This window comes from Tachypleus tridentatus, chromosome 1 (assembly GCF_004210375.1).
Source record: "Tachypleus tridentatus isolate NWPU-2018 chromosome 1, ASM421037v1, whole genome shotgun sequence".
Classification (NCBI taxonomy): domain Eukaryota; kingdom Metazoa; phylum Arthropoda; class Merostomata; order Xiphosura; family Limulidae; genus Tachypleus; species Tachypleus tridentatus.
This window is the reverse complement of record NC_134825.1, coordinates 5,117,417-5,189,505: the sequence shown is the minus strand read 5'-3', so window position 1 is coordinate 5,189,505 and position 72,089 is coordinate 5,117,417. Positions and strand designations below refer to the sequence as shown.

General features: G+C 35.2%; 1 protein-coding gene across 1 annotated transcript; it reads left to right on the top strand.

Moving 5' to 3' along the window:
- Positions 1-31,644: 31,644 nt before the first annotated feature.
- Positions 31,645-70,106, top strand: LOC143233701 (transmembrane protein 117-like). Its single transcript, XM_076470265.1, has 8 exons — positions 31,645-32,509; positions 35,218-35,477; positions 50,257-50,492; positions 56,926-57,186; positions 61,199-61,325; positions 62,775-62,930; positions 68,593-68,991; positions 69,345-70,106. Exons 1-8 carry the CDS (start codon positions 31,680-31,682, stop codon positions 69,353-69,355), a joined length of 2,280 nt encoding a protein of 759 aa, XP_076326380.1. The 5' UTR covers positions 31,645-31,679; the 3' UTR covers positions 69,356-70,106.
- The last annotated feature ends 1,983 nt before the right edge of the window (positions 70,107-72,089 follow it).

Here is a 72,089-nt window from a genome sequence, read left to right as displayed (position 1 = left end):
CATTCAATAGCTATCAGGACAAAACAAAACTTTATATCCATAAGTACTACAAAAAAATGTGCATAGCCATTAGAACTATAATACAATACATAATAAATTTTATAAATACGAAACAACAATGGACAGCCTTTAGAACTGTAAAAGAACACTTTATAGATATAGAAACTAGCACCGTATAGATATTGGAGTTACAAAAGAACGCTTCACGGCGCTTAAAAATCACAAGACAAAACTGCATAACCATTAGAACGAAAGAACAACATTTCATAGCCCTTACGTCTACAAAACTAAACTGGATAGCCATTAAAACTACAAAACAACTATGAATAACTATTAGAACATTGCATGGCCATTTGTAGTACGAAACAATGCTGAGTAGCCTTAAAATTACAAAAAACTCACAAGTTCAACAAGTGTTATTACACAAACATTGTGATATGATTAGTGGTCACTGTATGGTCCTCAACAGTTCACATGGTCATAAACTGTTTAGAAAAGAAATATGACTTTAGAGAGCATATAGAGGAGGACCAACAGACTAGTTGGTCGATCGTCAGGTGAAAGAAAGAAGACAGACAGATGTCTCTGCACGAAGGCAGCAGAGCACGAGCGATGATTTCTCGTGCAGGAACTGTCGTAAATGGTCAACATAGCGGGAACAGAATTTCTTGGGAAATATTCGTGGTGTAAGTTGTATGAGTTATGATAATAACTTAGGTTTAACGTTGCCTTTGTGCAACTGAACCCGATTACGGTTCCCCTCGTTTTCTTTAAAGAACGATCTCCTGGTGGTTCCTTATTGTATTATACTCGCAACTGCATATGTTTGCAGGATAATGAATGCTATTGTGACGAGGAAACTCACAACGTCTTTTAAACCTCACTGTATTCAATGAGATGATGGAACAGCTGTGGTCAAAGTGCAGTACTTGCTCAGTTTTCGATCCAGAATATCACTTGAGAATCAAAGTGAATTAGATAATTGATCAAAGAAAGTTTGTGATTGAGAAATTAAGATCTTAACTTCACCATTCTTAAAAGGAACCTTGGACTGAATTCCATAGGAATTGTAAGTCTTATACTATATTTATGTTGCATGATTCAAACTTTAATTTCATGTAATATTAAGTATGTGTAATGTTATCAGGGCTTTATGCTATTTTAATTTTTAATTTATTTTAATAACTAGACTTCTTTTCGTCACATACAACATGTATATATCAATAAAAAATAAACATATGAGAATAAAAAAAATTCCCACGACGCATCACCTCATTTGTGGATAACTCCTCGTCAACTGAGACCAGAAACGTCTCTCTCTATACATGTTAATAAATAAAACAAAACAGGGGAAGGGGGTCGAATCCCTCTCACACAAAACAAGCTCGCTCTTTCAGCCGTGGAGGTGTTATAGTGTGCGGTCAATCCCACTATTCGTTGGAAAAGAGTTGGCGGTGGTTAGTGATGACTAGCTGTTTTTCTTTTAGTCTTTCATTACTAAATTAAGGACGGCTAGCGCAGATAGCTCTTGTGTAGCTTTGCGCAAAATTAGAATCAAACAAACAAATACTATTGCGACATAATTATTATTGGAATTTCATAATACTTATTTTCTATCGTTTTAGTATTATAAGTATGATTTTTAGTACTTTGTGATTTAAACCATAAAAGTAATTCAAAATTAATGTCCTTATAAAGTGCATATACATCAAATAAATGATTTCTTATTACTTCATTTGTTAATATATTATTTATGACGTCATTTTCGTTTGAGTGTCTTATCTTAAACATTTGTTAAAGTTACTTATGTTTTTAAGTGAATGTTACTTGTTGAACCATAACATATAACAGGTTCTACCAAAGATACATGAATTATTTGTTTACATTAATTGGGAAAAATGTCTTTTTGTCCTCCATAATTTTCGGTAACAAGTCTTAATTTATTTCAAATCATATTTACGTGTTTAGATCAACTGAAAACATCATTTAAAATTAGCCATAAGTATGTCTCATAATTAACATTTTCCATATACATACATTTACAATACAAAAGATCTGCTTATTACAAACACAATACCACTTTTTGTCCAAATAAACGTATATTGTTTTTTTCTATCTAGTGATATTCATTGTGAGTAATAGAAGATCTCGTTATATTTTAATCAACACTCTTCAATGTGTTATAAAGAAAACTAAACATACATAAGGTTGCTTTTCACAATGAACTGAACATTTCTTGTACATTTGTTACTATTTGTTTGTGATTTTCTTTAAGAAGATCATATATAACAACTAGGACTGACTTTCTTTCTTTGATAAACTCTTTCTAATCAGTTTGTTTCATCTATTTTTTAACGATTTATTCGATCCCTGGTAAATATGATTCCACAGTTCCACAATATCTGGAACTGATTTATTTATTTTCTTTCCGAGCTGTTCTCGGAACTCGTTTTTTCTTCAGTCTCTTGAGATGGACATTATGACGTATCTATTTAGATTCATTTGATAAACAATCTTTACTAGAGCGACAAACGTATTAAATTTTTATCTTAGCAATACGAAACAGTGTTATATAGTGCTACATCGTCCTTCGATTCGTTATAACTAAGTTAACTGGTTCAGAACAAAATATAAGTCGCACTATGCTTTTAAATATGATAATTTTACTTCGTTAGTGAATTACAGGTAATTAAAACAATAATTAAATGTTTTATTATAGTCTTTAAAATCTTTAAAAAGGTTCATATGGTTGAATTCTCAGGTTCATATGGTTGGATTCTCAGGTTCATGTGGTTGAATACTTAGGTTCATATGGTTGAATTCTCAGGTTCATATGATTGGATTCCCAGGTTCATATGGTTGAATTCTCAGGTTCATATGGTTGGATTCTCAGGCTCATATGGTTAGATTCTAAGGTTCTTATGGTTGGACTCTATGGTTCATATGGTTGGATTCTATGGTCGGATTCTCGGCGTTGCCCACTATTTTTCAACTAAGATCAAACTATAAAACTATTTACTTTAGTTGACTTGTTCTAAGTTTTCTTCTAACCTCTAGATGTGAAACGGATTAGTTTGTTTTTTACTTGTTTTGATTATTCTAGTAAGAGGCAGCGCTGACACCACAGCAGATTAATTTAAGTTGGAGAACTTGCTCTGGTGTTTCTTCCTACGAAGTAAATGTAAGACAATTTATGTTTGACCATGTTGATTTACTCTGATTATTCGTCTTATGAGATAGCTGTGAAACTAGTCTGATTTGAACAACTTTCTCTGATTGTTATTCTTATAAGGCAGCTCAGTTTGTTTCAGTTGTGAAGTCCCTAAATAACTTTCTAATAACTCAATGAATAACAATGAATAATTAATTTGGTGTGACTATAGTATCACTTCTGTGTATAAGGTTAATTGATCTGGTAGATTTAATTAGTTACTGTATCGATTTGCTCAGAAAATGTTAGCAAACCCTTCTCCAGGCTATTGTTTTGATAGTATATTTTCAGACTTATAACAAACATCTCTATAATTTGGTGTATGCTATTGAGTTATCAATGTTTTTGAAGTTAGAAAACGATCTTAGTGGATCAGTTAGTTTTTTCAAGCTAAATAATACACTATATTTGAGTTCACTGTTTAAACAGTTGCTAAGCCTTTAAAATCAGAAAAGCATGTCCACAACGTTGTAGGTCTTTCAGCCTGGTTAGTGTGCCATGCTGCGAATCGAAGGGTCTAGAGTTCAAGACATAACGCTGATTAACACAATTTTGCACATTTTTTTGAGGGCGTGTTATAAAAACGATATCCCAATATTCCGTTCAAAGAGATGGATAACATTTACAGCCACGGGTGATGTCTTCCCTTTGGTACTTAGTCCAGGATAAATTACTTTCACGTTGAGAATTTCCTTTATACCTCTAGAGCAGATAACAATGTCCAGTTTTGTTGTGAACACTTGTTTCAACGAGTTCAACTGACACTTTGTTAAGTTACTTTTCTTAAAAACTTTGTAAATAATAACATTTCTATGTTAACAGACGAGTTAGATCAGAAGCATGAAAACAAAACTATACACTGTCAAAGAGAAAAGGGAAGAATGATTTTAGAACACAACAGTTTAGAGGAGTTAAAAATATATTTATCTATTTGTCTACATCTACGGATACTTATACACTATTTCAAATACAAAGTAATCAAAACCAAGGCGTTTTGTTTATCAATATGTTTGTAGTAGAAGCCATGGAATATACGTTTTTCTTACTTAAATAACCTATCTGATATAACCGTTAACACACAAGGGAAGAAATAGGCGTCCCAGGGAAGCATAAGAGTGAGATGCAATCACCGACCTCTTTATGTCATTCCCCAGGAAGCATTAAGGGCGCATCTCAGGATAAGTGACAGTCGGTCCAGCAGTTCGTCAATTAAAAGCAGAAACACACAGAAGAGAAAATCTTATCTCCAGTCGCTTGTGGATTTCATCCAAAATCTCCTTTTGTAATTACGATGACGACACACACACAGAGATTTGACAAGTAATGGTTTAGACGGGGTAGCGAGCGAATTACGGTTCTTCCACAAATCTAGGACGACTGGAAACTGGAAAGAACTGCGGCGCCGAGAAACGTTTTCTCCGCAAGACGGCCACAAAGATCCGTCATGACAACAATTTAACCTCTTGGAGACTAGCAGGCTATCTCTAGACAGGATGTAACCAAGTGTACCTACAACGATATTCGAGAGTTTGGATCGAAGAATACAGGGTGTTTACTCTCCAAGGCTAGTGTGACCATATATGTGTGTGTGTGTGTACATCAGGTATATGTCTTGAATATTATACCCTCGCTACTAGCGACCTCTTGTAAGAGAACAGAAGTATTAATACCACGTTTAACTTTACAAAAATGTTAATCAGTTTGTTATGAAGGGCCTCATGTAGTTTAACGTATGAAGTACAACGTTTATATCAACGATTATTATATTCTCGTTAACAGGGTTTGAATGATTTTATTATTTTATTTACCCTTCCCTATTTGTTTATTATTTTAGTTATTAAGTAACTCGTGTCAAGTTTCTTTGTTAACCTTTGACCACTATACATCCTTTCCCGAACATAAATATTTCTTGTCCTATTTCAGTAGTTTTATACTTTGTCACTAGGTGCCTTATATAGAAACTCTCAATAACAACTACTGGGATCCTAATTAATTTGTTTTAACGAAGAAAACTGGTAAATAACTGGAAGAATTGTCTTAGGATTCGAATATAGCTAATTGGTTTCAAAAGTTTGTTTGTTGTTGTTTCACATTTACAACACCAGAGGTTTTAGTGGTTGATGTTTCCAGTTAAAACACAAATCCACCTCAATTGTGGAAACAGGTAAAAGTTTTCCGCATAGTTTGGTTATGACGTAAGAAAGCTCGATGTACAGGGGTGAATAGTTAATAGGCCTAAAAGTTACATTCATTAGACAGGTAAGTAAATTTGCTTGTTCTTTTCTGCACACAACACAATATTTTAATAGCACGTTTTTCTGTAAATTATTTTTAGCAATAATCTGACCAAACATAAAGATTTATACCTTGTCAGCATCGGGTTTTAGATCTTATAGATCTATGAGGGTCAGGTTCATTTGAACCTCTTTACTCCCCGAACACTTGATGGATAATTCCTGTGTAATATTAACTTAATTAACACAGGTTTCAGATCTTATAGATCTATGAGGGTCAGGTTCATTTGAACCTCTTTACTCCCCGAGCACTTGATGGATAATTCCTGTGTAATATTAAGTTAATTAACACAGGTTTTAGATCTTATAGATCTATGAGGGTCAGGTTCATTTGAATCTCTTTACTCCCTAAGATCTTGATAGATAATTCCTGTGTAATATTAAGTTAATTAACACAAGTTTTAGATCTTATAGATCTATGAGGGTCAGGTTCATTTGAACCTCTTTACTCCCCGAGCACTTGATGGATAATTCCTGTGTAATATTAAGTTAATTAACACAGGTTTAAAATCTTATAGATCTATGAGGGTCAGGTTCATTTGAACCTCTTTACTCCCCGAGCACTTGATGGATAATTCCTGTGTAATATTAAGTTAATTAACACAGGTTTCAGATCTTATAGATCTATGAGGGTCAGGTTCATTTGAATTTCTTTACTCCCTAATATCTTGATGGATAATTCCTGTGTAATATTAAGTTAATTAACACAGGTTTTAGATCTTATAGATCTATGAGGGTCAGGTTCATTTGAATCTCTTTACTCCCTAAGATCTTGATGGATAATTCCTGTGTAATGTTAAGTTAATTAACACAGGAGGGTTACAGCTTGGCTAGCCCATGTAATATTAAGTTAATTAACACAAGAGGGTTATAGCTTGGCTAGCCCATGCAATATTAAGTTAATTAACACAAGAGAGTTATAGCTTGGCTAGTCCATGTGATATTAAGTTAATTAACACAAGAGGGTTATAGCTTGGCTAGTTCATGCAATATTAAGTTAATTAACACAAGAGAGTTATAGCTTGGCTAGTCCATGTGATATTAAGTTAATTAACACAAGAGGGTTATAGCTTGGCTAGTCCATGTAATATTAAGTTAATTAACACAAGAGGGTTATAGCTTGGCTAGTCCATGTAATATTAAGTTAATTAACACAAGAGAGTTATAGCTTGGCTAGTCCATGTAATATTAAGTTAATTAACACAAGAGGGTTATAGCCTGGCTAGCCCATGTAATATTAAGTTAATTAACACAAGGGTATTATAGCTTGGCTAGTCCATGATTTCACTTTGACTTCTTTTGAGGCCACATGTCCGTGCAGGTAATTAAAGTGATATTTATTGTGTTAACTACACTTTCGCTCTACCCGTCTCTAAAGTTTACACTTTGCGAACGTTTCCAGATGCGTTTTATTTTTACATTTTCCATTGACATATGCAAACCTTTTTTAACGCTTTCCCAGTAAATTAAAATTAATGAAGATATAGTTGACTAGCAGCAGGTGGCCTAAATTTATATATATATATATGTTAATAAGGTATATATAATTAGGGTTACCTTCATTATGTGTGCAAAAATGATCAAGTTGGCGCAGTAGATCGCTCATTTGCCGATTTCTCGCGAAATACTTTAGCAAACTGTGTAGGAATCTATCAGTTAACGTTTCTGTATTTGCATGTTTGTGCATGAACGTGGAGACAGATGCTCACGGTACACTCTGAATGATGTTTTAAATGGTGTGTCGTGTAGTGTTTACAATTTAGTTTTAATGTGGTTTTGTGCTACGTTTATCCATACAGGTGATGCGTATTCTATTATTGGTCGTATGTATGTTTTGTAAACTATTATAATGTTTTCTCTACTATTTTTCTCTACTTTTATCAAAATAGTATCAGTGAATAATTCACTTACAGTACCCTGTGTGTTGTCACAGTTATATCCTGAATTTCAAACAATTGTCTCCTTTACGTCAAAGTCCACATAAACTGGTTATTTTATAACACCTTTGACCAGATAAGTTGTTTTCCTTATCTCTATTAAACTGTGAAACTCCTTGATCAATCACTGGATAACTTCATGTTTTCTTTCACTAACTAATATTCTGACTGAACTACACTTAACTTTCACTTGGTTGTCTACATTTATAGATTGTTTACTAAGGCCTCTAATTTTCGACAAACTTTGCAAGCAGCGATATAATGTAACAATAGTCAGTTAAGGTAAAGAGAAAAACACCAACGATTTCAGTAACATGATGTCAATAATATTAATGTTGGATAGACAAGACTGATTAGTGTAAGTGTTATTAATGTTGGATAGACAAGACTGATTAGTGTAAGTGTTATTAATGTTGGATATACAAGACTGATTGGTGTAAGTGTTATTAATGTTGGATATACAAGACTGATCAGTGTAAGTGTTATTAATGTTGGATATACAAGACTGATTAGTGTAAGTGTTATTAATGTTGGATATACAAGACTGATTAGTGTAAGTGTTATTAATGTTGGATATACAAACTGATTGGTGTAAGTGTTATAATGTTGGATATACAAACTGATTGGTGTAAGTGTTATAATGTTGGATATACAAGACATTAATGTAAGTGTTATTAATGCTGGATATACCAGTCTGATTGGTGTAAGTGTTATTAATGTTGGATATACAAAACTGATTGGTGTAAGTGTTATTAATGTTGGATATACAAGACTGAGTGGTGTAAGTGTTATTAATGTCGGATATACAAGACTGATTAGTGTAAGTGTTATTAATGTTGGATATACAAGACTGATTAGTGTAAGTGTTATTAATGTTGGATATACAAACTGATTGGTGTAAGTGTTATAATGTTGGATATACAAACTGATTGGTGTAAGTGTTATAATGTTGGATATACAAGACATTAATGTAAGTGTTATTAATGTTGGATATACCAGTCTGATTGGTGTAAGTGTTATTAATGTTGGATATACAAAACTGATTGGTGTAAGTGTTATTAATGTTGGATATACAAGACTGAGTGGTGTAAGTGTTATTAATGTCGGATATACAAGACTGATTAGTGTAAGTGTTATTAATGTTGGATATACAAGACTGATTAGTGTAAGTATTATTAATGTTGGATATACAAGACTGATTAGTGTGTTATTAGTGTTGAATATACAAGACTGATTAGTGTAAGTGTTATTAATGTTGGATATACAAGACTGATTAGTGTAAGTGTTATTAATGTTGGATATACAAGACTGATTAGTGTAAGTGTTATTAATGTTGGATATACAAGACTGATTAGTGTAAGTGTTATTAATGTTGGATATACCAGACTGATTGGTGTAAGTGTTATTAATGTTGGATATACAAGACTGATTAGTGTAAGTGTTATTAATGTTGGATATACAAGACTGAATGGTGTAAGTGTTATTGATGTTGGATATACAAGACTGATTGCTGTAAGTGTTATTAATGTTGGATATACAAGACTGATTGCTGTAAGTGTTATTAATGTTGGACATACAAGACTGATTGCTGTAAGTGTTATTAATGTTGGATATACAAGACTGATTGCTGTAAGTGTTATTAATGTTTGATATACAAGACTGATTGCTGTAAGTGTTATTAATGTTGGATATACAAGACTGATTAATGTAAATGTTATTAATGTTGGATATACAAGACTGATTAGTGTAAGTGTTATTAATGTTTGATATACAAGACTGATTAGTGTAAGTGTTATTAATGTTGGATATACAAGACTGATTGCTGTAAGTGTTATTAATGTTGGATATACAAGACTGATTAGTGTAAGTGTTATTGATGTTGGATATACAAGACTGATTAGTGTAAGTGTTAGTATTTGTCTTATTTTGTGACTTAATATTTAATTACTGTTTACTTTTTAAGACAGGAGTACTGAAGGTGACTTGTTTAAAATGTGTTACTTCTCACAAATTTCATTACATCGGTCTGTACGAGTTGGCCCCCAGTAGCTCAGCGGTATGTCTGTGGACTTACAACGCTAAAAACCCGGTTTCAATACCCGTTGTGGGCAGAGCACAGATAGCCCATTGTGTAGCTTTGTGCTAATTCAAAAAAACAAACAAACTATACGAGTCGTACGTTGTGTTTACAGTTACATTTTTTATCTTGGCGTTACTAATATGTTGACGTCAAATTTCTCTAATATTCGTTATTTTTCGAGACGTCAGTGAACAAGGTGAACAAGTTACATTCAGATATAGCTCAGTCAGAAAATTTTTGAAAATATAAAGTTAGTGAATTACTCATTGATGCAATTGTGATAAAAGTATAGAAAATTTTTTTGTCTTTTCAGTTTGATTGTGAAGTGATTGAATCAACCTGAGTGGACTTTTGACAAGATAAGAGAAAATTATGTAGAGTGTGAGATACAGTTGTGATGTCCTCTAGGCTGTTGTGTAAAGAATGTTTGTACATACGTTTTACCTGATTTCAATATATATCATTTTAAAACACGTGGATTGTGTGCTGTCTGTTTATTGGTATAATTTTATCGCCAACAAGTCACAAACACATACTGTAGAAGGATCCCAGCCCACTCATATATAAAAGTCTAATAGAAGACCATTATGCCATACAGTGTCCAATGCTTTCTCGATACCGATAAAACACGCGACGGTGTATTATTTTTAAAACTGTCTATAATGGATTCCTTAATCTAACTAAGTAATCAGTAGTTTGAATTTTTTGAACCCATTCTATACTCCAGGTAATTTTGATTGTATCTCCAGAAACGTAGAGAGTCTGTAACTTGTTATATGTCTCTAGTGCTGGTCAGGCTAAGAGTACGATAACTATTCCATTTATTGGCTGGCTTCCCTTATTTGTGGAACGTTAAGTTATTCACTTGCTTTTGAGAAACTGGGAAGTAACTTTAGTCAAGTGATAAATTAAGCCGTTCAGACAGTGTCTGAGTGCCTTTTATAAGGAAAATTAACATTTGTTTTACAGTTTATTTTACTTGTCTGAATTTCGCACAAAGCTACCCGAGCGACATCTGCGCTAGCTATCCATAATTTTCATAACCAGCCACGCCAACTTGTGGACTACTCAAATGGACTGTTGGGATTTCACCATCGCTCTTATAATGCACCAAAGACCCCAAAATATGAAACGTGATTTATTGTTGGACAGGAGTAACAGGGAGCCAACCACTTGGCCAATATTTCTAGAGAGTTTTGAGTAATCAATTATCAAGTACAACACGTTTTACAGATTAGAAAAATAGAACTTATAATTCTGAAATCACTTGTTTAAGGTTATCTCCAGTATAGCAGGTATTTTGGTAAAACGGCAAAAACATTATGGTACATTTATTAGAGATTTCAGGATAGAAACGTATGTGGTATTTCAGCCATATTCTTATTCTTGTACACCGTTTGCTCAATACCGGAGCTCAGCAAATCGGCGGATCTGGAGAGCACAACGCACAGTTGGTGTGTGCAGTCGTCAATGTGGTCGTGCTGTTTCAAGAGGATATGTTACATAGCTTAAACGCAACCTGACGATATAGAAATCCGCGCCAGAATTTTATTTCGTTAGAAAAATTCGAATATGAGCATTGGATTTTCGAATTTCTAAAAAAATTTATAAAATCACTTATTAGATGCTGTTTCTTGTTTTGGGATATTCACGTGCAGCTGCTCAAATTAGTTCTGCGCTAGTCATCGATTTGATGAACTACAGATTTAAACTACATTCTTGTAGCACAACAACAGCCTCAAAGTGTGAAGCGCTATTGTTTTTATTAGCCAATAACGGGACGCGAATCCCGAATCTCAGCCTTTGTGAGTTTGGGTAAAATTCAAATAATTCTAGGAAATAAATCAAATCAATAATTTCTATCTCTATTTTCTCTGTTTTCACTGAGACGTTTGTCACAAACAAGTGGTTTCAAAGTTTTACAACATACGGCGGTGTTTCATTCTGTTATGATTGTATTACTAAAGACATTGTATTATGGAATCAAAACTGATTGGTTGTAATTTCAAATAAGAACACACCTACTTATTTTAAGTGTAAGACAGTTTAAGTTTAGTAAGTTATCATAGAAAATAGTATTTCTTAGCATTAGCGTTGTTCCAAATAATCAATATGTTCGTCGCATACAGCTCTATCTATCTCTATCTATCTCCATGTGCAGTATAGGAGACGTTGAACTCGTCGTCTTATAATTTGTTTGTTTAGAATTAAGCACAAAGTTACACAATAGGCTATCTATTCTCTGCCCACCACCGGTATCGAAACCTGGATTTTAGCGGTGTGAGTTTGCAGACATACCACTAAGGGGCTCGTATTATAATACATAAACAAACTGTTTACAGTAACCTAGCTTTCGATGTTTCAGTTTGTAATATTAATTACTATTTACACAGTCACACGATGTTTAGTGAGTGAACGTAAATATTGTATCTTATTTTATTATGTACTGGCCACTTCAAAGTTATGTCGTTTCTGAAGTTTCATTAATAGATGCTATAAAAGGCCAAGAACTTGTGATAGTTCACTAGACGTTGGAGCTAATGGTATTTGTGCTGTGAAATGTTGCCACGTCTTGTTGGCTACCCCAGAGGCACAGCAGCAAGTCTGCGGACTGTATATAATGCTAGAAAGTGTGTTTCCACACTCTTAGTGGCCACCGCACATCTAGCCCATTGTGTAGCTTTGTGCGTAACAACAAATAAACAAATCTATTGTTGTTGTTTTTAGATTTTCGCACAAAACTACACGAGAGTTATCTGCGCTAGTCATCCCTAATTTAGTAGTGTAAGACTAGAGGGAAGGCAGCTAGTCATCACCACCCACAGCCAACTCTTGGGCTACTCTTTTAACAACGAATAGTGGGACTGACCGTCACATTATGACGCCCCCACGGCTAAAAAGGCGACCACGTTTGGTGTGACGGGGATTCGAACTCGCGACACTCAGATAACGAGTCAAGCGCCTTAATCACCTGGCCATGCCGGGCCAAACACATCTGTCTGTGTTTAACTTTCTCTAAGAATAATTATTTCAATTAACCAAAGGAGACTTGATGACGCAGAGTTTTGTTGTTTCGTAGGTTAGTTATGCAGCAAAGTGAGAATCATATTAGGATTAATACCGTTTCGCTTAAGCGAAAAGTTCTTAATACTGCGCTTGAAGTAGAGAAGTAAAATTATATTATAATAAAAAAACACACGTCAATTTGTGGAATGTAAACTTTGAAATTTCCACAGGTATACTGTGTATCTGTGTATATGTTATGACAAACACACTTCAACAGTGCTTGCTTATACCATACACGCATTTTTCTTTTATAATTTGCATATTTCTTCATATGTACAGATATAACATATGTATATGTTATAATATTTGCTATATTGTGTGTATATATATATATATATACGTGTTAGTTAGTTAGTTTAGTTTTCACTATTAGATTCCATCAAGGAACATAGGACCGCAATCGCTTGCGGATTCTTCAACAAGTATTTAAGTGAGTAGGTTGTTAGCCCACTGCACCGAGCCGTCCCTAATTTAACAGTGTAAGACTAGAGGGAAGGCAGCTAGTCATCACCACCCACCGCCAACTCTTGGGCTACTCTTGTACCAACGAATAGTGGGATTGACCGTAACATTATAACGCCCCCAACGACCGGCTGGGAGGGCGAGCATATTTAGCGCGACGCGGGCGCGAACGCGCGACCCTCGGATTACGAGTCGCACGCCTTACGCGCTCGGCCATGCCAGGCCTCAAACGTGTTAGACCTGGACAAAATTTTGTTACACTTAACATTTTATGTGCCTAATTCTTCATGTCATTACAGAATGTAACTTTAAACACTTCATTAATATCTGTTGACAACTGAACGAGTCAGGGTGAGAAAACTTATCATTATTTAGAATTACCACATACTTGTAATAAGGACATGTCATAATAATTCTGATTGAATGAACATACTGATCGAATGTAGGGTCTGAAATAAATATCATGTAGTGTCTTACCTATATAGCAAGAAGCTAGCATATATATTCCAGAATAAATCAATTTATTACCACTTTACAAATAAACCTTGATAAAAACAATGTTTAACACTATATATTAAGTTTATTGTCCTGCCACGGGCCAAAATGCATAGAGAATTGTTCGTAGAACAGAGAGTTTTTATAAAATGTTCACGTGATGCTGGTTGGACCCTCTGATAAATTGCTGCAAACTTGAAATGTTCCCCAAACAATGTCGAGTACACACTATATCATGAGACCGAGACAAGTACATTTGAAAATAGGACAGGAAGAGACAGAAAACGTAAACTCAATAACACTGATGTTAAGTATATTTATTTACGCAGCCTTAGGGACAGAAGGTAGACTGCTACTGATCTCAAGCATGGGATAAACAACCATGTATCAAATGACTGAAAAGTGTCCATATCTACAGTATCAAGAAGTGTCCATATCTACAGTATCAAAAAGTGTCCATATCTACAGTGTCAAGAAGTGTCCATATCTACAGTATCAAGAAGTGTCCATATCTACAGTACCAAGAAGTGTCCATATCTACAGTATCAAGGAGTGTCCATATCTACAGTATCAAGAATTGTCCATATCTACAGTATCAAGAAATGTCCATATCTACAGCATCAAGAAGTGTCCATATCTACAGTATCAAGAAGTGTCCATATCTACAGTGTCAAGAAGTGTCCATATCTACAGTATCAAGAAGTGTCCATATCTACAGTGTCAAGAAGTGTCCATATCTACTGTGTCAAGAAGTGTCCACATCTACAGTATCAAGAAGTGTCCATATCTACAGTATCAAGAAGTGTCCATATCTACAGTATCAAGAAGTGTCCATATCTACAGTATCAAGAAGTGTCCATATCTACAGTGTCAAGAAGTGTCCATATCTATAGTATCAAGAAGTGTCCATATCTACAGTATCCAGAAGTGTCCATATCTACAGTACCAAGAAGTGTCCATATCTACAGTATCAAGGAGTATCCATATCTACAGTATCAAGAAGTGTCCATATCTACAGTGTCAAGAAGTGTCCATATCTATAGTATCAAGAAGTGTCCATATCTACAGTATCCAGAAGTGTCCATATCTACAGTATCAAGAAGTGTCCATATCTACAGTATCAAAAAGTGTCCATATCTACAGTGTCAAGAAGTGTCCATATCTACAGTGTCAAGAAGTGTCCATATCTACAGTATCAAGAAGTGTCCATATCTACAGCATCAAGAAGTGTCCATATCTACAGTATCAAGAAGTGTCCATATCTATAGTGTCAAGAAGTGTCCATATCTACAGTGTCAAGAAGTGTCCATATTTACAGTATCAAGAAGTGTCCATATCTACAGTATCAAGAAGTGTCCATATCTACAGTGTCAAGAAGTGTCCATATCTACAGTGTCAAGAAGTGTCCATATCTACAGTGTCAAGAAGTGTCCATATCTACAGTATCAAGAAGTGTCCATATCTATAGTGTCAAGAAGTGTCCATATCTACAGTGTCAAGAAGTGTCCATATCTATAGTATGAAGAAGTGTCCATATCTACAGTATGAAGAAGTGTCCATATCTACAGTATGAAGAAGTGTCCATATCTACAGTATGAAGAAGTGTCCATATCTACAGTATCAAGAAGTGTCCATATCTACAGTACCAAGAACACTACTGGAATATTTGGTCACGTAGCAGTTAGAAAAAAAACAACACTTTTACTTAGAACTACAAATATTATCAAAGACTAAAAAAAATTGCTAAAAATTACAAAACTGGACTGTTTATGATTGGAAAAATGTGTTATTGACAATAAGTCCATGTTTGAAATATTTCGTTCAAAGCATAGGTTGTACAAATGGAGGAAGAAAGGTAAAAGATACATACTTTAGTGCGTATCAAACAAATTCTATGCATTTTGCGGGTGTTTTACTACTAAGATGACAGAATATATTTGTAAAATAGATGGAATAATAGAACAGCGTAAGTACCATCAGATACTGATCCATCATGGTATAACCAGTGGTTTGCGTATTATTGGTAAAGGATTCTACTACCAAAAAAGATTATATCCATCTTGAAAATATAAGTAAATTTGATAGGCTTAACAACTTGAGGTAAAACGTCTTTCATAGAAAATGCTGATAAACGAATATTTAATTATTCAAAGGATATGTTACAACGATGTTGAAAAGAGGTTTTATCTCATGATTTCAAATTTAGCATTAATCATAAGCGTACATTTGAAGATTAGTTTGTACAATCTGAAATGTTTCTCCAAACATTGTCTCAACAGTTTATTTGGAAAATTGAGGACGATCCTTCAGAACTGAAGTCAATGGCACAACTTTGATTTACTTTGAATAATTACAGTATTATTGATTATAAACATTTCTTAGATTTAAATTCACAATAACTCGAAAAATATGAATAAAAACATTATTGCCATTTCTAAACCATACAAAGTGAATGTTATTTTAGATAGATGTGTTTATGATAAGCAGTTTGTGACTCCATTAAACTTCGAAAATTACAACATTCCTGAAAAAGGGAAGTAAAACTGTTACAATGAAACTGATGGAAGACAAATTTCTTGATGACAATTGTATTTGAATATTAGACTATCATGGAGTCATCTAAGTATTTTTATGGGGTACCAAATATTCACAAAGAGGTATGTTTCCTTGTGATTTGTAATATCTATTAGAACCTACAACCATGCTGTGATTGGTTTATGGTTAATATTTTAAATGCTTCATGAATACATCCTAAAAGAACGTTTTGAGCTTTTTCACGAAATATAACAGTTTAATTTTAACAATAGTATTCATTGCGTTAGTTTTGACGTAGAACTATTGTATACAAATATACTTTCAGAAGATACCATACAAATGAATGCTGATTTGATTTAATATAAAAGTTTCAATGAAGTGAATATTCCGAAGTTAGTTCTTTTGAAATTTAATTATTTTTATCACCAAAGATATCTCATTTTCGTTCAGGTTGGTGGCGTTGCTATAGTTTCAGAAGTGGCGCCATCTCTTGCCATTTTGTTCTTATGTTTTTACGAAAAACAGAGGTTGGAAGATTGCCTGCAACAGTTTATACTGCTCGAGTATGTGAATGACGCTTTTACCATCTTCAAAAATTCGAATCAAACTTCCAAATTCTTTCAGTATTTGGATAACAGACATAGTAATATAAAGTTCACTGTAGACCACCAGGAGATCAAAAATCTTCATGTCTGGACACTACAATCAGTAACAATAGTAGACAATTAATATATCACAGAAACACGTTCACAGGTTTGTATTTTAAGTTTGCAAGGTTAATCCCGAATATTATTAAAGAAAATTTAATATATTTTTTCACCGTCCTCAGGAAATATCTAGCACATATGAAGAATAAAATACATAAATAAAATAAAATAACACTTATACATACGGTATAAGTGTTAGTATACCGTACTTATATATCATTTGGTCTTTACTTCGCCTTATATGGTTAAATCTTCACTAGTGGCACAGCTGTATGTTAACGGACTTACAACGCTAGAACGATACTTTCATTCGTACGGTATGTCTGCAGGTACAACCATGGTGTGTATTTAACCCTAATTGTCACCTTAGGTATTTATTTGAATCTAAGGACCAAGTTCCGTTTCCTAGTCATCTTGTTTGGTTTACAGATTGACTTGTCCTCACTGTCAGCAAGTCTGTATTGGTTCCACCAAAAGAAAATTATTAACACGTGTGAAAGAACATGCTAACCTAGTATCACCCACAAAGTCGAGTATAATTGAACATGCAGTAGACAAACGTGACATTGTCGTCCATTACAATACGTTTAAGATCTTAACCGGCACTAATGATTATCAGTCTCAGTACAAAATAGTTTGTCTATTTATTAACTGAGGTCCGAAAGTAACGTTCTTACAGGTGAGTTAATAGCCCATCCAAACGATAAAAATAATAAAACCAACTAACATTCAATATTATTAGAACTTAGCTTTCTAACGGCTTCTTTTTTCAAATAGCACCCTCTACACCGTACTGTATAACAATGATAATAAAAATATAGAACCAAAGTCAAAGTAAAGAGTGTTACTTATATCTAGAACTGTTACCACAACAAAACTTAAAATGTTTATCAATAGAACTGTTACAACAACAAAACTTAAAATGATAATGTTTATCAATAGAACTGTTACTACAACTTAAAATGATAATGCTTATCAATAGAACTGTTACCACAACTTAAAATGATAATGTTTATCAATAGAACTGTTACCACAACTTAAAATGATAATGTTTATCAACAGAACTGTTACCACAACTTAAAATGATAATGCTTATCAATAGAACTGTTACCACAACTTAAAATGATAATGTTTATCAATAGAACTGTTACCACAACTTAAAATGATAATATTTATCAATAGAACTGTTACCACAACAAAACTTAAAATGTTTATCAAAACAATTATCAATCAAATAAATTCATTATCGTGCCAGTAACACAAACAAATACGATATTTAATATGCATGTTTTTAAAACCAAACTTTAAAACAAATTATAATAAAATAGCCTACTTTTGAACTGTCCCCCATGGGATAGCGGTACTCTATGGAATTACAACCCTAAAACCCACAATGCGATCCCCGTGCTGGACACAGCAAATCTTCCAATGATTTAAAAAACAAGCAAATTTTTCTCTTCTTACAAATCAATTAGGAAGCGTACAAATATTCGGTATTTGAAAGGTGTAGGTTAGGCTTAACAAGTGTAGAAATTAATGTCGTTTTTTAACAACTAAATAATTTTTATGTTATTTTTACTGCCATTAAACGTTTTTAGCTTTGACTACCATACCCACAACAGACGATGTGTGGTAGTAGACACGACTTTTGGTAAATCGTTTAAGCCAGTCGTAGTTCCTCATCTGTGTTTTTTGCATTATGTTTGGTTTGAATTTCGCTACACAATGTTCTAATCGTCCATGATTTAGCAATGTAAGACTAGAGGGAAGGCGGCTAGTCATCATAACCCACCGGCAACTCACGAGCTATTCTTTAACCAACGAATAATAGGGTTTATCATCACATGCACCGGCTATAAGGACGAGCATGTTTGGTGCGACCGGGATTCGAATCAGCGACCCTCAGATTAGGAGTCGAGTGCACTAACCACCTGGCCATGCCGGGCCACATTATGTTTGGTGGACGAGATATCCTCAACGTTTTAAGGGGAATATCACCCCAGAAATTATTCTTTAAATATTTTATACTTTCTTGTTAGATAGTATAATTTTCAGTTCTGTTTAAGGTGTTGTGAACAACAATTATATTTTTGAGTTCCTTGATACGGTTTTTGTTACATATATATCTCGTTTAGGCTACACCGTCCTTACAACTTGACGTTGGACAGTTTGATCATCACATTATGGACATTGCAGATGCAGTACCAAAATGCAACTTTAGATACAGTTGTGAATCACTGAGTTTGCGAAGCTGGTTAATCAGTTTTATGTTAGTTTCAACAACTTAGTTATTCTAGTTTCGTACATTTCGAGTTTGTGTTAGTGTAGTACAGATACTCGGAAGTTCTATACGTACCAGATAATTTAACGACATTTTGTTGATTTAGAGTTTCCTCTGAGTTTTGCTTGTCAGTGAGAAAGGAAGGAGATAAATAATCGAACAAAGATAACAATAGAAGAATTACAAACAACAGTAACGTTAATCGTAGAAAACAAAATCGAAGGATAATAATTGCAAAGGATTACAAAAGGACATAATTGGAGTGTGTGCGTTTTTTTTATATAAGAGCCACATCGGGCTATCTGCTGAAGGTCCATCGAGGTGAATCGAACCCCTGATCTTAGCGTTGTAAATCCGTAGACTTACCCGTGTACCTTGGGGGGGAGACATAAATGGAAAGTAGGACTTAACACCACTATTAACACAGTGACAACAACAACGTAAGAATGAAAACAATATAACAGCGTGTTAGGATAAACATGTAGAAAATGATTTGACAGATGTTAATGTAGAAAATGATTTGACAGATGCTAGGATAGAACATGTAGAAAATGATTTGAGAAATGTTAGGATAAACATGTAGAAAATGATTTGACAGATATTAATGTAGAAAATGATTTGACAGATATTAATGTAGAAAATGATTTGACAGATGCTAGGATAGAACATGTAGAAAATGATTTGAAAAATGTTAATGTAGAAAATGATTTGAGAAATATTAATGTAGAAAATGATTTGAGAAATGTTAGGGTAAAACATGTAGAAAATGATTTGAGAAATGTTAGGGCAAAACATGTAGAAAATGATTTAACAGATGCTAAGATAAGGCATATGGAAATTCGTTTGACAGATGCTAAGATAAGGCATGTGGAAATTCGTTTGACAGATGCTAAGATAAGGCATGTGGAAATTCATTTGACAGATGCTAGGATAAGGCATGTGGAAACTGATTTGACAGATGCTAGGATAGAACATGTGAAAACTGATTTGACAGATGCTAAGATGGAACATGTGAAAACTGATTTGACAGATGCTAGGATAAGGCATGTGAAAATTCATTGGACAAATGCAAGGATTAATATTTGATAATCCTTACCTCAAACAGTATTAACTGTATCGTACGTAAAAGGATGCGTTTGTTTTGCTTTGAATTTCGTGCAAAGCTACATGAAGGCTATCTGCGCTATCCTTCTCTAATGTAGCAGGGAAAGACTAGAGAGAAGACGGTTAGCCATTACCACCCACCGCTAACTTTTTGGCTACTCTTTTTACCAACGAAGAGAGAGATTGACCGTGATGTCGTAATGCCCTCACGGTAGAAAGGACGAGGGTGTTTGGTCGGACGGCGATTCGAATCTGTGACCCAGAGATTTCGAGTCGAACACCCCAAGTAGCTGGCCATGCCAGGCTCATGGAAGTAGGAAAATACATCTTGTTTATACTTAGTGATTATTATATGGAGTTTCACGTGTCGTGAAGGGCAGGAGGTTTAATTAATAGAATCTTCTTAAGAGCTTAAGAAATTAATTCAGAAATATGAAAAAGTAACGTAGTTAAATAGTTACTGAGTTAACTGGTTTGTGACTGAGAGCTAAGTTACTTAAGTTTTGAGATTGTACTCACAACACAATACTGTGACTGCAGGATATCTCTTGATATGACTACTCTTCCCACATGAATTTCATACATGTCTTTACCTAAGAAAGACATAAATCGGCTAGCGACATCATGAAAAGTTACTAGGATGTGAACGTTTGTAAAACTGTATTTATGGCGACATGGTATAGCTGTACGTGTGTTTTCTTATAGCAAAGCCACATCGGGCTATCTGCTGAGCCCAGTGAGGGGAATCGAACCCCTGATTTTAGCGTTTTAAATCCGGAGACATACCGCTGTACTAGCGGTATAGGTGTAAATTACACATTACAATAGAAACTAATCTCCAACGTTAGGTAAATATGGGGAAGGATTCTATGCTTTAGTCAAAATCATCAACAATTTGATTTATAAAAAGGTCAGTACAAACTATTACTTATCTACCATGGTCAATTTTTGGATGTACATTGGCCAGAGAATGATAAATTGGTTAACTTTAAAGAAGCTTCACAAAGGTAACTTTTCTTTCCGAAGTATTCGTGGATCATGTAGAGACCACTTCCAGTGTATCACTTGGGGTTGAGTGCCCATGAGCACTTACTGCAAGAGAACTTACCCAGTGATAATACAACAGATGTTGAGAATTGTAAACAGGTTATTTCATATTTGGGTCAGTTGATAGGGCAGTAAGCGAGTAAAATATTTTGAATTTTTTTTTTAATCATAATGATTTATGAATGCAATGTTTATATAATTTATGTTTTTAATTATTTAGAGTTACTTTATTGTTAAGTATTAAAATTAATGTGCTGTTATTTTCTCTGTGCAGTATTATTGTCCAAGAAACACCACAGTGCAAAGAGAAATCAATTTAGACATTTGTTTTATTTTAGGGATTAGAGAAAATTTTCACGTTACGCGGGGCTTATTGAATGGAAACCTCTGGAAAGTTAAGGAAATGATTTTAGAAGTATAACAGAGTGAAGTAGGAGGTTGATAATTATTTATCAACTTAATGATATCAGTTTTGTAAATTTTGTTTATATTTGTGACTATTTGTTTGTTTTTGAATTTCGCACAAAGCTACTCGAGGGCTATCTGTGCTAGCCGTCCCTAATTTAGCAGTGTAAGACTAGAGGGAAGGCAGCTAGTCATCACCACCAACCGCCAACTCTTGGGCTACTCTTTTACCAACGAATAGTTGGATTGACCGTAGCATTATAAAGCCCCCACGGCTGAAAGGGCGAGCATGTTTGGCACGACGGGGATGCGAACTCGTGACCCTCAGATTACGAGTCGCACGCCTTAACACGCTTGGCCATGCCGGCCGTTTGTGACTAACTACTAGAGATTTGTTTGTTTTGAATTTCGCGCAAAGCTACACGAGGGGTATTTGCGCTAGCCGTTCCTAATGTAGCATTGTAGGAATAGAGGGAAGGCAGCTAGTCATCACCACTCACCGCCAACTCTTGGGCTACTCTTTTACCAACGAATAGTGGGATTGACCGTAGCATTATAAAGCCCCCACGGCTGAAAGGGTGAGTATGTTTGGTGTGACGGATCCCACGACCCTCGGATGAGGAGTCAAGCGTCTTAACCATCTGGCCGTTCTGGGCCTTTAATATTAATAGAAGTTAGTAAGTTTGTTGAATTTTACCGAAAGCTATTCCAAGACCAGGTGTACTAACAATCCATAACTTGGAAAGTGATACACTTGGGGAAAGGAAATTAGTAGACACCATTCAGTGTAAACACTTGGGCTGTTTTAATGAAATACTCCATTCTTGCAACACGTGGCTATACAGTAACATAGTGCAAACCATATCGAAACAGGCTTACGACTGGGTTGTACTCCGGCCTGTTAGAAAGTGAGCAAAATTTTTGTAATTTAATGTCTACTGAGAATTAAGGCCTGTTCACAGCAATAGTTGTAGGCCTGGCATGGCCTAGCGCGTCAAGGCGTGCGTTTCGTAATCTGAGGGTCGCGGGTTCGCGCCCGAGTCACGCCAAAACATGCTCGCCCTCCCAGCCGTGGGGGCGTTATAATGTGACGGTCAATCCCACTTTTCGTTGGTAAAAGAGTAGCCCAAGAGTTGGCGGTGGGTGGTGATGACTAGCTGCCTTCCATCTAGTCTTACACTGCTAAATTAGGGACGGCTAGCACAGATAGCCCTCGAGTAGCTTTGTGCGAAATTTCAAAAAACAAACAAACAAACACAGCAATAGTTAAGACAATTTATGAAACTAATAGTCGAAAAAAGCTTTCAATATATTTAAACGTGTTGAACTTTGTATTATATTTTTACCAATAATTAAATGATAATTGTTCGTAGCCCCGAACAATAGAAACTGTTAGAATAACATAGCTGAAAATGCAAGTTTTATATTGTTTTTAAACAAGGCTTGACAAGAAAGAATTTTGCAGCATTCAAAAAGACTAACCTAAACTTACCTGACATCTAGTGCCTTAAATTAACAACTCGTTCGCACTAAAAGAAAAGAGGTCGATGTTTTCTGTAGGTATATATAAAAAAAAAATCATGTTTTTAAGAAACGCAAATGTTCTGTGATCTTAAGAATTCAAAGTGGTGACAGGTTTTGCTAGTTTTTCGTTTGTTTCATCTCATGATTATGTGTTAATGATCGATACGCATTTACAACAAAATATATAAACAATTACAAACTTGCATTTTTTTTAAAAAACCTCCCCTACCCCTTTTGAATAGATTTTGTTTCAAATAGTTAATTTTGTGACAGGATAAAGACTCACAACCTAAAATACCCAAAACCTTGTTTTAGTAGTGTTAATAATTTATTATTATGTAATTATTTTCAAATCGATATTTGTTTCAGTTAAATATATATTTTTAAATGTATGTAACTTACAGTGTTAAATATATGTTACGAAATTCCAGCCTGTTCACTAAGTTCGTAGAATATTTTGGAGTTTAAAAATCAACAATATGTGTTTTGTATTGTTGTCTACTGAAAATTCTAGGACCTCGTCTTCACGTTTATAAACGGAAACGTGGAGAGACAGTTTTATATTGTTGGTTTGGAACAGTTAGTATAATATAAATCTCGGAAGCTATAACTATGATAAACGCTTATTAAATGGAAAACTACAGATATTTGACGTTTATAAATTTCGAATATTACAAACCTTTTAACATCAGTGAATTAACTTCGGACGTTAGCATTTCTACGAGGTCATCAAATATCGTCTTCAGTGAAAAGTCAGCTTGTAAACAGCATAGGGTCAGCCAAGAATAGACATAGCTAGCTTCCAGTTGGGTAAAATGTACCTGCGAATCAACGTAGAATTATTTCGCTTGTCGTCGTGAACCTTCGATAAAATATGCAGTTCCACACCAGATAGAAGATTCGGTATTGTTTGGGCCCAGCATGGCCAGGTGGTTAGGGCGCTCGACTCGTGATCTGAGGTTTGAATCCCCGTCACACTAAACATTCCCGCCCTATCAGTCACTATTCCCGCTATCTTGGTAAAAGAGTAGTCCAAGAGTTGGCGGTGAGTGGTGATAGCTAGCTGCTTTTTCTCTAGTCTTACATCGCTAAATCTAGGAGGACCAGCACAGGTAGCCCTCGTGTAGCTTTGCGCGAAATTAAAAACAATTAATGACAAAAAATGTATTGTGAAAGCGTATTATTGAAATACAAGTCGATGATGATTTCTTGTCTAAATAAATATTGGTGTCTGCATCAGCTAATCAGAATTGACGGCTAAAGATAAGCTATAAATACGGTTAAAACTCAAACAAATCGAACTTGAAGGCTAAACAAACTCGTATCGAAGCCGGGAAAGAAATTAGGCTGAAAGAAATGGAAATTATACTCAACTCCGATCGACCAAGGCATAATGACAATTTTGAACTTAATCGATGTATTAAAGTAACACCATAACTCCAGGTTATGAAAAATAACTGTAACCATATATAAATCTGTTGATATTGTGGGAAAAGTCAGAATGTTGGTATGATTCTCAAAATTTCTGGCAAGAATTTCCAGGCCTAATAGAGTGTTTTTTCTAGTCCCTGGCACGTGTTTAAGTTGAGTTCCGGGTTCAATAGCAGTTTCTTCCTCTTTGTTGTACCATTTAAAACGATCTCCAAAAGTGCCTTTCCGTGACTACATTACAAATACTAGAAAGGGAAATGGAAAACAAGCATATTTCAAGTAAATTCTGCAATAAAAAAATTGTTAGTCAGTCCACCAAAAGTTTAACTTTTTGTCGAACCTTTGGCATTCAGGTACACTGATATCTGTCAAGCTGTTAGAAGTATTTGGAAGAACATACATTCACGACTGTTATATAAGGAATAAGTCAAACATATACAACATTCTGAAGGTAAAACAAGCAAGCACAGGGTAATAAGTCATTCAAAACCAATACTTAAAGTGATTGTGTTTATGTAAGTCTTTACTTGTTGGCTGGCTACGTAATTACTTGCATTCATATTGGCTGTTGGGTGAAGGTTTTCTTGAGGTGTCCAGACAGTACAAGATCAGCCAGAATTATTATATACTTTTAAATTAAATAATGTTTCAAGTGTGGTATACCATAAGTTACGCATGCTATTCACCCCTCCAGGTAACGCATACAGGGAGAATACCCAATTTATACAAGTCTCTGTGTCAGTCGTGGAGACAGTCTTGCTTCTCACCCCCTGAAATTGGAAACATACACGTGATCAAAGTGGTACAACTTAATTATCGTTGTATGTAACGTTTGTAAAAACGATTTGTCCGTATTATTGACTACCTGACATCTGATTAGCTTCACAACTACACGCAGGTTACTTTTATTAAGGAGATGTCACAACTACATGTAGACCATATCGATTAACGAGTTGTTAAAACTACTTGAAAACCATCTTCATTAACGAGCTGTTAAAACTACATGTTGACCACATTGATGAACGAGGTGTTAAAACTACATGAAGACCACATTGATGAACGAGCTGTTAAAACTACATGTTGACCACATTGATGAACGAGGTGTTAAAACTACATGAAGACCACATTGATGAACGAGGTGTTAAAACTACATGTAGACCACATCGATTAACGAGCTGTTAAAACTACTTGAAAACCATCTTCATTAACGAGCTGTTAAAACTACATGGTGACCACATTGATTAACGAGCTGTTAAAACTACATGTTGACCACATTGATGAACGAGGTGTTAAAACTACGTAAAGAGAACCTTGATTAACGAGCTGTTAAAACTACTTGAAAACCATCTTCATTAACGAGCTGTTAAAACTACATGTTGACCACATTGATGAACGAGGTGTTAAAACTACATGTAGACCACATCGATTAACGAGCTGTTAAAACTACTTGAAAACCATCTTCATTAACGAGCTGTTAAAACTACATGAAGACCACATTGATGAACGAGCTGTTAAAACTACATGAAGACCACATTGATTAACGAGCTGTTAAAACTACATGTAGACCACATTGATTAACGAGCTGTTAAAACTACATGTAGACCACATTGATTAACGAGCTGTTAAAACTACATGAAGACCACATTGATTAACGAGCTGTTAAAACTACATGTAGACCACATCGATTAACGAGCTGTTAAAACTACTTGAAAACCATCTTCATTAACGAGCTGTTAAAACTACTTGAAAACCATCTTCATTAACGAGCTGTTAAAACTACATGTAGACCACATTGATTAACGAGCTGTTAAAACTACATGTTGACCACATTGATGAACGAGCTGTTAAAACTACATGAAGAACACATTGATTAACGAGCTGTTAAAACTACTTGAAAACCATCTTCATTAACGAGCTGTTAAAACTACTTGAAAACCATCTTCATTAACGAGCTGTTAAAACTACATGTAGACCACATTGATTAACGAGCTGTTAAAACTACATGTTGACCACATTGATTAACGAGCTGTTAAAACTACATGTTGACCACATTGATGAACGAGGTGTTAAAACTACGTAAAGAGAACCTTGATTAACGAGCTGTTAAAACTACTTGAAAACCATCTTCATTAACGAGTTGTTAAAACTACATGTAGACCACATTGATGAACGAGCTGTTAAAACTACATGTAGACCACATTGATTAACGAGCTGTTAAAACTACATGTTGACCACATTGATGAACGAGGTGTTAAAACTACGTGTGGACCACATTGATGAACGAGGTGTTAAAACTACGTGAAGAGAATTTTGATTAACGAGCTGTTAAAACTACGTGGAGACCACCTTGATTAACGAGCTGTTAAAACTACGTGAAAACCATCTTCATTAACGAGCTGTTAAAACAACGTAAAAACCACTGTTATTAACGAGAAGTTAAAGCTACGTGAAAACTATTTTGATTAACGTGATGTCACAAATGCGCGAAGACCATCTTCACGATAAATTAGAAAAATTATGTGAGTACACCAGGATAAACACAGATTTCGTCTCGGTGAAACTAGTCCCTAGTTGAGCTACAACAGAATGTCCTAAAACCTATGTAATGGCGTACATACACTACGTATTTCTGATTTAAGCCTGAAGCTACTAACCGACTGCGTAAACAATTTTATCTCAATTACTTACGCAACAGATTGTTTATAATTCATGACTTTGCTGCTTACGGATTCTCCAATACAGTACGAGTCACGCTTGATTTGCTGGTTACAGATTCTCCAATACAGTAAGAGTCACGCATGATTTGCTGGTTACAGATTCTCCAATACAGTACGAGTCACGCATGATTTGCTGCTTACAGATTCTCCAATACAGTACGAGTCACGCTTGATTTGCTGGTTACAGATTCTCCAATACAGTAAGAGTCACGCATGATTTGCTGGTTACAGATTCTCCAATACAGTACTAGTCACGCATGATTTGCTGGTTACGGATTCTCCAATATAGTGCGAGTCACGCATGATTTGCTGGTTACAGATTCTCCAATACAGTACGAGTCACGCATTATTTGCTGCTTACAGATTCTCCAATACAGTAAGAGTCACGCATGATTTGCTGGTTACAGATTCTTCAATACAGTACGAGTCACGCATGATTTGCTGCTTACAGATTCTCCAATACAGTGTGAGTCACGCATGATTTGCTGGTTACAGATTCTCCAATACAGTAAGAGTCACGCATGATTTGCTGGTTACAGATTCTCCAATACAGTGCGAGTCACGTATGATTTGCTGGTTACAGATTCTCCAATACAGTACGAGTCACGCATGATTTGCTGGTTACAGATTCTCCAATACAGTACGAGTCACGCATGATTTGCTGCTTACAGATTCTCCAATACAGTGTGAGTCACGCATGATTTGCTGGTTACAGATTCTCCAATACAGTAAGAGTCACGCATGATTTGCTAGTTACAGATTCTCCAATACAGTACTAGTCACACATGATTTGCTGCTTACAGATTCTCCAATACAGTACGAGTCACGCATGATTTGCTGGTCACAGATTCTCCAATACAGTATGAGTCACGCATGACAAGTATTACAATAAATTCCGCTAATTATTCTTTGCATTACGAATATGAAATGAACTGTTTTTTCAATTGTGTACATTGAGGTCCTAACCAAAGTATTAAATCACATAACATGATACAGTATTATAACCATTATCCAGTAGTGAATGATATGAAAACAAGTAGACAATTTATGGTTAACTGGCTTGTAAACAATGGATTAAAAACTACTGAAATAAGTTGAGATAAAAAGAAAACAACACGTGATTAACTGCCCGTATTCTGATGTCAGAGTGCGTCTTTCCTTGCAGTCGTGAAGTCACTTGACGTGTGGAATTCTCTGAAGTTGTATAAGAAAGGAAAACATGAGATTTTACAAGAAGGGATTAGCTAAGCGCACGAGGAAAACGTGATGAAACGGTAACCAATTGTGTGTATATATACATATATATATGTACACGTACGTGCTCACATGTACAAGAAATATCTTTCTAATTAACAAGGGTGCATACTTCTCTGTCAAACACTGGTCTTGTCACGTGTGTCAAGAAACTTAAGACTACAACTGCTGTATCAACCTCAACTTGTTCAAGGTGCAACAAACCTCTTCTCAGTCCTGTTCCGAACTCAAGTAGCCAAGAATGTGCACAAACCTTACGTTTCCCTTACATGTTCATATTGTTCATTCTACTACTTTGATCTATCTTCAGCAAACCCACTCTTCGAATTTTCGACATTTGTGATATGTGGACGTTACACAATTCTTAATGTCTTCACCATAGACTGGACAGATTACATAAATCAAGTGAGCATAAGTTACGTCACCATAGACTGGACAGATTACATAAATCAAGTGAGCATAAGATACGTCACCATAGACTGGACAGATTACATAAATCAAGTGAGCATAAGTTACGTCACCATAGACTGGACAGATTACATAAATCAAGTGAGCATAAGATACGTCACCATAGACTGGACAGATTACATAAATCAAGTGAGGATAAGTTACGTCACCATAGACTGGACAGATTACATAAATCAAGTGAGCATAAGTTACGTCACCATAGACTGGACAGATTACATAAATCAAGTAAGCATAAGTTACGTCGAAACAAAAGTGAATGATTAAATACAAGTAAGTTTTCATTGTAAAAATACCTTGATTGTCTTCATGTATCATGACTTGATCATGGATTAGACACATTACGTTTGATGTTTTATTATATTGTTTTCTTGTATACTGGCTTGTTTGGATAGAGGAGCTTCTTGAGGAGTAAGCTGAAGTTTAGAAAGAATTTTGGTTTAAATATAACAAAGAATTCAAGTGTGGTATTTCACAACTCAGTCACACAAAGAGCTTTACGTGGAGAATAATCCAAGTTTAATAACAAAAATTATGGACTTTTTCACGACAGCTAATGTCTTTATCACACATTATACACAATATACCAATCAAAAGATATTTTACAGCAAGGTTCATAACCTGTAATAGTTAAATACTCCCAACATATTCCGTTTCCTAATGATTCCCAACTCTCGTAACAATGTAATCTTACATTATAAATATATGATTTTTTGGATTGTTTTTTTGAATTTCGCGCAAAGCTACTCGAGGACTATCTGCGCTAGCCGTCCCTAATTTAACAGTGTAAGACAGCTAGTCATCACCACCCACCGCCAACTCTTGGGCTACTCTTTTACCAACGAATAGTGGGATTGACTGTCACATTATAACGCCCCCACGGCTGAAAGGGCGAGCATGTTTGGCGCGACGGGGATGCGAACCCGTGACCCTCAGATTACGAGTCGCACGCCTTAACACGCTTGGCCATGCCGGGCCCCGGTATCAGTAGCCTTGATTTATTAATGGATATGTTTGTTGAGGTGACTTATATTTTTTGTGTTATTATGTGAAAACTGACGAAATTTTAAACACAAAAATACATTATTTTAGGTCTTCTCAAACACTAAGAAAATAGAATTCCTTACTTTTGAATTTTAAACGATTACAAAATATAAAAGGCCCCCTAGTGTCATAGCGGCATGCCTGTGGACTTACAACGCTAGATTGTTTTAAATTTCGTACAAAGCTACACGAGGACTATGTGCGCTGGCCGTTCCTAATTGAATAGTGAAAGGGAAGACAGGTAGTGATCATCTACCACTTCTGACTCTTGTGCTACTTTTTCACCAACGAATAATGTGATTGAAAGTTACATATAACGTTCCCACTGCTGAAAGGACATGTTTGGTGGGGCGGGGAATCGAACCCGCAACTCTCCAATTGTGAGTCAAACGCCCTAACTACCTGACCATGCTGGGGACTTACAACGGTAGAAAGAGGTTTTTCCGTATCCGTGTGGAGCAGAGCACAGATATCCCATTGTGTGGCTTAATTACAAACAAGCAAACAAAATATAAAACCTATTTTCAAAAATATGCTAACATAATAGAAAAAAACATGTGACACTGAAAAAATAAAACTGAGGTTGCGACTAGACATGCTTGATGAAGGAGAAAACAAACAAGTTCATGTTTGTTTTGGATATTCAGGGAATAACGCATGACCCTGCCAGTACAGCGGTAAGTCTACGGATTTACAACGCTCAAACCAGGGATTCAATTCCCCTCGGTGGGCTCAGCAGATAGCCCGATGTGGATTTTTGCTGGAAAGAAAAACACAAAACACAAGAACAACGCAAGGCTTACTGCACTAGCATTCACTTTAACAGATAGAAATGTTTGTTGTCGTTGTGTTGAATTTCACGTAAAGTCACTTGAGGGCAAAACTAGCTGTCCATGACTTCGAAGTGATAAACTAGAGAGAAACAGCTAATCAACAGGGCTCATCACCAACTCTTAGGATTTTCTAATCTAATAAAGAGATTTAAGCATCAATTTTATAACGTGTGCTCCGCTGGAACAGCGACAAGTCTTCGGATTTACAACGTTGAAATTAGGGGTTTTATCCCCCTCAATGAACACAGCATATAACCTGATGTGGCCTTGCTATGAGAAAACACTCACACTCATTCTTATAATGCATCAGCAACCCCAAATTGCAGGGCGTGATTTTGTGTCAACCATGTACCGTAGGATTCATAATCTAGCACGTTTATCAGCATGCCACGCTCGGCCCTAAAGCGTAAAAAAAATGTTACCATTGGTCTCAGCATAAGTAAATAAATTGAAGTAACAGACGGTTAAAAAAGTCCACAACGACACAGGGAAATGTAAAAGATGTTAATTGCTTCGAAAGTAGATTGGATATTTTTACATCGCATCGATATTTGATACATATGCTCGTTACATGTTTTTGCAAAATTGTATAATGTTATGCCAGTTTACTTATTAACTCGTAGTCATATGTAGTGCAAAATATTAAGTTTGTGAGAAGGTAAAAGAGTATTGTGTTATTTGTTTTCAACAAAATACACAAGTTTAAGAAAACCTTAAAACAAACAATTTGATTTTACTTGTCTCTAGGTCCAACATCTAAAAAAATGTTCAAGAGTTGTGGAAAACAATGCCATTAATACGTAGTCTGATGTTTATAGTGATGTGCATGATGGAGCACAGGGAGAGTTTGAAATACCATTGCAAGTTTGAAGACAATGAATCGCAAAAAACAGCTAATAAGCACGTGACTCGTGAAAGGGGAGGCGAAGATGATCTGAATTCCTACATCAATTCTCAAGATAATGGATCATGGATAACGGATAATACTGTTGCCATCCGTCAGATGGAGGAGAGATGCTGGGATAAAATGAAACCTACTCATCAGAAATACTTTGAAACTCTTCGTACCGACTACACGTCTACGAAACTGTTTTCTCCTAAAGCTATCAACAGGAAAGACAGACCCAAGTCGGATTCGTTTGTGGAAATAGAGGAACACTTTCATCAGAAGTCTTGCATCCCGCGTCGAACTCTTTCAGACTGTCGGCAACTCTATGTCACCTTCCAGACGCCATCGTATCAATTTGCTAGACGTGGAATAGCTCTTCTTCTGGATGACATTAGATATATTGATGACAGCACAATGAGCTCCATTTCTACTTTTCACGTGGATTTGTGGTCTCCCCTGTGTCCTTTTCCAACGATAGCTGACGAACTTCCCAATCCTTTTCTTACCGAAACCCATCATGTTTCCAACTTTGATGGCCTTTTCCACGAATACAAACTGCCGAGGCCCATTCCTCTGGCTAAAGACCAATACCAGCCTCTTGCTGAAGAAAGTGCCCCAAAGCATGAGAAAGGCGGCCATGTATCATGTACAGTAGTTTCCGAAACACTTCCTCAGTGGGATCCCGACAGTCTCAGTGTCTATTCTCTAAAAATGGAAAAAGATTTCAGGTCGGTTAATGACTAAATTTATTTGAATCACGTACATTTTAACATTCTATTACTAGCGTGACATTCAAAGCAACAAAAGCTTTGGTTTTCCACAAGTTTATTTATCTTCCCACCGATCTTAGTTTACAATGTCATCTATGGTTGAGGTTTAATTTTGCTTGTTGCAAGAAACTTAGATAATATATTCTTAGGTACCTGTCCTTAGTTTGGGTTATGAACTAAATATAATGCCCTTCCACAATGTTTCACGTGATTAATTAATAGACAATCATTGGCTGCGAAAGTGTCTTACGGATCGAAATTTATAGGCCACGAATCAAATTAGGAAGTTGGTATAACTGAAAACATGTTCTTCATATCAGCTTTACGGTGGCTGTTGGGGAGTTGGTATAACTGAAAACATGTTCTTCATATCAGCTTTACGGTGGCTGTTGGGGAGCTGGTATAATTGAAAACATGTTCTTCATATCAGCTTTACGGTGGATGTTGGGGAGTTGGTATAACTGAAAACATGTTCTTCATATCAGCTTTACGGTGGCTGTTGGGGAGTTGTTATAACTGAAAACATGTTCTTCATATCAGCTTTACGGTGGCTGTTGGGGAGCTGGTATAACTGAAAACATGTTCTTAATATCAGCTTTACGGTGGCTGTTAGGGAGCTGGTATAATTGAAAACATGTTCTTCATATCAGCTTTACGGTGGATGTAGGGGAGTTGGTATAACTGAAAACATGTTCTTCATATCAGCTTTACGGTGGCTGTTGGGGTAAAAGCTTCAGCTGAGTTTACTGCAATAGTCGCGACCATTTGGACATTGCATTCCTCTATATGGAGTGCTAGCACACTACCCGAGATATATAAGACGTTTGCGTGCCCTATACCCCCACTGTGTGCACACTCCCTGAGATATATAAGACGTTTCGTGCCCTATACTCCCACTGTGTGTATGTTATAGAAAAGCGAATAAAGTTTTCGTTTCGGTGTAACGACGTGGCGCCGTCTATGAATGTAATTAACTTACATAATAAATACTCAATAACAGCATTTCCAGTTTACCCCTGAAGAAGAAAGATCTATCTTACGAGATTGTTCGGGTTATAGGATTTTTACTCATTTATAACGTCAATAATAGATAGTGGAGGGGGTTGTGAACCACCGTTAACGTTCCCATTGTTCCAAACTATCATCCCAAAAATTTTACTTGATGTTGTCCCAACAACCTAGAAGTAGTTAAATAACGGACAAACAGAAAGACACACAGAGTTTTGTGTATGTTGTATATATGCAAGTGATAGGTTGTACTTAATCTTAACTACAAATTAATGACTTCCGAAATGACCACAAATACTGATAGTTCTGAAAGCTTTATCAGCATGTATTAAAATATAAAATTCTTTTTATCAAATACTTACATATAAAGATCATAAAAAATCGCGTATGCTATACAAAATGTTAATTACAACTCATTGTGTGCCTTTGGTAATATTATTCTACTCAATTCGTTCATACGTGATGTCATTTCCTTCGTAACAATGTATCATGCACTCAGCGGTGTCATCACTCAGCATGTCTTCAGTTATATGGCGCCGCGCAGTGTGTCTTTGGTAACACTGTCTCTCGCACCATGTTTTCAATAAGGTGGCGCCACACAGCTGTATGTTGTCTTTAGGACAATATAAGTTATACTAAATCTGGCTACTGCAGCTACTAATTCTTTCATATCCAGCTGCTTGTATTATGTTTAGCAGTTTGAGCTTTATATTACATGTATATCTACAGACATCTTTATTTGTTCACTGTTAAAAACTAAATGCCGCGTTTTTGTTTGCCAGTAATTGTTTGTTTGTTGATCAGTGCAAAGCTACACACATGAACTACATGTCCACCGCAGATATCGAAACCCAATTTTTACCGTTATATGTCCACAAAGTACCCCTGAGTTAACAAAGGGAATCTTGACTCTTCATGTTAAGATTTACTACAGTGCTTGGAGGCACCAATTTCTCCCTAATCTCCTACTGATGCAGAACTTACGATAGAGGTAGAATATGTTCTAGTCATCGATCTCATAAGTTCCTACTGATGCAGAACTCACGATAGAGGTAGAATATGTTCTAGTAACCGATCTCACAAGTTCCTACTGATGCAGAACTCACTATAGAGGTAGAATATGTTCTAGTCACCAATCTCATAAGTTTCTACTGATGCAGGACTCACGATAGAGGTAGAATATGTTCTAGTCACCGATCTCATAAGTTCCTACTGATGCAGAACTCACTATAGAGGTAGAATATGTTCTAGTCACCGATCTCATAAGTTCCTACTGATGCAGAACTCACGATAGAGGTAGAATATGTTGTAGTAACCGATCTCACAAGTTGAACTTCGCTTTAAAATCACAAATACTGAAAAGATAGAGACCTTCAAATCACGTGTTCTGACTACAATACAAATAAACTGTAACATAAATCCTTATCTGTATGTTTACTCTGTATGACAAGCCAGGTCTTAATGATGAAATCTGTTAAAGGAATATATTTTGTGTTGTTTTGTACGAATTAATTTATAAACTAATTAAAACTCTAAAGATACTCTGGATAACAAATTAAAGTAACCTTTTATTGAATTATCAAAATATACCTAGACAAAATAACTCAATATATGTTAACATAAGTTCATGTTTATGCTAATATTTATATTAATTACAGGTATTTCTTCCAACATCCGTACGCCCGTCTTTTTGTGTCCTACTTTGTTATATTTTGTAATTTCCTTATTTTCGCTGAAGATCCAGTCTCGCACAGTCACACGGAGAGCGAGATTCCAGTAGTTGGCAATGTCTTTTCTTTTGTAGCAACAAAATATCCTACTGAGTGGACATGGTGTCTTGTGAAGGTAGCATTATGGCTCTTTGCCATAGTTATCGGCCTTGAAGTTGGAAAGCATTTTATTCATCACTGTTTTTTAAGTAAGTACAACTATATAACAAGCGTTGTGACGAGCAACATTAAACAAGGTTAAAAATTATTTTAATTTTTACAGCCGTGAAAGGGAATGAATATGAAGAATTATCCATTTACAGGGGATGATGTCAGACTTTTCTCTTATGTGTGTGTTTCTTATAGCAAAGCCACAAAGGACAACCGAGGGGAATCGAACCGCTGATTTTAGTGTTGTAAATCCGGAGACATACCGCTGAACTAGCAGGGGTCTTCTCTCCTGTAACTTAAACGATTATTCAAATAAAAGTTTGTAGGTTTTCATACATGTAATTGACATCTTTGTGAAAAAGAGTTACTTAGCTCTACTTTTCTCATTATCCCGATATCTCAGTCATAAACTTGAGAGTTAAAAACGCTAAAATTTGGGGTTCGATTATACGAGACAAGAGTGACTGATAATATAGATAATCCAGAATTGTTGATGACATCTTCTGACTAAAGGAGGATTCTCTACCCGTTATTTTTGTTTTATTCGAGTGAAAATGTCTTTTCACCTCCATCCGCGTAAGGAACATCGGGTTTGTTACAATAGATTCCAGCTGGCGTGTCAAGTTGGTGTTGTAGGTTACAATAAGTGTAAATAAGTGTTTTATAACACTTGAGCTGGCTGTTACTTTGTTTTTAAGCAGAAAGCTACACGATGGGGTAAAGATAAAAAAATTGAATTTGTGAATATATACGTACAGTACAGTTGTGAAAAATAGATTAAGTCATATATATAATGGTATGTTACAGTATACTTGACCAATATTAAGGAGGCGTGGGATATAAACATAAATGTAGTAAAGTGTAATATATTTCTGAGGCTAAGCGTGACCCAGTGAATAGCCTGCCGGACTATGGATCTGTGGGTCCAGTTACTGCAAAACAAAACGAAAATGTCTCGCTTCACACTTTGAGGCCGAACATGCGTTATAACTGTATCGGTAAAACACCACTAATCGGTTGGAAAATAATAGCCCAAAAGGTTTTAACGGGCGCGATTAACTGCCTGTTTGCAATCCAGACAGCAAACATGGATAACACTTACGTAAATATTCAAAAACAAACAAACAACCAAGAAGTTATATCGTTAGAATTTCAGTTTAAACCCCAAAATCCAACGTCTGGATTCGGATTGTTTAAAAATCAAAATAAAATGTTAACAGAAATCTTTACATGAATGATTGAACTGAAACCATATAAAATACCCTAACATGCATGACCGTTACAGCAACGACAGCTAACAACAACTAACAACAACTACACATCACTTTATTACTGCGTTAATCGATACCATATTTTTTTAATTGATTCCTTTTTCTACAAAAATTAACTCGAAGATACAGACGTAATAATATAAATATTGTACTTTCTTGAAGGAGAAACTGCTGTACAATTCAAACACTGTGACTAGTTATCGACCAGTGTATATGAATTGTCGGCCATCTTGAAAATCCAACACTGATCGTAAATCAAATACACTTACTGAGCATCTGATTAGCTCGCTGTGAACCAGAAGTGAAGATGTCTCGTGAAGAGCAAGCTATTTCCGGAACGAGCCCATTGTCTGCTCCAATTGAAAACAAGTACTTTTACTTCTTGAAGTCATTATTAATTGATGTTTAGTGAATCTTCAGTTTCAGAGGTTTTATTGAGATAACTCAGTGTAACGGATAACCTAAAATGTTCGTTTACAACAGTCCTTAACAATGGTAACATCAAATGAAAATTAGTTTCGATATTCCATTTTAAAACATCTTTGTGACGTTGGATTAAACAAAATATGGGGAATGTCAAAACTAGTATCCATTTAAATTTGGTATTGTTCTGTTAGTGTGGAATGTCAAAATTAATATCCATTTAAATTTGGTATTGTTCTGTTAGTGTGGACTATGAAAACTAATATCCATTTATGTTTGGTATTGTTCTGTTATTGTGGACTATGAAAACTAATATACATTTATATTTGTTGTTGTTCTTTTAGTGAGGAATTTCAAAACTAGTGTTCGTTTAAAGTAGGTAATTTTTCCGTTTATGTTGATTTTAACTTTGTTGTAATTTATTTTGTACGGAATTGTGTTTTTAATAATTTTATATAAAATACTTATTTTAGTGCATATATTTCTATGCAACACGTACTAGAATTTTCGATCGTTTAACATTCTACGTCCAAGAGGCCATGTGCCTGTCTGCAGATCCGAGGTTGTATGGTTCTCGGTCTGTTGCTCCAATAATAATAATAATCGTGCACTTTGAGGTCATTGGAGAATTGAGGGAGTGATTGTTTTATTTGTTTGATTTGGTATTACTGATTAGCTTCGTTTCTTCTAGTCTATCTGTTCAACATTGGTGAATTGAGGGAGTGATTGTTCTATTTGTTTGATTTGGTATTACTGATTAGCTTCGTTTCTTCTAGTCTATCTGTTCAACATTGGAGAATTGAGGGAGTGATTGTTCTATTTGTTTGATTTGGTGTTACTGATTAGCTTCGTTTCTTCTAGTCTATCTGTTCAACATTGGTGAATTGAGGGAGTGGTTGTTCTATTTGTTTGATTTGGTATTACTAATTAGCTTCGTTTCTTCTAGTCTATCTGTTCAACATTGGAGAATTGAGGGAGTGATTGTTCTATTTGTTTGATTTGGTGTTACTGATTAGCTTTGTTTCTTCTAGTCTATCTGTTCAACATTGGAGAATTGAGGGAGTGATTGTTCTATTTGTTTGATTTGGTGTTACTGATTAGCTTCGTTTCTTCTAGTCTATCTGTTCAACATTGGTGAATTGAGGGAGTGATTGTTCTATTTGTTTGATTTGGTATTACTGATTAGCTTCGTTTCTTCTAGTCTATCTGTTCAACATTGGTGAATTAGGGAAGTGATTGTTCTATTTGTTTGATTTGGTGTTACTGATTAGCTTCGTTTCTTCTAGTCTATCTGTTCAACATTAGGGACCTCTAGTTCAGATAATTCTCAAGTAGCTTTGCCTCGAAATTAAAACAAAGTGTCTTAATACTGAGTCAATGAACTCAGTCCCCTATCACACTTAACAAAGAAATAAAACTAGATTACTCCTAACACTGATCTACAGAAAAAGTTATAAAAAATGAGTCGTGTGTAGAAACAAGTAAAGTTTCTTATGAACATGTCTTTCACTGTTTCAGTCACATTAACTGGTTACCTGTAGCTTTCTCACAGGACGTGTAATGAATCTATTTCGTTACAAGAGTGTAATACTTGAGAACCCTGAGGTTTAAGATATCAAATGTCAAAATCAACATCAACTTCCTAAATTATTTAGTTATATAAAGGCTATAAAAGAACCTGCATCATATACATAATGGAGAGAAAACAGATCTGAATACGATGCACAAGGGAAATGCTGTAAAAGATGGAGCCAAAAGTTCTCTGTTACCATTTTCTTGGAGCTTGATACTGCTGGTGTTAACATTAATGGTGTATATCATTATGACATCACTCTGCAATCTATTAACACTTAATTTTGTACCCCCACCATATGGATATCGACACCCACTCTGCTAATTTCTTACATCCACTATTCTCAAATGTACAGTTTGTTAATACCCAATATCAATATTACGGTTTTCACACTTGATTGTTTACAATGACTGTTCTGCCATCAACACCACTTTACAATTTATTAACAACTATTTACAACATGGGTTATACGTGATCTAGTTACTAATCTGGGGTTCAAGAAGTGAAGCCACTGGACGTTGAGCTGTGGGTGCATTATAAAAGTGATAATCAATTCAGTTATTTGGTTCAAAGACCTTTTGACATGGATTCTTGTACATGGTGAGGAGGACCTTCCAGAGAAGGTTCTGACTATAAATTTACCCTTTTTAGGTTGCAAACATCCACTCATGTTTGTCGTGCAACCTGTGAAAGGGAATCCTGGTGATAATTGGGAAGAGAGAATCCTGGTGATGATTGCTCCATACCATGTTGACCTCGAGTTTCGGTAAATGACGCAACTAAAGTCAAACGTATAACACTGTCGGATCTCTTCATTGCTGTTGTGGACATTATGTCGTGTGCTGGTGTTTGCTTATAGTGCACGCGAAGCATAGTTGTGGCTACACTGTCATAGTTTGACAGTGTAGTGTGTACTATTATACGACTGCATGGTGGGTGGGTAATGAATACCTTTCTTTTCTCATAAATTTTCAAAATAATAAAAACAAGAAATAACTACTGGTAAATGTCGTGGATTCACTACTCTGCCAAAACACATTCACCATCTCTATTGGCTGCTCTACCAAAACACATTCACCATCTCTATTGGCTGCTATACCAAAACACATTCACCATCTCTATTGGCTGCTATACCAAAACACATTCACCATCTCTATTGGCTGCTATATCAAAACACATTTACCATCTCTATTGGCTGCTATACCAAAACACATTCACCATCTCTATTGGCTGCTACACCAAAACACATTCACCATCTCTATTGGCTGCTACACCAAAACACATTCACCATCTCTATTGGCTGCTACACCAAAACACATTCACCATCTCTATTGGCTGCTATATCAAAACACATTTACCATCTCTATTGGCTGCTATACCAAAACACATTCACCATCTCTATTGGCTGCTACACCAAAACACATTCACCATCTCTATTGGCTGCTACACCAAAACACATTCACCATCTCTATTGGCTGCTATACCAAAACACATTCACCATCTCTATTGGCTGCTACACCAAAACACATTCACCATCTCTATTGATTGCTACACCAAAACACATTCACCATCTCTATTGAGCTGCTACACCAAAACACATTCACCATCTCTATTGGCTGCTACACCAAAACACATTCACCATCTCTATTGATTGCTATACCAAAACACATTTACCATCTCTATTGGCTGCTACACCAAAACACATTCACCATCTCTATTGGCTGCTACACCAAAACACATTCACCATCTCTATTGGCTGCTATACCAAAACACATTCACCATCTCTATTGAGCTGCTACACCAAAACACATTCACCATCTCTATTGATTGCTACACCAAAACACATTCACCATCTCTATTGGCTGCTACACCAAAACACATTCACCATCTCTATTGGCAGCTACACCAAAACACATTCACCATCTCTATTGATTGCTGCTACACCAAAACACATTCACCATCTCTATTGGCTGCTACACCAAAACACATTCACCATCTCTATTGGCTGCTATACCAAAACACATTCACCATCTCTATTGGCTGCTACACCAAAACACATTCACCATCTCTATTGGCTGCTACACCAAAACACATTCACCATCTCTATTGGCTGCTATACCAAAACACATTCACCATCTCTATTGGCTGCTATACCAAAACACATTCACCATCTCTATTGACGCTGCTATACCAAAACACATTCACCATCTCTATTGATTGCTACACCAAAACACATTCACCATCTCTATTGGCTGCTACACCAAAACACATTCACCATCTCTATTGGCTTGCTATACCAAAACACATTCACCATCTCTATTGGCTGCTATACCAAAACACATTCACCATCTCTATTGGCTGCTACACCAAAACACATTCACCATCTCTATTGGCTGCTATACCAAAACACATTCACCCTCTCTATTGGCTGCTATACCAAAACACATTCACCATCTCTATTGGCTGCTACACCAAAACACATTCACCATCTCTATTGGCTGCTATACCAAAACACATTCACCATCTCTATTGGCTGCTACACCAAAACAAATTCACCATCTCTATTGGCTGCTATACCAAAACACATTCACCATCTCAATTTGCTGCTATACCAAAACACATTCACCATCTCTATTGGCTGCTATACCAAAACACATTCACCATCTCTATTGGCTGCTATACCAAAACACATTCACCATCTCTATTGGCTGCTATACCAAAACACATTTACCATTTCTATTGGCTGCTATACCAAAACACATTCACCATCTCTATTGGCTGCTACACCAAAACACATTCACCATCTCTATTGATTGCTACACCAAAACACATTCACCATCTCTATTGATTGCTATACCAAAACACATTCACCATCTCTATTGGCTGCTATACCAAAACACATTCACCATCTCTATTGATTGCTACACCAAAACACATTCACCATCTCTATTGATTGCTATACCAAAACACATTCACCATCTCTATTGGCTGCTATACCAAAACACATTCACCATCTCTATTGGCTGCTACACCAAAACACGTTCACCATCTCTATTGGCAGCTATACCAAAACACATTCACCATCTCTATTGACAGCTACACCAAAACAAATTCACCATCTCTATTGATTGCTATACCAAAACACATTCACCATCTCAATTTGTTGCTATACCAAAACACATTCACCATCTCTATTGAGCAGCTATACCAAAACACATTCACCATCTCTATTGATTGCTATACCAAAACACATTCACCATCTCTATTGGCTGCTATACCAAAACACATTCACCATTTCTATTGATTGCTATACCAAAACACATTCACCATCTCTATTGATTGCTACACCAAAACACATTCACCATCTCTATTGGCTGCTACACCAAAACACATTCACCATCTCTATTGGCTGCTATACCAAAACACATTCACCATCTCTATTGGCTGCTATACCAAAACACATTCACCATCTCTATTGGCTGCTACACCAAAACACATTCACCATCTCTATTGGCTGCTATATCAAAACACATTCACCATCTCTATTGGCTGCTATACCAAAACACATTCACCATCTCTATTGGCTGCTATACCAAAACACATTCACCATCTCTATTGGCTGCTATACCAAAACACATTCACCATCTCTATTGGCTGCTACACCAAAACACATTCACCATCTCTATTGGCTGCTATACCAAAACACATTCACCATCTCTATTGGCTGTTATACCAAAACACATTCACCATCTCTATTGGCTGCTACACCTTTTGATCTTTCACAAAAACCTTTGTTCAACATATTTCTCTTATCTATTCAAAATGGCTGAAAGGAACTTGCAAGTGCTTTGTAGTTGGCGAAGACATTACATTTTACGAACCTCTTAGTCGAATCATCTCAGTTACGTGAAAGAAAACTTATTTTTGAGGTCCAAGTTTATTTGGGATATGACTATTAAGGTTACCTTTATATTATTTGGATTTCCTCCACGTTAGGGTTAATTGGTGGTCTCTCTAAGGAATGCCATATATTTTCACTTCTCTCCGTTGTTTTTACTGTTAGTTGTCATGATAATTTAACTGGTACTTATTATGATGTTAAAGACTGCTATAGTAGTCAGTACCAGCCAGAGTAACACTGTGTCAATTGTTTTTACTGTTAGTTGTCATGATAATTTAACTGGTACTTATTATGATGTTAAAGACTGCTATAGTAGTCAGTACCAGCCAGAGTAACACTGTGTCAATTGTTTTTACTGTTAGTTGTCATGATAATTTAACTGGTACTTATTCTGATGTTAAAAACTGCTATAGTAGTCAGTACCAGCCAGAGTAACACTGTGTCAATTGTTTTTACTGTTAGTTGTTAGTTGTCATGATAATTTAACTGGTACTTATTATAATGTTAAAGACTGCTATAGTAGTCAGTACCAGCCAGAGTAACACTGTGTCAATTGTTTTTACTGTTAGTTGTCATGATAATTTAACTGGTACTTATTATGATGTTAAAGACTGCTATAGTAGTCAGTACCAGCCAGAGTAACACTGTGTAAATTGTTTTTACTGTTAGTTATTAGTTGTCATGATAATTTAACTGGTACTTATTATAATGTTAAAGACTGCTATAGTAGTCAGTACCAGCCAGAGTAACACTGTGTCAATTGTTTTTACTGTTAGTTGTTAGTTGTCATGATAATTTAACTGGTACTTATTATAATGTTAAAGACTGCTATAGTAGTCAGTACCAGCCAGAGTAACACTGTGTAAATTGTTTTTACTGTTAGTTATTAGTTGTCATGATAATTTAACTGGTACTTATTATGATGTTAAAGACTGCTATAGTAGTCAGTACCAGCCAGAGTACCACTGTGTGTAAATTGTTTTTTTTTCCCATTCTTCATATTCTAAATCATTCAGAAAATGGGTTAAGGAAGTTCAGCATATTAAAACCTGAAAGAAAATCTCTTATCCTGTGCATCAAAAAATGAAATTTTCCAAAATGAAAATATTGTGTTGCCTTCTGTCCGGCTGCTATGATGGAAGTACAGATAGACCTCTCTCTTCCTATGATGGTGTATTACTCTCATCCTCTTAAGGATCTTCTGCCTTCCATCGATAGGTTAGTAGACAAGTCATCATCTGTTCCAGTCTCCATCCCTACTACTGACAACAGTCAGTCCGTCTCACTTAGCCACGATATGCAGGACTATTACATAATCACGCTTTTACTAACAATACTCCCATTGATCAGATAGGAACCTGCTCTATTGGTCCAGGGCAGGATTCATGGAGGTTGATTGATATCTAGGTAACAATGGCCACGTTTGTTCTTTACTATCGATATTTCCATTCTAATTCAGATGATATTAAGACCTTGATCAATCTTTACCATCCAATGTGTATCTCCTCACAGAAGGAGTTCCTGATATCATTGGCTACCATTATTTGTACATGAATTACAGATTACGTGATGGACGGGTTCAAGTGTGATGTTGCTGGATGACCAATATGTATTCTCCATGTTTGCACCACTCATTACACCATGCTGTCATCCAGATCTCCAGTGGTTCTTGCATTACTATTTGTTTTTTTCCTGTTGTGATGTTGCTGGATGACCAATATGTATTCTCTATGTTTGCACCACTCATTACACCATGCTGTCATCCAGATCTCCAGTGGTTCTTCCATTACTATTTGTTTTCTTCCTGTTGTGATGTTGCTGGATGACCAATATGTATTCTCCATGTTTGTACCACTCATTACACCATGCTGTCATCCAGATCTCCAGTGGTTCTTCCATTACTATTTGTTTTCTTCCTGTTACTCGAAGATTTCATTCATATGATGATATTGTGCAGAAGTTGACAATTTCTTTATTTTTATTGGAATGTTCCAAATGTGAATCTTCTATGGTTTGATGTACCCACATTGATAGGAGAGGCTGAGTTTTAGATTCTATGATATCACATCACAATCTTTCTCTCTTTAATACTTGATTCTTTACTTATTTTCATAGCAAAAATAAGTACTTCCGTATTTGGAAAAACTTGATCTCTAAATTTTAAGACTTAGCTTCATTTTGACCTCTTGATTTGAAAACTTGGCCACACTTGTGAAGTCTTCAACTCCAATCATATGCAGCTTCTAAAAGGTCATTTTGACCTCTTGATTTGAAAACTTGGCCACACTTGTGAAGTCTTCAGCTCCAATCATATGCAGCTTCTAAAAGGTCATTTTGACCTCTTGATTTGAAAACTTAGCCACACTTGTGAAGTTTTCAGCTCCAATCATATGCAGCTTCTAAAACTTCTTTGTAATTAAACACAATGATTTATTTGTGTTGTGCCAATGACATGTATCGAAACCCTATTTTTAACGCTATAAGCCTCCAAAAATACCACTGAGTCAGGGAGTGGGTGTTTGAAAAAAAATCTTAAATTATGTTGTAGAGTTGAATTTTACCTTAGATATAGATTATACTTGCAGGTTAGCATTAAGAATACAAGTTTTATCTTTAAATGATCTGTATTTAAACAAATGTTTTTGAAAATTACTAAAAGTAATGTAATACGCTTTATGGCATAAATGTAAGAATGGCTATTGTTAAAAGCCTCTTTTCTTTGCTTCACAATATTTACTACTGGATAGTTTTATTTTCGTTGTGTAAGATAAAATAACATTTCAGTGCTACAACGCAGATGAAATTACTTCTCCAGCTAAATGTTTAAATTGGCACAATAACCGGAGTTTGATAACTTTAGAATCATGCCGTTGTATGGTTGTTCCTTTTTTATTTTTAACTTTCATCACCACAAGATATAGATGTATATAATTTCTCTCTACTATTGATAATTTCAACCTGACAAATCCCCTCATATAACAAGTGGGCTATAATAGGCCAGCCCAGGGACTTCTTATGCTCAAGTATAGCCATCATCTAATTTACAAATATTAATCAGAGAAGGACAATCAACAGCACCGATCGCTTGTTACTCGAATATTATAAACCGAAAAGAGGGATTTATTGGAACAGTTATAACACTGCTACAACTGAAAATGTACAGCGTAAACAGTTATAACACCCCCACAACTGAAAATGTACAGCGTAAACAGTTATAACACCCCCACAACTGAAAATGTACAGCGAAAACAGTTATAACACCCCCACAACTGAAAATGTACAGCGTAAATAGTTATAACACCCCCACAACTGAAAATGTACAGCGAAAACAGTTATAACACCCCCACAACTGAAAATGTACAGCGTAAATAGTTATAACACCCCCACAACTGAAAATGTACAGCGTAAACAGTTATAGCACCCCCACAACTGAAAATGTACAGCGTAAACAGTTATAACACCCACACAACTGAAAATGTACAGAGTAAACAGTTATAACACCCCCAGAACTGAAAATGTACAGCGAAAACAGTTATAACACCCCACAACTGAAAATGTACAGCGAAAATAGTTATAACACCCCCACAACTGAAAATGTACAGCGAAAACAGTTATAACACCCCCAGAACTGAAAATGTACAGCGTAAATAGTTATAACACCCCACAACTGAAAATGTACAGCGTAAATAGTTATAACACACCACAACTGAAAATGTACAGCGTAAACAGTTATAACACCCCCAGAACTGAAAATGTACAGCGTAAACAGTTATAACACTCCCAGAACTGAAAATGTACAGCGAAAACAGTTATAACACCCCCACAACTGAAAATGTACAGCATAAACAGTTATAACATCCCCACAACTGAAAATGTACAGTGTAATCTTCAGCATATCACAACTCGAATCTTAAGTCATTCGTTCTAAATATAGACACGACAATGACCGTACTATAAGGACCACTGACCCCATTTAATTTCAAAATTTCAGCATTTGGGGTATTTATGTGTACCTCAATTATTAATTTGTTAAGTATATTGAATACACTGGGGAACACTCATTTTGTTGCATTTAAAAAAAGACCTTTCTATAGTCAATTTGAGTGTGTTGATTTCAAATCTGAAGTCGGTTTTTGTCTGCAAGCTACAGATTTTATGCAATTTGACATTTTTATTTATTTTTTAATTTTTCGTTATTATAGGAAATTATAGGAATAGCTTATCAATTTGTTTGTGTATTTTATTCAGGTAGGAATTTGCGTTTGTAACTTTTGCGTTTGTACACTTCATCTGGACAATCTCGTTTAATGCTCCAGCAGTAGTCAGCCATCATACTTTTGTTCCAGCGCCCTTGGTAGCGTTCTTCCATGACCTTTAGGTCTTGGTGGAATCGTTCTCCTTGTTCGTCATTCACAGCCCTCAGGTTGTCAGGGAACTTATCAAGGTGGCTGTTCAAAAAATGAAGCTTGATGCTCATGTTGCACCCGAAATCACGAAAAGCAAGGAGCATTCTGTTCACAAGTTCACTGTAGTTCTCCGCCTTATTGTTTCCAAGGAAGTTCTGAACGACTGCCACAAAGGATAACCATGCTACCTTTTCTAAAGCGGTCATCTTAGTAACAAACTTATCATCACGAATTAGGGTTCGAATCTGTGGGCCATCAAACACGCCTGCTTTGATCTTCTCAAATGATAACCCTGGTAAAGCTGTGATGATGTGTTGGAAACATTCACCTTCGGTTTCCAGTGCCTTGACAAGTTGCTTCATCAAACCTAATTTGATGTGAAGAGGAGGAAAGATTGGGTCTTGTATGATATTTGGCATGCCTGCTTCAAGGGTGTCACGAATAGGCCAGTCCTTCTGGACCCAATGTCTGTCTCGTGCTCGGCTGTCCCACATACAGAGGAAACATGGAAACTTGGTGAAACCTTTCTGTTGTCCAAGAAGAAAGTTGACCATCTTTAAGTCTACACAAATGATCCAATTGTGCTCATGATATTTTAATAAGTCCATGACCATTCTCATATCATCATAGTCTTCCCGCAAATGCACTGAGTGACCGACAGGTACTGCTCCATAAACATTCCCATTATGTAAAAGAACACACTTTAGACTGCGTTTTGAACTGTCTAAAAAGAGTCTCCATTCAGCAGGACTATAGTAAGGTACACCCAGTTCTTTGAGAAGCCCTTGGATGTCATGGCAGTAAACAAACTGTCTGTCTTCTGAAAAGAAGATCACTAAAAGCTGGTCACGCTTTCTGAAATATGATACTTTAACAGAGTGATCAACAAGATTTCTGCCTTGTAATCTTGATGCCAAAAGCTCTGCTGCTTTCTTTGAAAGACCTAAATCCCGCACTAAATCATTCAGTTCAGCCTGGGAAGAGGCTTGGGGACGGGAAAGGTTCAGTGTCTGAAGAACAGTTCTCCGATTGTGTACACTTTTCTGACAATTCACTGTCACAATTGTCTTGTTCGCTTGTATCATGTCCAATGTCTTTATCGTCCAATGAAGGCAAGCCTTTGAAAACTGGAACAGGAACTTCTTCAGAGTGCGGAGCAGGCCGAATAGCTGAGGGAATGTTCGGATACGTAATCTTATGTCGGTTTTTCTTCCCAACACCCGTTGTGTTTACCATGCAGAAATAACAGTCAGTTACATGGTTGGTGGGTTCGCGCCAAATCATTGGAACACCAAAAGGCAGACCATTGCGTTTTCCTTTGGTCCAGTCTCGAAGCATTTCCTCACAATTGTGGCACACAACATGAGGAGCCCATTGCTTGTCTTGATCACCAAGATGAACTTCAAAATATGCCTTGTAGGCACGCTTGACGAACGAGGATATGTTACGTCTCTGACGATTGAGTGTGTAGCATCCACATATGTAGCAGAAGGCATCAGGCTTGTTTCTGCAATGATATCTATTTTTGGAAGCCATGTTTGATATGAAACAAAAGAAGAATGATCAAAATATTAGAAGCTATCTATATATATGGATGTGAAAATGCTTATACATGGTTTACGCAAGTTTACATTTGTACAATTTCATTAATCTCAAATTGCATACAAACTAGAGCTTGTAGAGAAAAACTAATTTCAGATTTGAAATCAGCGCCTAAAACTCCTTCAGAATCAGTTAAAATATCCAATGCAACTCAAAGCTACTGAAAAAGTGTTCCCCAGTGATATTTTTAAATTTTTTCTTTGTAATTGGATATTTTTTATATGCATCGCCAGGTGGTTAAGGCATTCGATTCGCAATTTGAGGGTCGTGGGTTCGTGTCACCGTCACGCCAAACATGTTCCTCGTTTCAGCTATGGGAGCGTTATAATGTGAGTGTAAATCCCACTATTCGTTGGTAAAACAGTTGTCCAAAAGGTGGCGGTGGGTGGTGATAACTGGTTGCCTTCCGTCTCGTCTCACACTGTCAAATTAGGGACAGAGAGCGCAGATAGCCCTCTTGTAGCTTTGAGCGACATTCAAAAAGAAACAAATTTGTATATACGACAAGTAGATGGATATCCCGGTTATTCAAGTTTAGTCAGTAGATAGCACCAATATAACTAAAGTTTTAGGGTGAAAGGATACTTTAAAGTCTTAATGTTAATGTATATTACTCATATAAGGAAAGCTTTATTATGGATGGATATGCATGATTCACCTCATTCTAAATTTTATGCACTAAACGTTAAGCATTTTTGGATATTTCTACTATTCAGTAATGTAAACAAAAGATTTAGGGTTGTTAGATATTTGTGATATATCTAATTTTCTGTTATTTTGATTTGTTTTAAAAAAAATCAGTTTTGGGGAGTAATCATAATATATTTATGTCTCGATCTTTTGAAAAAATATTCAGAATTATATGATATCCCAGACCTGCAAATGGTTAGCTTTCTATGCCAAAATAAAGAAAACTGTTTATATAACGTACTATACAATAAATAGGATTATACAAGGCTGTGTTATTCTAAGGTTATGTAATATTATGTTAATTTGAGAGTTTTATATATATATATATAGGTGTGTTACTCACAGTAGCCCTCCTATGGCTAAGCAGTAAGTTGGAAGACTTATAACGCTAAAATTCGGGTTTCAATACTCGCCATTGCCAGTGTAACGGTATCCTAGTGTGTAGCTTTGTACTTAAGAACAGTCATTTGGAGACTAAAGGTGAATAAGTAATAACGAACTCCTTCATAATTTCGGTTTCTAATCAACTAAGAAATAACTAGATCTTGTAAGGACGAATGTGTTATTATTTCATAGAAACCTTTGTATTATTTGTGTAATATTTAAACATTTTATTATAAAAGTGTTATAATTACTGTGAAATCGTTGATAAACAAGCAAGTCCATTGATAAATACAAAGCTGTAATTGTCAGTGGCGACATCTAGTAAATATTTTACTACTATAATTTTTAAATTAATGCAATTTTTCTAGTAGCATACACAAATGTCAGTTGTATATGTAAGTACACCACCAGATTAAAAAATGCATCAAACATTTTCAAGAAATATGTATATCTTGTTCGGACAATACAAATAAAGAATTTTTTTTGTTCTTTTGCGAACATAGATGCAATGAAAATCTTAATTGGTATCTTTATTTATTTCTATTAAAATAAACATATTTATTATAGGAAATATCCTACGCCTGAAGATGTTTCGAGAAGAACGGGGTACATGGATGATAATGTTTCTTACTGTTGTCATTTTCATTTACATCTTCTCTCTGGTTTACAACGCCTTCCTTCTGTCCAGTTACCATGACCCAGAATCCTACAGAATCACGGCAAAGATGGGTATTACGAATATGGGTTTCATGAAGGTTGCAGCGTCGGGTACTTGGTTAGGAGACTTTTTTACCGCTTGGATGGTGGGTTAAGACTATTTATTTCTCCTAGTTTTACTTATATATTTTGTCACTTAGTATTGTATTAATGAGAACATTTATCCGTTTTCCATTGTATATAGAGTAATCCTTAATTGGTCGTTTTTTGTTTTCGCTATAAGTATTTTATTACAAACTTAAGATGTTTGAAGATTGATTCTCAATAGATTTTTGGATATATCTTCATCCGTCAATGTTCAAGTATTCCTGTAACAAACCAGACATATAAAATTTGCGACTTGAATATTCTCAGGTTGAGAAACATTTGGAGTTGAGAGCACACCCGGAATATTATAGAATTTAGTAAAGCTATTCTAAGATATTAGGTTTGGGTTTGTGAAGAACAATTTTTAGTCATATTTTGTTTTGTAAGAAGTAATTCGACATTTTGTATCCTTTTTTTAGACCGATATATATTTGATAATCTGGCCAAAAGTAGATTTTTATGTGTTATTTGACATTGTACTAAGTGGAAAAGGAATGTAACATTGTTATCATCATCATGCGTCTTATCTATATAATTAAAAGAAGAATATATCTTAGTAGTGCGTGCAAGTGTGTATGATAGATCACATAAAAACCCAATATTTCTATTGGCTAATTGTACACTGATACTATAACGTTTATACATCTAACGTGCACTGTTCCATACGAGTACAAAACTCGAAACCTATTTCGAGGATACTTTCCAGGCCTCCACTCGTCATTTTACAATTACTTTTGTTAGGAAGAGTGTGTGTGTAGCCGTTGTGTCCCAGCCAATAAGTGATCCTTTAAAAAGGAAATAGAGCGTTGTTCACCGGTGGATCGTGTGGGAGCCAACGTGTTAAAGACAGTTACTTTACTAATATAAACAAACACTTTTTAAAAATATATTCGTGGCCTTATAAATAACACAACACTATTATATATCAATACAGGTGCTTGAGAATCGATAGTTAAACCTAAAAATTCGTTTCGTAAACGAAGAACGAGGGGAAAGAAAAAAAAAGGTGATATGCTTAAGAAAGGAAAACGGAAAACGGAAGACAAATAGGGACACACGAAGACGTTGGTTTGTCAAAAATCTGAAGACCTAATTAAAAGATGGCGATTAACCGCAAAGACACAAAATGTTGTGTACGGAAATGAATTTCATTTATAGTAATTCCACGTCTTTACTTTAAATTTAAAAACATCAACACCTTATTTTGCTCATTAAATTTTTGTTGTATTAATGCTTTACTGCATAATACAACAAAATTATTATTTAAAGGATTTGTCTATTTAAAACATATACCTTTTTACTCATCTTTTTTTTATAATTTCGCACAAAGCTACACAAGGGCTATCTGCGCTAGCCGTCCCTAATTTAGCAGCGTAAGATTAGAGGTAAGGAAGCTAGTCATCACCACCCACCCCAACTCTTGGACTACTCTTTCACCAACGAGTAGTGGGATTGACCGTAACATTATAACGGACCCACAGTTGAAAGGACGAGCATGTTTGATGCGACCGGAACTCGAACCCGCGACCCTCAGATTACGAGTCGAACTCCTTAACCCACCTGGCCATGCTGGGCCTTTTTTTTTCTCACCTCTCTTTCTCTCTCTCTATATATATATATAGACATTACGTAGTATTCCATCAATAAAGTTGTATATCTGAAAATATTTGTGTTTTGTCACATATGGCATAACACGCGCTTCGTATGGGGAAAATTGAGGATTCACTCTTATCTATATTAACTTTGTTTTACTTTTCTGACTAAACAGTGCTCCAGCAGTCAATTAATTTTAGTACATACGTCATACCCGAAACACGAGCTTATTCCCTACCCTATTCGATTAATGACAACAGCAAAATGAAACACGTTTCAAGTACATTAAAAAGTTGATGTTGATTTCACCACGATGAGATATTCGTTAAAAAAACATTACGAGAAAAAGGATAGAGATAGCTTCAACAATAAAACTAAAGCTATCATTAACAACAAAAAAGGAAGCGAAAATAATGTTGCTTCTTTAAAACAAAAACAAAAAAATGCTTGTGTCGGACCTTGAAGATAGTGATTGAAATGTTAATTTTGAATATTTTACTTTATTAGCGACCAGTAATGCTAAGCCTAATGAAATTGAACGAAATTTTTGGCTGGTCATCTAAAATCAATTAGTTTGTTCCTTGCGGGGAGCGTGTTTTCTTATAGTAAAGCCGCATTGTACTATCAGCAGTGTGCACTGAGCGGAATCGAACCCTTGATTTTAACGTTACAAATCCAAAGATTTACCGCTGCCTCACCGGAGAAACAAATAGTGATGAAATATCAGGAACAAATAGTGATGACCAATCAGATATGAGTTTCCGAGCTTCTCTTTGAAATACGACACAAAATGTAGGGTTATGGGGTTTATAGAAGACGAATGATTGGTTTAATTTGAATTTTGCCCAAAACTACACGAGGGCTTATCTGCTCTAGCCGTTTCTAATTTAGCAACTATAGAGACTAGAGGCAGTTATCACCACCCGCCGCCAACTCACGAGCTACTCTTTAACCAACGAATAGTGGTGTTGATCATCATATTATAATGCCCCAACGATTGAAAGAGTGGGTATTTGATTCGGCTATCAGCAGAATTCGAGTCAAGTGCCCTAACCAACAGGCCATGCCGGACCCAAGAGGAAGGATCTGTGAACTAGAGTACTCGGAAACCACGGAAAAGGAATGGAATTTAAATACAATAAGTATTTATGAGTATACTCAACTTGCTCTGAGTAACGACTCAACGTGTCTTAATGAAATTCAAATAAAGTTTCAGTGACGGAAGGGTAGAGGAACAAAAAATCGCCACAGATATGTTACTGTGCCTGAAATATTAAGACTAATTAACAATTCATTTTAGAGCTCGTTCATTACTTTATTCTGCAAAGGTCATCTCGTGCATTAGGTCACTGCCCTTACTCTGATATTTCTAGTTTTTGGGTGTTCTGAAACATCCTATTTTCAAGCCAAGTTTACACTGAGTCGAGCTCGGTGATTAGGGCGTGCGACCGCAGGTTTGAATCCCTGCCACACCGAACGTAATCGCTACTTTACAAGTGGGGCGTTATAATGTCATTATCAATCCCACTGTTCGTTAGTAAAAGAGTAGCCTACGAGTTGACGGTGGGTGATGTTGACTTCTTTTTCACTAGTTAATTAAGAACAAGTAGAACATATACCCTTGTGTGGGTTTGCTCGAAATACCCAAAACAAACCAACAAAAACACAATAAAGCATTACATCAAGTAGGAAGTCACCACAAAAACTAAAATTGATTGTGATACAACTACTAGATCTGATACTAAGAATGGGGTTTGTAGAAAGTACAGACATAAATGTTTTTACAGTATAGATGTAAAAACAAGAGAATTTTGTTTCTTTTACTGGTTACTTTTTTACCTTACATCCTGTCTTTTGCAGGGGATAAAATCACACTTTCTTAGGCAGGTGAGTTGGTTTAAACTAACAAAGTTCGAAAACAAACAAGCATAGCATCCTTTCTTCCCAATGACTAAGACATATGTTTATAATGGCTTATAATATTGAAATTAGGGTTTCAATTTCTGTGGTGAACAGAACAACTTGAAGATTGTATATAAAACGCAAGATTCCCTAACAATGTTCTGTAGAGTATCAAGATAAAAGTAGAACGTGGTAGAGGTCAGATTTTATTTGATTTATATACTTTAAATATGATGAAATTTATATCATCGTTTGTAAATAAAATGGATAAAGTGAAGAACGGTTGTATACCAAGACAGTTCAATTTCCAGGTTTTGCAAACTGATTTTATGGAAACTAAAAATTTTCCCATAAATACAAAATCTATATAAATTGTGTTGGGTATTTCAGTGCCGGATCGTGATTGTAATTTTAGTAATTCCTTTCTATTAGTCTCAAATAACGATAATCCTTGACTTCAGCTTAGAAGCTACTCGTTCTTATGTTTAGAATCTAAGTTTAAGTACTAAAAGTCCTTATTTGTAGAAAATACCCTAAAATATTCCTAGTTATCTTCAAACATTCTGTCATAAATAGTAAAATCGGAGAATGATAGTCTGCTTTTAGAATCTTCCATCAAACATTGGTAGTCCTTACAGTTAAAATTTATTTTCAAAAACTGTTATACATCAGACATTGTTCGTCCTTACCCTCAGAATATTCCACAATATTTGGCAGTCGTTACGTTTACAATAACATTGCCTTTATAGTCTTCTATTAAAAATATTTATCTTGAAAATCACCCTTAAGATATCTTTAGTCGCTACTTTCAGTATATCCTATCAAACATTGTTAGCCCTAAATCACCCTTAATATATCGTTAATCGCTACTTTTAATATATCCTATCAAACATTGTTAGCCCTAAATCACCCATTAGATATCGTTAGTCGCTACTTTTAGTATATCCTATCAAACATTGTTAGCCCTAAATCAACCATTTGATATCGTTAGTCGCTACTTTCTGTATATCCTGTCAAACATTGTTAGCCCTAAATCACCCATTTGATATCGTTAATCGCTACTTTCTGTATATCCTGTCAAACATTGTTAGCCCTTTTTTCATAATCTAATTTTAAACTCTGTTAGCCTTTAAACTTTTCAGAATCTAACTGAAGGCATCGTTAGCTCTTATCTTCAGAAACAAATTTAAGACGCGACTTTGTCAGTCCTTATCTTCAGAATCTAATTTAAGACGCTGCTTGTATGTGTATAGTTTAAGGTATCATATCTAACTAGAGAAATAACGTTTTTTTTATATGATCTGTTGTTCATGATGTATAGGAACAATTTGTTTTAATAATCACCTGTGGATTGAGACTTAACTCTGTTGAAATGTGGTTATTTGTAAATGTAAGTTTTACCTAAAACTGACCTCTTTTGTTAATATTAGATTGTCGGACTTTTTCTGAATTGTAAAGAACGAACAATGATCAGGATTTTGTGTTTCAAAGTTTGTTTTTGATGAACAAATTGAAGATGTGATTCACACTATTCCTTCAGTGATGAAAAAAGTTAAACAGCGTTTGAGAAAAGAGAACCATGGACCACGATAGTACTTTGCAGTTAAAGTAGAAACCTCCTTTGGATAATTCATACGAAATTGGTTCTACGAAAGTGACACAAGAAATATTTTCGTATATTTGAATGGAAGAACACCTTTAGAAAGTTGTAGGTGTAGAGAGATTTTAACAAATTGTGAAAAAAGAAGTGTACTTAATGTTTGCTACAACCTGATTATACATCAGTTCCAAAACGGTAAAAAGTTTATCGCAAAATGTTTCAAGAGATAATCATTACTGCAGGTTAGAGATGTAATCAGACATCGATCTGTAGAGTCAATAGAAATACCAGTATTTAATTTTCATACTATTTGGCTAACGTGGTAATACAGTAGCGTTGCGAGAAGAAATACAACGTTTCTAAGGATTGGATACCAATAATGTAACGTTTCATAAAGATAAAATGTCTAACCACGTGTCCACAAGATTCTAGTGTAAATACTCAATGTTATATCAATCAATTACCTCCCTCATTGTCTTCAGTGTTGCTCAGTTGCTGAAACGTATAATAGAAAATCATCGTTTACTCACAGTGATGGGTTTGAGAAAGCAAACGAAGAGAAGAAAGGCCATTATCAACCCGACTGTTTTGTCTTTCATAACCTCCTGTAGGGTCACAGTAACAACGCATCATCACATAGAACATCGTCGGTGATGGCAGGATGGGCTGAAAGAAGATATAAGCAGCCATCTTTACATCCTTACCACAGACCATGAATATAATTGTTTGATGTATAAATTTTACATTCATGCATATTAATATTTTTATACCCCAAAAAATATTCTGAGATTCAAAGATATTAAAAATATATGTTTAATAGATACATACACATGGATATTTATGCAAAATAAATAATATATTTTCATAAGTTCAGATTAGTACACACAAACTATATAAACAGTCACACATTTATTTATTTGACTAAACGAAGGAAACTGGGAACATTTTTACATTACTTCATTTCAGCGTGCAGTTTGTATCTGCACTTTTCAAAGTGGTCTTCTGCTAGTTTCTAACGATAAGTACGTTCGTTATAAATGATAAATATGATGCTCAGATCGTAGGAACGTTTGTTGTTTACGGGGGAAAAATGAATAGTTAAGTATAAATGTGAAAATTAATAAACCAAAAATATTTGAACAGATAGATTCAGCTATATATATATACATAGATTCAGCTATATATATATATACATAGATTCAGCCAGATATATACATAGATCCAGCTATATATATACATAGATTCAGCTAGATATATATAGATTCAGTTAGACATATATATATATACATATACATGTTTGTGTCGTTTAGTTAATCTATCGTGTCATTTTCTGATAGGTAACTGATATGATGCTTCAGGACAACTTGTACGTTGATTGGGCGAAACCTGCCAGGACGTTTTGGAAGTCTCACGGGCGTGTTCGTATCGTCGTATTCTGGGCAGGGTCAACAACTATGACGGCCATGGTGGTAACATTAATAGCCAGTGACTGGATCACTTGGGACAGGCTAAACAGAGACTTCGTGGCCACCACGGAACTGTCACGTGCTTTCTTAGCTTCCTTTATACTTGTTATGGATCTACTGATTGTGATACAGGTAGTTTGTGATACAGTACTGAAGTAAACACGGTGATGTTCTGTGGAATATTCAATTAAAGCACAAGTAACGTCATGATTTCATTTTAAATGAGAAAGCCACCAGTATGATAAATATTATATGATAAGAGCTGGCTTTGAGGTTTTACTTATTTATTTTAACTAATAGTTTTAATTTAATTTATAAAATGGAAAAACGTAGATGGGCCAATAGATCCCCGATGTTCCTAAACTTTAGAAACTTTCCTTCCATTTCACATAATCTACTTTTAAATAAAATTGAGATCTTTTGGTCAAACTTCGTTCTTGAAAATCCACAATGAATGAGTCTCAATAAGTGTTTTAAATAATTCATTTGAGATTTACATAAAGACCTTCGCATAGTGACGCACGTGACAGATAGTGTACAGCATGCGACAAGTGCGAACCTGTACGATTACCAGAGTAGAAATTTCTTTACAATTATTTACGAAATAACCGCATAGTCACATTGTTATTCAAAGAGACACACGTGAGACATATGAGGGAATAGAGAGATAACACATTAGTTTACATTGCCTATTCATTACGCGATATCCATTAAAATTAAACCAATTCTTAGCTTCATACCCATGATTTCTCTGAATCTATAGCATTGGTAATTAATTCTTCAATCACACTGTAGGAGTTTGTTCTCGTGAAATCTACACGTTTACTGAAACTATTTGACTATAAGTTACATTAAATAATCTTACTTATTACTATGCCAAAAACCGTCACTTTTTGTAATTGTAACTCTAAACTCAGCAGTGCTTATAGCTGTACAATGTGCTCTAAACACAGTTATCAATTTGGTTAAAGAAAACCCCAGCTCTGATCAGATACATCATGGTGTTACAAGGTGTTTGATCTGTATGAGAAGTTGTCTCTTGACAAATGGTGGTACAAGGTGTTTGATCTGTATGAGGAGTAGTCTCTTAACAAATAGTAGTACAAGGTGTTTGATCTGTATGAGGAGTTGTCTCTTGACAAATGGTGGTACAAGGTGTTTGATCTGTATGAGGAGTTGTCTCTTGACAAATGGTGGTACAAGGTGTTTGATCTGTATGAGTAGTTGTCTCTTGACAAATGGTGGTACAAGGTGTTTGATCTGTATGAGGAGTTGTCTCTTGACAAATGGTGGTACAAGGTGTTTGATCTGTATGAGGAGTAGTCTCTTGACAAATGGTGGTACAAGGTGTTTGATCTGTATGAGGAGTAGTCTCTTGACAAATGGTAGTACAAGGTGTTTGATCTGTATGAGGAGTTGTCTCTTGACAAATGGTGGTACAAGGTGTTTGATCTGTATGAGGAGTTGTCTCTTGACAAATGGTGGTACAAGGTGTTTGATCTGTATGAGGAGTTGTCTCTTGACAAATGGTGGTACAAGGTGTTTGATCTGTATGAGGAGTTGTCTTTTGACAAATGGTGGTACAAGGTGTTTGATCTGTATGAGGAGTTGTCTGTTGACAAATGGTGGTACAAGGTGTTTGATCTGTATGAGGAGTTGTCTCTTGACAAATGGTGGTACAAGGTGTTTGATCTGTATGAGGAGTAGTTTCTTGACAAATGGTGGTACAAGGTGCTTGATCTGTATGAGGAGTTGTCTCTTGACAAATGGTGGTACAAGGTGTTTGATCTGTATGAGGAGTAGTCTCTTGACAAATGGTGGTACAAGGTGTTTGATCTGTATGAGGAGTAGTCTCTTGACAAATGGTGGTACAAGGTGTTTGATCTGTATGAGGAGTTGTCTCTTGACAAATGGTGGTACAAGGTGTTTGATCTGTATGAGGAGTAGTCTCTTGACAAATGGTGGTACAAGATGTTTGATCTGTATGAGGAGTTGTCTCTTGACAAATGGTGGTACAAGGTGTTTGATCTGTATGAGGAGTTGTCTCTTGACAAATGGTGGTACAAGGTGTTTGATCTGTATCAAATTGTTTCTGCGCACCTGGTGAGGACTGAACCCACAAAGGTCTACGAGGTATCCACAGTATACGACTTGTGTTATGATTAACTCGCTAGGACAATCGTGTGAAAGGATGATGAAATTAGCCAATGCAAGTTGAGATGTATATACTTACTCACACGCTGTGATATCAACGTTCCTTACTTTAGTTTTCCTGCAATTTATTAGATTGAGATATTTCCGTGTATGTTTAACTGTACCTTCTCATATGTATTGACCAGAATATGTTATACAATATGCAAACAATCCGTATGGAATGTCCACTATGGTGGAGTTTGTGATATTGGCTACGCAGCTGAACAGTTCACTACCCTATAACTAAACTTAGTGTCACACAAACATCACCAGTTTAACCCACGTTTTGCATAGCTACATGCTTACGAGGACAAATCCCAATAATCAAACATGCTTGCAAGCATAACTGCTTTTAGTTCACAGAAACCCCGGTGTACTCAGCAGATAGCCCAATGTGGCTTTGCTGTAGGAAAACACAAAAACAAAGAGAGAACGATCGTAAAGCAAGTAAAAACGTTTCTCTTATCTATGCCGAGTTAAAGCACAATGTTGGACTATATTACGATCAACATGACTTTTTGATACAGTTTTCCACTGTTGTAATAACTGATAACCTTTGAGAATACATAACTGTCCTCTTTTATTTTGATGTGGTGACTGTTTTAGGTCTTCACTATACTTATCTTTTGGTCTTCGATCTCTAAATTAATTGTACTTGTGGTGCTTGGAGTTTATAAATATATATTTATCGATGAATGTTGCTTTTTGTTACCTTCATGTAATTGCACTCGAGGTACATGATCATTTTGGTGGGTTCCAAGTTATTAAGAAACGTTTTTAATTATCTGCGAAGTGTATGATGACTTCAGTGAATTATCATTTGTGGTAATCGGCTTCCTAGAGTTATTAAATTCGTAAATATATTTTACTGACACAAGAGCAGTTTGCTAATCTTAAGACTTGAGTTGTGGTATTAGTTTTAGAGGATATTAAATCAATAAATGTGTATTTTTACCGTGCACTAATTCTGTGATTATTGTGGAAGAGTTACATGGTAGCAGATTTAATACTTTTAACTGATTTTCGAGCTCTACGGTAATGTATGAAAAATGTTTGGATGAGAAATGAATTGTATAATTATTAATATTTATTGTATTACTTCTATTGATATCATCAACGATTTGATTTCGAGAAAAATATTACATCCTGTCCAAGTAATCACCCATTAGATGGATTACCCATCAAGTAATCACCCATTATATGGATTACCCATCAAGTAAACACCAATTATATGGATTACCCATCAAGTAATCACCCATTATATGGATTACCCATCAAGTAAACACCCATTATATGGATTACCCATCAAGTAGGGCCTGGCATGGCCAAGCGCGTAAGGCGTGCGACTCGTAATCCGAGGGTCGCGGGTTCACGCCCGCGTCGCGCTAAACATGCTCGTCCTCCCAGCTCTGGGGACGTTATAATGTGACGGTCAATCCCACTATCCGTTGGTAAAAGAGTAGCCCAAGAGTTGGCGGTGGGTGGTGGTGACTAGCTGCCTTCCCTCTAGTCTTACACTGCTAAATTAAGGACGGCTAGCACAGATAGCCCTCGAGTAGCTTTGTGCGAAATTAAAAAAAAACAAAAAAACAAACAAACCCATCAAGTAATCACCAATTAGATGGATTACCCATCAAGTAATCACCAATTATATGGATTACCCACCAAGTATTCACCCATTAGATGGATTACCCATTAAGTAATCACCCATTATATGGATTACCCATAAAGTAATCACCTATTATATGGATTACCCATCCTATTAAAACTTAATTGCCAAGATATTTAGTGCGTGTTAAAAACGAGAGGAACATTACTTTTAGTAACTATCAGTGAACTTTCTATTCTCAGTTTTTATATATCTGCTTATTATGTGTGACATTCGTGTTCTGATACATCCTCATGGCCATGGCCACATTTCATAAGAAATGTTCTTATTTTCATGCTGTAGGACTGGGACTTTCCACACTTCGTATGTGATCTGGACATAAAGCTGCCTGGTATGCACGTGGCTTCCTTTAAGTATAGAATGTTTCAAAAGTATGTTAGTATTCCGGATGTAGTCTTTCATATTACAGGTATGTTTAGGGTTAGCATTCACAAATATACAGGAAATAGTTTTATATACGTTATAGCTGGAAGAAATTTGTCCATATATTTCATCTGTTATGAGCTGTGTATTCAAGGTTTTCTATAGAACTCATAATTTCATATTTTTCAACAGAAGAACAATGAATGAAACTAGTACTAGGTACTAGTAGTACTTATTGGGATGAACTATTATGGAACTTTGTTTGAGTATTTAGACTGAAAAGATCCAGCACACCATATATATTATAAACAGGTTTATCGTGACTTGTTTTTATGAACGTTATTGTTATTAAATAACAAAAGGGTATGCGAATTTAAGCGATAAACTTAGAGTTTCTCCCGTTACAAGTTCTAGGGTCGATTACCCACAAGGAACATAATGCAGATAGCCTATTGTACAGTTTAACACTAAAGCAACGAGAGTGTAATTTAGTTATTATGAATGGTATCAGTGTGTAATTTAGTTATTATGAATGGTATCAGTGTGTAATTTAAATTGTTTTAATTAATGTGTATCTTAATAAATGTGTTAAAATACCGGTAAATCAAGTTTACTAAGTTTTACTTTTATCTGACTTTACCACTTCAGATCACAGCCTACTAAGTTTTTAGTCTGTTTCTCCCGACTACTTACTAAAACTTCCATGATTCATGATTAAACTGCCTTAGGTATATATTTCAAGAAAATTATTTTACAAGATGTTTGGAAGTGTGTTAAATCTAAGTGTAATATAATTTACCATGTCTTTGGTGATCATTGTACCGAGTTCATTTAATTATAACCATCACTGTACAGACGTAATTGTTAGTGTGCGTCATAACATAATTGATTGTGTCAGGGTCAGTTGCGCATGTTTATCATTACAGAGACATCTGCTACTCATGGTCATCATTGTTTAAAATCAGTTATGGATGTACAGAATTCTACCGAACTTAGTTACTCAGTTATTACGTTGTTAAGCAGCCAGTAATTGATAGTCAACATTACATTAAAAGCTATAAATATTTGTTAGTGTATTTAAAGTTAATTACAAAGCTACACAATGGACTACAATGTTCTGCTCATCACAGGTATCGAAATTAGATTTCTAGCGTTGTAAGTCCGCAGTCATACCGCTGTGTCACTGGGTGAGTGGCATCTATAAATGAGGCACGTTTACTTTAATTGAGAATTTCACCTTTCAGTGATTTCATGATTAGTCTCATAACAACAACAACGACATTGTTTACGAACACGATTAGTCTCATGACAACAACAACGACATTGTTTACGAACACGATTAGTCTCATGACAACAACAACGACATTGTTTACGAACACGATTAGTCTCATGACAACAACAACGACATTGTTTACGAACATAGTAAATAGCATAACAACATTGTTTAAATACTTCATCGTTTCTTTATAATCATGTTCTTATTCGGATCATTCAGGAAAGTGGTTCAACTATGGAATCATCGTATTCGTGATGATTCTGGATCTCAACATGCTGAAGAACCAGATATTCTATTCTCCCGAAGCCTATGGCCAGTATATAGGTCCAAACCACAAGATATATACTGTAGCTGACCACAGACTTCTAGCAACAGGTAAAGAATTGTTTTCCGAGTGCTATAAATGATCCCGTCGACAATATCGCTAGTGTTGTAATTTAGTCAAGAGATTATAAATGAAACTGCATCTTCAACCAAAAGATATGTTGATTTTTGTAATTTTTTAGAATAGACTACCGCCGTCGGTTAACGTATTTCACAAACAGTAATAGCGTGGGTTTTTATTACACATGTATGTATGTTTTATATTATCACAAATTCACCACCATTGTTATTGTTAGAACACAAGTTAATTATTTATTATAATGGTACTTTGTTATCAAAGAAACCAATAACATGTTTTTAGCTTTTAACGCATAGAAAGTGTAGTAAGAAATATTAAGCAAGATGTTGTGGTTAAAGTAAACGAATGTTGATGAAACTGAGAACAAAAGAAATTTAACTGACAGATTTTAATATTGAAAATCATGACCGGTGGGCTAGGTGTGTTCTCATAACTGACATGTCGGGCCGAGGATGAAACTGTTCTTTGTTCAAAATCTGTGAGCACTCCGTTATTTTCAGCTGTTGATGCGTTGTCAAACATGAACGTCAGTTCTGTTATAAGGCTCAAATAACCAGATGAGCTCTGTTATTGACGACAGCAGGTACCAGTCTCCAGTTTATGGTTCAAAATTTGGTACGATTATACCTGAATCTTTGGGGTTCCCTCTCTGGTCTTTTAGGCTTTAGACGATGTATATATATCAAATAAAAATAATATTAATTTAAATTAAAATTAAATTAAACATAAACAAAAAACGCTGCACTAATTAAAAATATCCCAGGTTACAAGTTATGATATGGGATGTAAATATACCCTACGTTTTGGAGGTGACTACGGACGTAGGACCCACATTACGGTGGGGATACACTGTCTATCAATCTTAATATCCATTCACCAGTCTCACATAAAGAAATAAAATAAAGGAGTAGCAATAGATATAGAAATAAGGAGAACGAGATGTGGGTGCTCAAGTCTACAACGTCCCACATCTATATCACCCTTCACTGCCTGCAAACAGTTGTGGGAAGGTGTCTACTCTCTAAAGTAAAGAAGTAGAAAAAATCAATTGAAATATAAAAATAAGAAAAATAAGGTACTACTGTTAGGGGGTAAGTAAGTTAAATAAACTTCTTAAAGTTAGCATTCCAGTTCCTATTATGATAGAAGGGCACTAATTGATAGCTCAGTAAACGAATTTTACTAGCATTAAAAATATCATCCAGTTATTAGGACTAAATTAGGTTGTCCCGAAATAAATGTCATTTTGGAACTGCGAAATTTGGAAAAGTATAAACCAGTACTGTAAAACATGCTTTAATCAAAGTAAGCATTGTTTGCTTCAACACACTTTTGCCAACGTGTAACGATACTGTTTGTGTCCCTGCTGTAGAAATCAGAGTTTCTATGGTCAATGAACTCCCCAAAAGCTTCTTCTCGAGCTGTCTTGTTTTGAAAGTGTTTATTGTTCAAAAAGTTCTCAAAGTGCTTGAAAAAATGAAAATCTGTAGGAGAAAGGTCTGGGGAATAAGGTGGATGAGGCAGAACTTCTATTCCCAATTCGTTCAATTTTTAAAGCGTCGTTCTTGACAGGTCTTATAACGCCGATTTTGTTGATCTTCAGTCAACTCACGTGGAACCCACTTATCCAACTGTTTAGTCTTTCCAATCGCACTGAGGTGACTGGCAATGCTAGATTTGCTTGTGTCTAGTTTTTCTGGCACACGTACTGTTGTGTGAGGGTCAGTCTCAACTTAATGTGTTTTCATTTAAGGATGGTTTCTTTCCACGACCTTCGTAGTCTTCAAGACTTTCATCTCCATATCGAAACCTTTGGAACCAACGCTGAACTAAACGTTCAGTAACAGATCCATGGTCCATGTTCCGTGTAGTTTCGGTAGCTTTTCGTCGAAGTTTGAAGTCATAGAGGAAATGTCAGACGAAAGTCCTATTTGTCCATGCTGCTGACGATTTTGTAAGAGACAAACGTTACATTAAACCAACCAACCAGATGAGTTACTCAATAATCAGCTTCTAAATGCCCTCGTGAGAATTCCGATATTTATTTCTGGACAACCTAATATTTGTAAAACTAGTATAACAAAACATATAACACCCAACCACCACCAATTTATTAAGTCTGCTCTGACTAACATGCTCTAAACAAGCCTTTATATGCGGGAAGGTGTACATCTACATAAAGTAGTACCAAGTTGTTAAATGACCTTATTCATCAGTAAAAATAGTTCTTAGAAGTGTTTAGCAAAATTACTCAAGTTTTTATTTCTTTATATTTATTTAATACATTGTTATATTTGTTACAGAATAGTTTAATAATTTTATTTAAAGTTTCTTTATTAAATCCATTAACTACTAACTTTTGAATCAGTATTTCAACATTACTGATAAAATATTGTAATTTATAAAAAATGTTTTGCAATATCTGAATAATTTCAAAGTTATAATGTTTATAACAGAAAGGTATGGTACATTACTACTAAAAGAGAGTAAACCATAGATTGGAAAAGCAATATATTTTTTAACAAAAATATCTACATTGATATCCTTATCAATTATATTTATTCATAAATCTAAATAATGTGCTTCTGTATTAGATATTGAAGTATTTTCAATTTCTAATTTTACTGGATAAATAGTGTTAATAACATTATTTATTTCAGGATTATTTATACTAATTAAATCATCTATATATCTGTAAGTTCAGGTAAAAATATATTAATTTTGTAGTTTTTAATAAATCTATTCACACAATAGTAAAGATATAAATTTGCTATACAAGTAGAATAGCTAGCTCCCATTGGAACTCCTATAACTTGTTTAAAAACGTGGTTTATGAAAAATATATAATTATTGTAAATACAGAAACTTAAAACATCTTTTATGTTTTGGGGGCTATATTTTCTTTCTCCCATTTCTATAAAAGGATAACAGAACTGTTCTATTAATAAATTTAAAACAAAGATTAAATATTTTAATGAAGACATTTTAAAATAGGTTGATTTTCTCTAACGTATATATATTAGAGGGAGTATTAATACTGAAGAGATAAGTAAAATAAAACAAGTTCGAAAGGAAGGACAGCGTTAAAAACAGCAAATCCAAACCTCTGACCAACCAATGTTAATTTGTTATAAACAAAAAAGAAGGAAAAAATAATACAAAACGCTATATCTATATAACACACACAAAGAACAAAAAAGCAAAATTTTACAGCGATTTTTCAACCTCACTAAATTTATGTATTTTTATCACGTATATTGCTTTAAAGAAATAGTCAAAAAGGATAAACTACTTTGAAAGATACAAATCTAAGCAAAAACAAAATTAGAACTTATCGGAAAACTTCATACCACTTATATTTCATTTACTTTTGAAAGAAAACATCAAGAAATTTTGACAAATATTCGGCTTTTTATTAATTTTAAATGTTTCATATGATTATCATTTTTACATACATAATTTCAAAATAACGTTATTGCGTGATCAAAAACAACGACAACAATAGTATGAAATGTAGTTTTATGAACCAGATGTTTTCGATTAATTTTGACTAATAACAAAATATTTTTAAAATATCAAAATAGTTTTGTTAAGCCTAAATTTCCAATAACTCAGTGTGATATTTTCCTCAAAATTTCACTGTCTTTCACTGTCGCTAGTACAGCAGTAAGTCTAGGATTTAGAACGCTAAAATCAGGGGTTTGATTCCTCTTGGTGGGCTCAGCAGATAGCTTAATGTGGCTTTGCTATAAGAAAATACACAGTTTAATATGAACAAAAAATGGGAGTTTCATTATTTAGATTCTGTACTTTAAGTTGATTTACTTAACATAGATGGCGTTATAATCGTGTCATCGTTTGTCCGATTGGTGCTTCGATTAGGTTTAGCCTTTACAAATAAACTGTCCCTCACACGTCATTATTCTCTGTAGCTCAAAAATACATTACTTCTAAATAGATACAGAGTGTCTAAAAGAAGTTATATGTGTGTCGGTGATGAAAGTATATCTATTTTATTTTGATGAATAAAAGCCCTGTAACCCGAGCTCTTTCGAAAGAACGCTCTCTTTTTTTCTTTTTCTTTTTTTTGGAGAGAAAAACTGTACAACACTCAAGGGTGTTGTACAAAATATGCAGGCGCCCCCTATAAATAACGTGTTGATAAACGCTTTATGGGTAAAAAAAAGATACAAATAAACTTTTATTGTTTTTTATAAGTGCATGCATATGCATAACATCTTAACATGTGTACCACCCATAACGTGTCTAGCGCACACCAACTAAATCTATTTTAGAAAGGTCCAAGGATTCGGTAATTTACCAGCGCGGATTATCGACGGTACTCCAGTGCTGTATTACACAAGCTTGTTTACACAATAGATTACTCTGAAACATTAAGAAGTGTCAATGATAGAGATAACATAAATTTATTCCATCTTGACAGTTCAGTGTATTATCATTTTAATCTAGATTTCAAAACATAATATTTCTTGAGGTAGGCTCCCAATTTACGTGCAGCTCTGAAAAAGCATCGTACTTGAATTTTAGAGTTCGAAATAAACAAGGTTAATGGCACCCCTAACTGTGGTCGTGAAAGTCTAAATCACTAGAGATTGGCGGTTATAATTAATTATTTAGTTAACGAATTTGTTAATCAGTATATTTCTCACTTTTATTGTGTTAGTTCAGTTTAATGTATAGTGAGTTTTTGCTTCAACGAAGAAAGAGCACACAGGAAAATAAGCAAGTAGCTAATTAGCGTTATTTGTAAAGTTAGGCCTACCGCTCAGTGAACATTAGGTTACTAAGGTAGAATTTAGACTACTTGTTATCAAAGAAATAAAACGCTTTTGTAATTAATTGAGTAGAATTTCTCACTTTTTTATATAATATTCCAAGAGAATCCGCCCAACATTTACAAAGTCGAATTAAGTATAAAATAACATATAAATTTTTCAGTTGATTATTTAATTTTTCTTTCATTAAAATGTCAGAAATGTATGTAGCCAAAACTGGAGAAGATGGGGGGGGGAGGTGACGAAGGTTTAATAGGCTTAAGAACTTTCGACATACATAAAGGCTTAAAAATCGAATATATATATATATCTAAAACTTTATGTGTTACGTATTAATGTACATTATTTGAGGTTATATTAGGTTTATCACTAAGCGGCATTAACTTCTGATATAGAACACTATTGTAAGATCAAAATAATTTCCCAGCGTAAGAATAATGCTCTAAGCGAACGTAAAGAAAATATTAACATCTTCGAAATAAAGCGAAGGATTAACAGAAAGTGCATCTAGAAAAAGTCCGTTACAATTAAAAATGGGGTCCACCTCCCTCTGTAAATGAAATGGCTTATTTGTTACATAATGAAATTGAAATGAAATTATTTCAACTATGTTTGATTGAAATCTTAAAAATTAATTTACGTTTTTTGTATAAATGTGTTAACGTTAAAAGTATTAAGTATCTGAGGGCCACAAATATTCAGAGAAAAAAAAATATGTTTTTTGTTAAAATTCATTCTCATATTGGATAATTGCCTTTTCATTTGTGTTTACTGCTCCAGAAAAGTTTATTTTTGAATTATTTTGAATTGCTGTAATAGTTTCTCGATATTTTACCAGGTAATACCACGTTATGGACTTACGAGGTGAGATCTCGCACGCGTAACTCTGAAACCAACAGAACTTTTCTAGAAGAGGATATGTTGATGAATTCCCGTTATCTGAACTACCCTCTGTCAAAGAAAGGAATGGCTTTCATTCCTACGCTTCTAGGTTTCGCCATGTTCGGCACTCTAACGTACTTATACGGTCGTTTTCCGCCAAAAACCGATGCCACAGCAGGAGGAAGACTAAAGAAACAGAGCAGCTGGATACGAGAACGAGGCAACATTCACAAGAAGTATACCCTCCATCATATAGGGATCACAGATTTAAAAAAACTTAAACGTAAAGCACTGAAAAAAACGCCAAAAGAGGTAGTGGTTTCTTGGACTGAAAATACGGGAACATCTACTACCTGTAATTACTGATCGGTATTTCACCTTTTCTTCTAAGCGAACTAACTGTGGTACAATTAAACACCTATATATATATATATTTATTTATTTATGAATATATAACTTTAAAATATAAAGATTGTATTTTGTTTTATTTTTGTGATGATATTGAAATACTCGTATTTATATTTGACGTTTAACAGCTCTTGAAAGAAAACTGGTATTTTTAAAATTGAGGTAGTGAAAGTAAAACTGGTAGAAAGAGATATTGCAGGTTTTCTTGAAATCCTTTTACAGGGATTTTAAAATAAATTTATTGAGGATAAAATAAAAAAAAGTTTTTTTTGGCACAATGAAAATATATTTATTTTATAGCAAAGCCATAGTGGTCTGTCTACTTTGTACACCTCGAAGAATCAAGTCCCGGATTATACTATTGTCAAGTTCTCAGGCTTACCGCTGTTCCATGTGGGGAAATTACAATTTTCGGTAAAATAGTTACAAGCTAACACTGTAAACAATAACCCTGACGATGGTAATTATGTTATGAAAACTAGTTGCCTGAAACATTTAATAAAAATTCTACCCTTCATTGTGCCTAAAAAAGACCTTTTTTGTTTTTTTACTTTTAATACAGTTGTACAGTGTATCTGAAAAGACATTTTACACCAGGGGTGGCCAAACTTGCTTAACGTAAGAACCACATAAGATAAACTTCAGATGTTTGAGAGCAGTAAGACATGAACAAATATTACACACACGTTTTTATTGTTACATGTACGTTTTGTTACATAAATTTTATATAAATATTAAGAAGTACATGTACGTGATAATATTTATTCATGTATGTAGTTTTTAAACTGTTAATTTGTATTAGTATTGAGCGTATTTAATACGGTAATAAACTACGGAAACATCTAAGAAAAACATGCAAATTTGCATTTCTCTAACATTAACTGAAACTGCCACACACAAAAGGGATAAAACAGATATTTTTAATGATAGTTATTTATTTTTATAAATATGTGGTCAAAATATGTAAAACTATAAAATTAGAGATATTTTAATCAGATACCACCTTACAAAGTTTTAGTCTTGTCATAATATTTTTCTCACACAAACAGACATTGATACAATTATCAGGTTATTTGCTGCTAGTAGAGGTCGTGTGAGTTTCCATCTTGGTTGTGAGTCGTTGAAATTCAAGCTGATATGTTGTCAAGGCTGTACGAATTAGCTCCGTTAGGTGTTGGTTTGTAAGGACTGCACGATGCTTCGGCTTCACAAACTTCATTACAAAGTACAGTGATTCACAGAATTATGTTGTGCTGAAAATTGAGATGAGTCGCACACTGGTTTTCTTCAGTTCAGGATATTTTATTTCTGTAATTTGCTCCCAGAACTCAATTGTAGAATGGAATTTATGGTTCATCTTTAGATCCGGGTCCTCCTGTAGTTCTATTAGTTCCATTTCCACAACAGATGATTCTGTAACCAGAAGTTCGAGAATTGGACCAGGTCCTCCTGTAGTTCTATTAGTTCCATTTCCACAGCAGATGATTCTGTAACCAGAAGTTTGAGAATTGGATAACCATCATTGGTCACATCAATCATGAATGGATTTACAAGAAAGGAGAAGCAGGACTTCAGCTTTTGCAACTCTTCAAACCTGTGTAGGAAATTATCAAGCACTCCCTGTAACTTATATTTGTATTCTTCTAGTTTGCGGTCTTTTATTTCAATATCAAGGAAGGTATTTACTCTCCTTTTGAGACTGGTAAAGCAACTGAATTTTCTTCACAATATGTCTCTTTCAAAAAGCCTTATTTTATTCTGAAAACTGAAAATTGTCTGAGTAATATAAGAAACAATCTTGTCCTTTCCCTGGAGTGCCATGTTGAGAGCTTGTAGATGATTCATTACATCAGTAATGAACATTAGATCTTGCATCCATTAATTATTTCCCAGTTGTGGATAGAATCTATTTTTTTCTTCAAGAAAAGTAATAATAAACTCCAACAGATTCACAAACCTATTTAAGACATTGCTGGTTGACAGCCACCTCACAATGCACTAGAAAGAGACATCACTGAGCTTATCTTCAAGTTCCAATTTTTCAGTAAAATTTTTTAACTGTCGGTGGATCTTCCCATTTAAGCGTATGAAATTGACAATTTCAAAAACAAATTTCATAACATCTTCATATTTGAAGTATCTGGTTGTCAGGTGTTCACTATGAATAATGCAATGAACAGGGAAAAACTCTGGAAAGCTAGGATCACTTTTCATAAGTGTAATTAATCCTGCATTTTTCCCCACCATTGGAAGTGCTCCGTCTACTGCAACACTGACGAGTTTATCCAGTGGAATATTAGCATATGTTAAGGCTCTGTCAAGTGCATTTTTAATGGTCAACACCAAAGGTTGTTTCTTTTAGTGCCATTAAGTCAAATATCTCTTCTTTCACAGTTACATCAAAGGAAACATAACGAACAAACACCACCAGTTGTGGGTTGTCTTATCAAGGGCTAAACTGAATGCAAGGGCATTCTTTAAATCATTTTGCATTTTGCCTGCAACATCAACACTGATCTGGGAGATACGTTTGTGCTATTAGTCGCTAAATTTTGTGTTATTTGGATGTAGCACTGCAACAATTTCAGTTATATTCTTCCTAACAAATTCCCCATCAGAATATGGGTGTTTAGCACAAGCAATATATCACGATATAACAAAACTAGCTTCAGTTGTTGTATCAACTTCCTTACTGAACGTTGTCAACAGTGTCTGCTGGCTATTGAATGATGATTTTAACACAACTTGTTTTTCCGTAATTCTGTTTTAGGTGGATAATCAGATGAAAAGTTTATGTGGTTTGTTTCAGAGGGGCGCTTCAAGTTACTGGCTTTGTAATGACTGAGTAACACATTGTATATAAGACACAAAGGTTTGCCTCCATTAATGATGAATGCAAAATCTCCCTACTACTCTGGCTTAAAATTCCTGTTTTCATCTTCATATTTGTGTTTCTTACAATTTGATGACGCCACTTCCTTCACACATTTTTCATAAAAAACTTCTAAAAAATTAAAGGGAAAAGAAACAATAAGCTTCAACACG

Coding starts and splice junctions, on each gene's coding strand:
- LOC143233701 (XM_076470265.1), top strand. CDS start 31,680: ATGCCATTAATACGTAGTCTGATGTTTATAGTGATGTGCATGATGGAG. Junction 32,510..35,217: donor AAAATGGAAAAAGATTTCAG/GTCGGTTAATGA, acceptor TATTAATTACAG/GTATTTCTTCCAACATCCGT. Junction 62,931..68,592: donor CCACAGACTTCTAGCAACAG/GTAAAGAATTGT, acceptor ATATTTTACCAG/GTAATACCACGTTATGGACT.